General features: G+C 40.9%; 2 protein-coding genes across 2 annotated transcripts; both read right to left on the bottom strand.

Annotated features, from left to right (window-relative positions):
- Nucleotides 1–47252: 47252 nt before the first annotated feature.
- LOC142034023 (claudin-8-like) lies at nt 47253–51309 on the bottom strand. Its single transcript, XM_075034730.1, is given in 3 exon segments — nt 47253–50171; nt 50174–50241; nt 50537–51309. Coding segments are annotated over 3 exon segments (699 nt in total). The 5' UTR covers nt 51124–51309; the 3' UTR covers nt 47253–50127.
- Nucleotides 51310–61799: 10490 nt separating this feature from the next.
- LOC142034022 (claudin-8-like) lies at nt 61800–64251 on the bottom strand. Its single transcript, XM_075034729.1, has one exon. It carries the CDS (start codon nt 63922–63924, stop codon nt 63250–63252), a length of 675 nt encoding a protein of 224 aa, XP_074890830.1. The 5' UTR covers nt 63925–64251; the 3' UTR covers nt 61800–63249.
- Between the last annotated feature and the right edge of the window lie 7838 nt (nt 64252–72089).

Here is a 72089-nt window from a genome sequence, read left to right as displayed (position 1 = left end):
TCAAAGTCCTGGTCTAAATAAAAGCCAGAAGATAGCTTCAGACATACAAAGAAAATAAAAGTCTACAGTACAAGATAGTACAAATGAACCATTAGATATAGTTGGTGAAAAAAAGAGTTTGAATTCGTGATGAATTCTAAGTTTATCACTAAAAAATCTTCAAAAATTGAAAGTACTGAAGTGTATTTTTTATTCTTTGTGTTTCCCAGTAGACATTAACATCACTTCAGTGCTGCATTTTAGAAGATGTAGGCTGCATCTAGACACTCAAACACAGTTTTTCAGAGAAGACATATGTTCACTTTGATGTGTCAGGTTTTTGTTGCCAACTTGATATACTCTGGGGCAGTTCTAAAATGCTGAGCTGTTTTAGAAACAGTTCCAAATTAAATCAGAGATATACATACATTCAACTTCTCTGAAAGCAAATTAAAAAAAAAAAAAGACGACAAAAATTCATCAGTCTATCATCAGGTGTTAGTCTCATTGCTAATTTGAGAAGAATCTAACAGATACACAAGGCATTTCCTCCCTCTGCAGAAGTTATGTGGATACATGCCCATCATCTATTTATGTATGTACAAACTTGGGGTTTACTCTTGTTCTGACTAATTTACCAATGCAGAAATTGGAGTTACTTTTTTGTAATTCCTGAATTTCTCCTGTCCAGGAATCTTTTTTAAAAAAATTGCATTTATGTGTTTCACTGTCTCTTCCACTGGCCTTAAGGCTGCTTTAGGGAACAGGTTACCAGCCACAGCTAGCAGGTTAGCAGCTGCATATCTCAACGCCTTTAGCATCTTTTTCTCATAGCTGAAGCCCTTTAGTGCCTCAGACTGCTCACACAGTGGCCCTCATGGAAAGGTTGCAAAACTCTGAAAGCTTCTCTAGAATATGTAATGCTGGATGCCAAGAATTAATTGGTCTACTTCCCAAATACTGATACAACTCCCACTTCTGAAAACAATTTTTTTTACTCTTTCACTGAACTGTTAAATCACTCTTGCTTGGGATGTTTTGTTTGTTTGTTTGTTTTCCCTCTGAAAAGCATTTAAAAGTTTTATTCTCAGCCTGGAATATGATGATGTCCTGAAGTGGTCTTTAGGTTACCTGCAAACATTTTACCTTAATGTTCCTTTTAATGTCCTCTCAATAAAATTCTTTACCTGATTATAGTTCCACTTCTTAAGTTTAATGTTATTACCATGGATTTGTGTTTTGACTTTTCAGCCTACAAGAAGGTCAAATTTGAATACTTGGTGGCCTCTTTTACCAAGAACTTCAGTGGCCGCATCTTGAAACAGGTCACATGCTCTGCTTGAAACTAAATCAAGAATGACTTTTCCTTTGTGGATTTTCTGACCAATTAATTGAAAAAGCAATCCTTTACAGTGTTTAAAATAGTATTGTCTGCAACATACCCTGTCATGACAGGTACCAAGTCTATCTGGAAGAGATGAAGTCTCCTATTACTATTGTGATTACCTGTTTTACTTGTGGCAGGCGGGTGTTCAGCCATCTCCAGGAAAGCAGGGCTCCATCACGCCTAACAGTTACTTGGAAAGACAAAACACCCTAACTCCAAACATCCCCCCCGCTTTCTCCTTCTTCCCGTAGGTTTTATTGCTGAGCACGACATTGTATGGTATGGAACATCCCTTTGGTCAGTTGGGGTGAGCTGTCCCAGCTGTGTCCCCTCCCAACTCCTTGTGCATCCCCAGCCTCCTCGCTGGTGGGGTGGGGTGAGAAGCAGAAAAGGCCTGGACTGTGTAAGCACTGCTCAGCAATAGCAAAAACATTCCTGTATTATTGACACTGTTTTCAGTGCAAATCCAAAATGTAGCCCTATACTGGCTACTATGAAGAAAATTAACTCCAGTCCAGCCAAGACCAGTACACAGAATATTCACCTTTTTTGATTCCAGCCACTCCTTAGATTATTATTTTACTCCCTGAAATCAGAACTGGTCTGATTATGTTCCTTCTACCAAGTTTCTGAGATACTAATTTATTCATTATGTCAATTTTAAACCAGACATTCCAGTTTCTCTGTCCTTAGTGTGGTTCAGAGTTCTAGCACTAGTACAAACAGGCACATATATTCAGTCTTAGTCTGCTTGCCAATTTTTACATATGTGCTGAAATGGGGATTTACTTGTTAAGCTGCGCTTTGCTGTTGCTTTGCTGCATTTTATGTTTCCAACCTGTCCTTTAATTGAGGATATAGCGGTTTTGTACTTTAACCCTGTGAGTTACACTATCCTGTAGTATGTGCTCTTTCGTGTGTCTTGACTTTCTCTCAGTCTTAGCTTAAAAATTCCCCCTTAACTTTTTAGTTTTAATTCTCAGTTACCAGGTCCGATTTTGGATAATACAGACCTTGTCCTCCGCAGATAGTAATAAATCTCAACTGCCCTTCCCTGCACTGTGTTTTCAATGAAGCACTGAGTCTCTGCCTCTCCATCTGCTGCCGTGTGTAGGTCTGGTAAGCCTGAGCTTCTCTTCCTGCCTATGCATAGATTTCATGTCCACAACATACATGACAATGTTGTTGACATTTATCCTTATCGTTTTTGAAGAGATCATTTATGTACTTCATGAGGTCTGCCACTTTTACACTTGACAGGCCAGAGCAGGTCTTCTCTTCATCTAAGTGCCATTATAGTGATCACAAGACTAGGTATTTATACGTCAGATAATTGGAACCTTTCATGTTATTGACCAAATGCTGAAAAGGTATATGACAGTAACAACAAGGAAAATGCAAAGTAAAAGCAGCTTTAACAGATGTGCTCTCTTTCTTTCCATGTGTTTTCCTATGCCTATATGGCTGCACACACAGGTACACAGGGTTCTCAGTTCTGACTGCATTGGGAAATCATCTTGGAATCACTGTGTGAAATGTACTGAAAAAGTTAATTTACTGCTCAGCTGTGGTCTTTAGGAACTATTTTAAAAGGCAGAGAGAAGAAAATAGACGACATCATTGTGTCACTGTGAAAATAAGCCACTCACCTGAGGCTTTGAATATCGTGTGCCACTCCTGTCAACCTTGTCACTCCTGTAACAGGACTAGGCAAGTTCAGATGAAGGGAAATGAGGTGGAGCAGGGAAGGACTTCTGAAGAAGGAGAGTCTGAACGGAGCGGGACATTTTAGTTTGGAAAAGAGGCAATAGCAAAGGGATCAGAAATCATGAACAGCAGGGAGAAGGTAAATAAGGGATAATTATTCCCTACTTCTGTAAGCACAAAAACTAGCACTCACCAAAGGAAATCATCAGGTGGCATGTTAAGACAAGCAAAAAGAAGCACTTTTTCACAAAGCACCCAAACTGTGGAGCTCATTCACAGGTTTTGACTAGGCAAATGCAGAGAGGAAGAAGCAGCTCCTCTCTGAGGAGCAAACATGAGGCTCCAATTACAACCTCTGGCTAAAGAAATCCCTAAAATGCAGATTGCTGGAAATGGGGAGAGCAAACTGTGGGATTTATTACTCTACACTTGCTATGATACTCTTTCCTTGAGTATGTACTTCTGGTCACCTCAGAAACAGAAGAAGGGGCAGGAAGATTTTTGGTCTGATGCAATACAGTTATTCTTACAAGGTCCTTTAAAACTGTAGCTATTCAGAATAATGAACGTTGAAAATGAGGATTCAGCTCTTGGCATTGCTCTATTATGCTGTTGGCCAAATGCACTTACTAGGGTTTTATTGTTTTCCTTTTACTGCTTTCTATATACACTACAGTATTATTCTATGAAAACACAAGTAGTAAACAAGCTTCTAACTGTTTGTATGGATTATAGCTTTTATGACAAAAATATTTTCCATCTGGAAATGAGTTTTAATATTCTAGGTGGAAGAAGTATCCTGTGTGTAAATATTTCCCTTGTAGATGCCACTGCTGTAGACATAATTTTACATGATTGAACCAAGTGATTTAAGACTATACCATACTTGCAATCAACTACCAAATGTATTTGTCAGATATGCAGTTGAGACAAAGAGAAATATGATGTGTTCTACCCACTTCTAACCATAAATAACAAAAAAAAGGCATAATATGGGACATGAAAGATGGTACAGTATTCTGTAGACTTGTTTGCAATAACTAAAGCAAAAGTGTGTTCCTAGAATGGTTCAGCATTGACCTGAAAATGAGTTTTATATAATCACGATTAATTTCTTGTTGCAGTCACACAAACAATAGATATATTTCCATTGCTCATGCAAATGTGGAGGGAATTCTGAGAAGCCACATGCTAAGCACCACTTATCCTACACACTGAAAATATATTACATAATACTATATATTTCAAGAATAGAGCAAGAAGGGATTCCTAGATTTAACGAGGAAGAATTATGATGCATTGTAGTTTGACAATAACAGGAGGGGGATACTGAAGTTCAACAGTTCTGGAGCATTTCAGCTTTCAGAAAAGGACCTGGGGGTCTTGGTGGCCAAAAAGTCAAACATGAGCCAGCAATGTGCCCTTGCAGCAAAGAAGGCTAATGGTACCCTGGGCTGCATTAGACAAAGCATTGTCAGTAGGCGGAGGGAGGTGATCCTTCCCCTTTATTCAGCACTGGTGAGGCCCCACCTGGAGTGCTGGGCACAGTTCTGGGCTCCCTAGTACAAACAAGACATGGGCATAGTGGAGAGAGTCCAACAAAGGGCCACAAAGATGATGAAGGGACTGGAGCACCTCACATATGAGGAAAGGCTGGGAGAGCTGGGACTGTTAATCCTGGAGAAGAGAAGGCTCGGGGGGATCTCATCCGTGTATATAATACCTGAAGGGAGGAATCAGAAGGAAAAAGGTAAAACTCATAGCTTGAGATAAGAACAGTTTAACAGAACAGAAAGGGAAAAAACAATAAGAAAAACAATAATAAAATTATTGGAATATGCAAAACAAGTGATGCACAATGCAATTGCTTACCACTTGCCAAACAACGCCCAGTTAGTTCCCGAGCAGCGATCCCCCCAAGCCAATTCCCCCCAGTTTCTATACTGGGCATGACATCACATGGTATGGAATACCCCACTGGCCAGTTTGGGTCAGCTGTCCTGGCTGTGTCTCCTCTCAACTTCTTGTGCCCCTCCAGCCTTCTCACTGGCTGGGCATGAGAAGCTGAAAAATCCTTGACTTAGTCTAAACACTACTTAGCAACAACTGAAAACATCAGTGTGTTATCAACACTCTTCTCATACTGAGCCTGAAACATAACACTATACCAGCTACTAGAAAGAAAATTAACTCTATCCCAGCCGAAACCAGGACAAATAGTCATAGAGCAGGAAGTAGAGGGTATATGAAAGACCCTTTAGGAGGTGTCACTCCATGTCATTTTAGTGACTGTCCTCACGATTACACCTGGGAGTAAGAGAGTACTTTGGTCTCTGCCCATTCAGTTGCTGGCATCATTTCACTTTCCATCTCCCTTTCTGCTCTGCTTAGGGACTCCAAAATCACAGTAGCAGCAACTCTTCTCATTATTTTGGAGGCTTTGATCATGGGTTATTTATGCTAATTGTTGCTCATATCAGCTATGGCTGCTAGGTTTGCATGTTATGTGATCATATATGATGGCAAAGTCTTTGGACATTGATTGAAGGAATGAATGCTCCTATCAGAAAAAATGTCTATACTTTGCTGGTAAATTAGCACAACTCCATCAGCCTCAAAGAAGTATACCAGTCTTCACCAGCCGTAGGTCTCCCACTGCCTATCCTTGGGCACAATGTGAGAGTGACAGTTTCCAGTCATTACCAGTGTGGAGGAGCTATTTGGCACTGGAGCAGGCTATAAGGTCTCCCCAGCAATGCACATGTCATCAGCCAATACTAGATCCTACCTACTTCTCTGTATGAGCAGCATACCTTAGCATCTGTTGCACATGCCTCAGACCCCATAGGTAATTCTGGAGTTCTGTTCATTCCTGAGCATTTAGAAAAACACACCTGAATATTTCAGGGATGAAGAGCTATCCTGCTATTTATTCAAAATACATGTTTTCTATGAATCTGCACCTAGTTAAAAATATGCTTTAAAAAGTTAGTGAAATAGAACAAACATGATACACCCAAAGGAAATACTTAATCAGAAAAACCCAAGGTAGTTTTAAAATGAAGACTAGTTTTACAGCCATCTTTAGACAAGTGTGGGAATATGAAAAGATGTGGACATAATGCTTTTGGAAAGGGGAAAATATTAAAGATTTCTTTAATTTGCTCTTTTCTGAAATCAAATCCTTTGAGAAATCACAGCTGTACTCAAGCTAGCAAGAACACACTGACCAGTACCTTCCCCTGATAGGAGTCAATATTCCCTTTGAATTCAACACAGCTGGGACTTCAGCCATGTTGCTGACATTAATTTTCTACGGATACTCAAAACTGCCTCACTAACCCACTTAGGTGAGTTTACCCAGCCACAGAAACACTACCTTGATGCAAGACCCTGAGGTGATAAACAAGGTTGTAGTCTCCTTCGTTCTTCTAGTAAATCTGGTTACTAAAAAATTTTTAGCCACTTGTGAGCTGAGAAGGGCTTGTAGTTGTTTAGATTCACAGCAACAGTAAGCTTGCTGGCACTAATGCTTCTCTTTTGGCTGTCATGCATCTCCTCTGCTAGGTCCTTTATAGTTTATAAAATATTCCATCTAAACATTTTGTACATGGAAAAGGAAAGAAAAGGAGCTTTAATCCTACAATGTGTTTAAAAAATATATACAGCTTTGTTTTTTCAGCTGTTACCTGTATCACAGTATGGAAATGAGAAAATTGGGCTATAAAAGATTCATTGAGCTGCTTTTCCATTATACTAGGTCCCAACTGGAGCTGTTAATTTTGCCTGGAAAGGTACTACTGAAGTCAAACTGGGAAACGAAACGAGGAACAGTTAAAAATGAAAGAGCTACACAAGCAGAGGAGGCAATGCCGCTGCACAGCTGGAGAGGCAGAAACCTCACTTGGGATGTTGGGAATCAGCAGGATGAGGCTAGGAGAACCTGTTAAAATAGTCATAAAATGCTGGAGTGATGATGCTCATTGGGATCTGCCTACTGTTAGACAGGCCTGGTCACAAACATACTTCAGAGAAACCTCAGAAGTATTCTACTGCGACACCTGTGCCCTTCATGCCATGTCTCCGGTGAGCAGTTGCACCTCCAAGCACATCCTTAGGGCTTGCTTTGCCTGAGGGGCGGCAATTGACTCAAATCAGTTGTCGCTGAAAAGCACGTCGCTTAATAAATCCGCCATAGTACCAGCAGTGAAGGACTGCAAATACGACAGCGCCTGGGTTTTGGGAAGCAGTGTGGAGGGGCCGTGTGTGCTAGCTCCCTCCCCCGCCACACACCCAGGTGGTGGTCTCTGAGGGGCAGGGTGTCCATTTGCAAGCCAAAGTCTGCACTGCAGCTGCCACCACAATTTGTTTCTTGTCAATAAAGCAGCAGACCCACCAGGGCTCTGCATCGCTCACTAGTAATGAAGCTCAAATTAGTTCCAATATTAGTTTCTAGTTCAACAAGGAAGAAAACGCAAGCTGAACACAATAACCCTGGGAAGAAAAAACAAACTGCCTGCGAGATCCCAGATGGCAATAGGCAGAGCTTAGTTCCTGCTGACTTTTTTATGAACTAAACTACCTTCTATTTGGAGTTTCATTAAATATGAGCCCCTAAAGCTTGTTTCTCCATAGTCTGGAGTTTTAAATCAAGATTTGAAATTCCCAGTTGGTGAAGAAGCTGACAAATTTCTTGGCAGACTTGTGTGAGCACGTATTTTGTGCTTTTTCCATTCAGATGTCATTTGGTACCTTCCTTGACTTGGTTGAATGCCTCATGACAAATGTAATTATTCCTTTCATATGTGTGCATCTAGGTCTGGATCTCATCTGTATAGTTTAATGATACATTTATTAGCATGAAAATCTCACTACCATGAGTGACACTCAGGCAAAACTATTTATTGTTTTGAGTAGGAGGTCTCCCTGAGACTAAAAGGGGCTTTCAGGAGTTAGACCCATCAGACAAAACTCTTGCCCTGTTGAAGTTGGTGAGAATCATATTGTTAAATGGCCATGGGCAGAGTTTTGCTGGCAGAGTCTTGCACTGTGAGCTACCTTGTGGTGGGCTCTCAGCTTGACTGCAGACAGTGGCAATGCACTGATTTACACCAGCTGAGAGCCCGGCTGCTCCATTTCACACTCAAAAAGCAATCTGTGCCTGCTCAGTAATGCATGCAAGCATGTACTTAAAGTTAAGCATGTGGTTAAATGTTTGCTGAAGTGGGCCTCAAAGCACAAAAGATGGATATAGTTTCCTCCTCTAACTACCCTTTTAAAAATAATTTCATCTACTATTTTGCATGCTTTTAGGGAAATGATGCTATGAAGAGCTCTGATTACTTGCTGTTAGTGAGCTGCTTGACTTTTCTAGCACAAAAACAACAGTGAAAAGTATGTTAGATGCTGCTTCACTGAAAGTAATTATTTTAATGCATTGTCTAAGTGCTCATATAAAAGCTGCAATTAATAAAAATGCGTTGACTTAAGTATTCTCATGCACAATGTCCAAATTCCTTAAGGCTAGCAGATAGCATAGCCTGTGTTCTGAAACGGATTTCACCTTTCTTATTAATAACCTGACTATTTCTACCAGGTACAGACCTTTGTTTGCGATTAGTGCTACAAACGATACTAATGTTTTTGTCACAGAGTGCTGAATGACACATTTTCCCTGGAGTGCCATTCTGTAATTTATGTCAAGTACAACTATGTGCTTTTTTAGTCTCAACCTAAACAACCTAATGACGGGTTTTAGTCATTGTTATAGTGGAAGCTGTGGGCAAATGTGAAAATAGTGCATTCAACACTTTGATTTCACTTTGATCATTGGTGAAAGACTGTTAGCTGCTTTTTACTAACATGACTGAAAGAATTCTTCTGCTTTTGCCGTGGCTTGTTTCACCCGTAGCTAGTTCTAAAGTGATTGGCTGGTTTTATTTCTTTCAGCCTCCTGAAAGCCACAGCCTAACTCTTCCAATAAGCTTTTTCAGAGATTCTGTATTTGGATGTCTGGAGATTTGAATTTGGGGTTTTGGGGAGTTGTTTGTCTCAGGAGGAGAAATTCAGACATACCAGAGGCTGAAAAAAGCCCGAAAGATTTGCAGCCAGGATCTCAAGGGCTGCAGGTGACTTTATAAGTCCCTCAAATCTCTAGTTCACCATTCACCTGCAGTCTCCATAATCTCCACTTACCTAAGGCAGCATTCCTACTGTCATCTTTCTTCTACTGCTTCAAATGTTGTAGCATGTGATTTTGAACTTAAAATGTCTCTATCCCTTCCCAAAGCTCCTGCATTAAATTAGAATTTAAATATGAAACATGTTAGCCTGACAGTATTAGCCAAACTTAATGAACTTTGAACCTAGTGTTTTCTATCTTCTATCTCACATTATTTAGGAAATACATCACACAGTATCATTTATAAAAAGGCAGCTCTTCCATACTAGTTGCCAAATATCCATGTGCAGGAAAAGACAGGCCTTGTGCCAAAGAAGACATCATTGTAATCATTCTCAGTTCAGTATTTTCACCACTGACCTGTGGCTAGCCATATCTGCACTTACACCACATCACAGTGCCACCACCAGCTGTGCAAAAAAATCTTCCAATACTTTTAAAAGCAGGAAGTAGGCACATGTCCTTTTCCTCTTTACTTTCTAAGTCTATTTTGATTACTAAGCCTACAATGGAACAAATCACTGATGTTGATTAGAGAAATGTCCCCCTTCAAGGAAGAATAATGCCTCCATAGGTAAAGCAGTAAGAAGAAAATGCGCTTTGGCAATTGAAGGAATAGACTGGCTTTGCAACCATTCAATTTCTCAGCAAGCACATTAGACAGTTTAAAGTTACTCTTCCATTGATGCTTGCTGTTGAATGCAATATGACTCCATAGCAAACAGAAGAAAAAAAAAATCAGTCATCAGAGACCAGGGCTGTGTAAGAAGAAAGGAACATTGCAACCTGAAATAGAAATAATGTCTGGATCACATTTTTACGTTGTGTTTAAAGGATATTTCCCTGTGTAGTACATTACAAGAAAAGCAGTGCTAACTGCCTTTCTGTTTCCCTAGAGGACTCTCTGCTTATTTTAGGGTTATGTTGGATAAAGCTATGAAATACACAGTCTATACCAGTGAGCAGACTGATATGTACATGCAGGCAGGCAACATTATTTCAGATTGCAGACTCAAACTTCAAGGAATAGCCCCAGGCCCTGCCTTAGGAACTCCTCTGTAGCAGCTTTGATATGACAAACATAGTCATACATGCACCGAGACAGAAAAATAAAAAGAACAGGGAGAATAGGAAAAAAAAAAAAAAAAAAAAAGAAGTCCTAATTGGTATTCAAGATGATGGAATGATTTAAAATGAGACATTGGCCCAAATTCCTTTGCAGCAGGAGTTACACTGGTGAAGAGATTATGCAGTGCAGAACAGGGTTATCCCTCCACGCATGCATGAGCAGCTTGCCAAACCTCCCATGTTCCTGAGGAAGAGTATGCTTACGGTCCTTGGGGTATGCCACCTCTTGAGTCAGGCAGGTCTGTTATGAAGATCCACCAAAAAGAAAAATTGACTTCCTTCAACAAGAGTTCCCAAAGCAGGTTGATGATGACAATATCTTTGACCATGGCATAAGCATGGTCTCTTCTGAAAAGCTATTTGCTTGTCTCAGGTCTGAGGAGCCTAAAATGTGTCTGAAATGTATTTGCCTTTAGCTGTTGTATCCTGAATTTATGACTGCATAAGGAATTTGCAGGACTCATTACCACAATAAATACAAAAGGTGTCAAAATAATGTATTTCATTTGTAAAAGTTTAAAATGAGAAAAATTTGAATTACAGGCAGAGAATGTTTTGGTTCCTTTCCAATATTTTTGCACATAAATATAATGGTCGACAAATGGAGCTTGTTTTTCCAAGGACACTACAACAACTCTTGATTTAGTAAACCACAAAATTCAATATATTTAAGCAAACAATTTCTTAATTCATTGTTGCATTTTAATGACTCAATGTTTACTTTGATTTAAAGTTGTTTTTTAAATGATCTCAATTCCTTTTTACTCAGGTAGAATAGATAATCCTCTCTGGCATGAAGCATGCAGTGCTAATTAGATCTAAAAAGTTCGTACGACCAAAAATAAAAACCGCACTCCAGAAGATTCATTTTACTGCATTTTACTGGTCTTGTACCCAGCAATAAGATTCAAGAGTCTCATGCAAGCTGTCAATGCATCAAGGGCAAGAGCAGGCTGATCCTGAAAGGTCCCGAGCACGCTCAGAAGGGAGCCATTGGTACTTCCCATCCTCCTGCCCAGGAGATGTCTCGTAGACACAGGGGCTCTGAACAAAGCTGAGGTTAGCAAGGGGTGAGCTTTGGAAATAGGTGTGAGACAACTTCAGATCAGTAATTTCAGTACTCTTCCCTGTACACAAGTATATCCCATGGGAAGAGCTTGCCGCAGAAGGCAACCTTGCATGTTCCTGACCAGTCCAAGGTGAAACCGCAAAGGAATCAATTTACTTGTTCAAAGTAGTTAACACAATCAATTCCTTTTTGGCAGCCCTGAATGTCATTTAGGCAGCTCAGATTTCTTTTTCAAGCATTGCTTACCCTGAGTATAGCCAAACCCCTCTAGATTTTTCCATCATTTTGATTTAGGTAAAATGAAAAAAATCCCTGCCTTCTGTTTTTTATGGTTGCTTTTAGAGCCTTTATTTCAGCTGTTATGAGAAAAAATAGCAGAGTTCTGGGGGTCTTTTTTGGATCATGCATGCTTTATTTTCCCCTGATCCTTTCTGCCATACCAGTGTTATATAATAGATATTATTAAGTACATAAAAACCAAAAATGTGGAAATTCATGAAGGAGGAGAGAAGTGGGCACCCATGTCTTGTTGACTTTGGTCAGCTAGAAGTTCCTGAAGACAAAAGTCTTCCATTAATTCATAAAATAAATGTGATATGGAAGGAACTGTTATCAAAATCTATTTTAGGACCCTTATCATCAAACATGGTTTCCAAACAGGGTACCTCAGTTTTGTGGTTCCAGTCTCTTGACAGTAGGTGACTTTCAGACACTAAAAAAATCCACTCTGGGATTCTGGATCTCCATGTTCCAGAAAATCTGGCTTTTCATATCTGAAAAGATACAGAAGAGAGAGAAATGCAAAATTTCTGTGTTTGTCCCACTAGGTATAATATCTCCTCACTAAGATTGCCAGCAATGGGACCAGCTGTACTTTTTGCTTTCAAGATATGATGTATAAGTAAAGTAATCTCCATTACGGTGAAAAGGGCTACTTGCTCAGTCATAATCATATTACTTCTTTTCTAAAATAACAGATAAGCACTGATTTGTCGGACATCATATTTGTAACTGCATCTCAGACTTTCAAACAGAAAATGTCAGCTATGGTCTGGCTTGGATAAAAAAAATACCAGAGTGCAATTCTGAGAGAGATCTAGGTGCACTGTAGTTATTCCATTAGTGGATATCAAGTAATATCACACATCACATCTCACCAGAATCCCCAAAATGTGTGCACTGCCTTGTTGCTTGAAACTCTACAGTTGCTTTAACATGTTATCAATATGCATCAAAGTGGAAGACCCAGGTGCTTCAGTGCCCAGAAGCCCTCAATACTTCCTGTATAAATCTATTTAAAATATGACCTTAGTAAATTAGGTTAAATGCTGTAAATTTGATTCCTGAAATCAGCCCAAGATACCATGTCTGAATGTCTCCTAACTTCTTTAGGATGTGAATGGATTCTTTTCAGACTTGTATGTCCATTTTATTGAGTCTGCTTTAGACTACATCCTTATTTCTTGGGTCAAAGTTCTGTCCTAGCACAAGAAATTGTAGATATTTAATAAACAACTGGAAAAATTGAGTTAATCTGTCTTAATAGCTAATAAGGACCTCCAGTCTATTGTCAGATCCTTTCACTTTCCTAATTCTTTTGCAAATGTGACATACTAATACAAAAAAAGAAAAGTAGCTTTTTTTCCAAAACTATGAATTAGCCTATGATTATTTTTTTTTTCAGCTGCATCTGTGTTCTTTCTAAAATCCCCTCATTATCATTTTATTCTTATATATTTGTACAGCATTCCTTAGCCAAACAAGGGAGCAACTGATTGCATAAAAAAGAAGCAAAAAGTTGGACAGTGCCCTACTTCATTTCAAGTTCAGCCTTTGATATGCTACAATCAGAGGTGAAAAACATGATGGGATATTACTTTTTCTTAAAGCTGCTTTACGTTGCTCACTCTTTGATCAGCCTACATTGGTCTTTAAAATTCTAGATCTGTTGTTTAGATTCTTACAGGTGGCACTTAAAACAAATATCCTCATGAAACAATCTGCACGACTGTCAAAATATTCACAGATGTGTCTGTTCTGCAAGCCATGCATCCCTGAGCCTCTGTTTCAAATCCCTTACCCGAGAGACCTGGGCCACGCTGATAGAAACTGGTTATCATGTTCCTGCATGGCTGCAAGCTCAGCTGACCTCTGGGCAGACACCACACTGGAAATGTGGAATGGACGATGTTTGCTTGGTCTCAGTCCTTCAGCGGCAACAGTCCTCTTCGTTTACATGGGGCTGAAGTTTCCAGTGTCTTAACTATAGACCCTAGGGCAATTATAGACGCAGCAGCAAGTATGGCCTATTCAAATAGCAGCCAGAACAGAAAAGTTACCCCATAGTAATCCATACAGAAGAAAGGCACCTGTGCTTACGTTTGTTGTCTGTGTGCAGTTTAGCAATTCTGGAGCTGCAGACCACTGTCCCTCTGGGGAGCGGGAGCAGTTGGGGTTATTAGGATCAGCCATCGGATGTCAGTGTTGAGCTGCACGAACCCAGCGAAATGGCGAGCTCACCAACAGGCAGCAAAACGCTTGGGTCTTAAAGGTCTTTCAGTTGATTAGTTTCAGGTAGTTTGTCACTAAGCTCAGCCTGGGAGGCAAAGCAGTTTGTCAGCATGTGCGTGGTAGATATGTCTGTATTTGTTTGGATTTTGATGACATAGGGAATGCCAACCCCACGGACTCACTGCATGTCATGCCTTTGGATCAAGACAGCGCCCAGTTCTTCAGGGTAATACTCGTGGTTTGTTTCTGACAGGCAGGACTAGTGTGGTATTGCTAATGCTGGAGATATCGAGAGTTTTCAGGCTAAAATTAGCAACATTTTTCATTAACAAGCAGGCATTTACTTTTTTGCATAAACAAGATTGCAGAACTGTAGCACATCTATGCATATGCAAGAAGAAAATAGAATTAATTATTACATATATTACATATTAATCAATTAAATTATTATATATATTAATCAATTAAATTATTAGATGTCACTTAAAATAAGTGGGCAGCTGGGTCAGCAAATCCAGAAGCTAACCTGGGCCAGAGTTGCTGCATAATCTGCATATGGATTTATATTGGTCTTTTTTTAAGTAATGGCTTTTCACTGAGAAGAAATGTGATTTTTCCTAATGGCTAACCACTCCCTCAGAAAAGATACATTTGTCAAATGCGATCCCTACCGTTTAGCAAAAATGAAAAGCATGTTGTCCTCCTTCTGAAAATATTAGGTCTTCAGCAAGCCTGTGAGGTTTGTACAGGATACACAGGTGATAAATCACCGAATCCTGAAATGCAGCCACATCTGAAGCTTTCCACTGGCCAACAAGGACAGCCAGGGCAAGGCGTGCATAAGGGTGTCCATTTAGAAATGGAAGGACACTTAGGGGAAATGAAGGGATAACCTTATAAACTTACAAACTACCATTTTTAGAGAAATAAATGATAAAGTGGTAATAGTCACATTTTCCGCTTTTTGTCCTGTTCAAAGGAGCTAAAATTTCCTTTGTGATCTGAGCCGTTCAATTGGTTGTGCTTTTACTACATCCATGACAACAGAAACCTTGGTGATGACGCTGCTGGCTCTGTTACAGTAGCACCCAGTGCCCCCCGATGGTGCTCAGGTTGCCCATCTGCTGGGTGCTGTAAAGGTACAAAACAGTAAAAATCATTCCATAAAGCTTTGTTTTCAATTGCAGGAAATTTGTTTTAATGAAAGGGATTATGAAGTGCTCACTGAAAAATGTGTTCACTTTGTTCACTTCTAAGAAAATCCAGCAGCATTTGTTTTCCTGGCATCTTCACAGCCAGTGCTTTTAGCACATGCTCATTTTATGTCTCCTCCTTGCCACATCCTGAAGTGAAGTGTGGCAGCTTTGACTCATTCCTCCTCCGAAGGAAATGGGGCAGCCCAAAGACTCGAGGGAGCAGAGAGGGAAGGTTGATGGGTAACAACAGGCAGCTGTGGGGGGGGAGCTGACAGCTATGCAGAAGTGAAGATACCTTTTTTTAGGTTTTACTGCCTTTTTATTAAAAAGAAATGTGAGAGACTTGTAGAAATTTAAATAAATAAAAACAGTCTCACATACAAACCGTTTATCCACCAGGAAAAACAAATTGAGTTCTTGAAGGAAAAATAAAACCTTCCACCTCTCCGTGTAAAGGTAACTACACCAAGCAGCACCTTGTACTGATGTATGACTGTACTCATAACTCAACAGAAATGCATGTACCAAGACAGGTGATTAGCTTAGTGAAGGGAGACTAGTCCAACAGGCATCTTAATACTGCTAGTAACTGAAGGTCCAATAGATGCAATTATTTTTCTGCTTTTTAACTGTGTTTCTAGCCTAACTAGTTAAGTTGTAGGGAAAAGAAAATACGAAGGGTAAGGAAGGAGGGAGGGAGGGAGGGAAAATAAGGAAGAAAAGAAGAAAGAAAAAAGTTCAGATTAGGCAGAAGCTTTCCATTTGCTGCCGGGTTTTGGGTGTTGGTGTTTTTTCCATTTTCCTTGGGTTATATGGAAGGTGCAACTAACAAGGAGATAAAAAAGAATGACAGTATGTGGGTTGGCATTGGACTGTCCAAGGGTTGGGGGCACCCCTGTAAGATTTCAGGGGTCCCCTTTAGGACTCGGCTACAAACCATTAGATGCAGTTGCTGGTACAACAGAAGTTAAGCTCTTCCTTGCCAATGCAGTTAGGGCCACTGCATTGCCTAGCAGAAGAAGTTAGAGGGGGTTAGCTGTAAGGACACATGCAGTTCAGCCAGAGTCCTCCTCAGCTGCTGAGATCTGTTATGCTACCACTGGCATATCAACAGGATTTTGCCTTCTAAAACAACTGGGCAAAACTGTCTTATGTCTTGTGTTTGGCAGATCATGTACTCTCAGAAATGCAATGAGGGCTCTGGAACTATTTGTGACAGAAGACCTAAGGCCCTCTTCCTGTCCTAATTAAAATTGCAGTTATTTATCAAAAAGTGGAAAATCTAAACCAAGAAAGACTGAGACGTACTCCAGGATTGCCCCAGCTGAGTGATTAGATGTCTCTCTTAGAAATGGGAAACACAGCTTTTCCCTTTCTGAAGGAGGCAGACAAGCTATTTGACCTGTGGCCCTGGAAAATAGGATTTTAGTGGTCCTACGTGTCATTCCCATGACTTACTGCGTCTGAGCAGAGGTCAGCCAAAGCCAGGGATTGCACTGTAGACCAATGCAGAGATTACAGGTCGTATGAACCAGCTTTTGCTGTAAGGCTTTCTAGAACAACTTTCTAAATGAGTGCCTAATTGAGATTGTGTAGTTGTGAGCTGTTCATACAGGACTGGCTCTTTGATTCTTAAAATGGGCACAGACCTTCATTTCTAGGATGTCCTGTTTGCCTCATTGCTTCTCGTAGCTGATGCTGTTCCCTTTTTTCATTAAATGTAAAGAATACTCGTGTTTATTTGTATGTAATATCAGACACGGTTCCCCCCAAGGAGGGTTGCAGACTAGAGCTTAATGACTCAATACCCATTTTAGATACCAGCATGCTGACAATTTCAAGTATTTATCCTTTCCTTGTTACACCAGTCCTTGAGCACCTCCTATTCCTCAGTGCCTTTACCCTCATAGTACTAACATCCCATTTCTAAAATCAAAACCAAGGCCCTCCTCTTGCCCTTGAAGTTAGGGGCTTGAACACTTTTGTGGATGTAGACAGTAGCAACTTGCCTAACATTGCCCAGGAGTTCAGCAGCAGAACGGGGGCTCTGAATGTTTTCCTCCACCCCCAAAGCAGCTGTCTTAAAGAGTGCCTGCTGTCCCCCATGCAGGACAGACCTCTGCTCCAGGGCTTGAATGGCTGCCATTTCCATCAGCTTCAGCAGGATTCAGGACTGCTCCTCACCTTTGAAAATCACGTGTAGATATTTTGGGCTCTGCCTGTACTGGAAAATGGGGCTATCTATGTGCTTGTATGTTAACAGTCTGCACACAAACCATACGCTCATATTTCTGAGTGCATGCAGAGACTTGTAAACAGATTAATAAAAGTTATGATAACCATGTGACTTCTCAGCTTTTGCTGAGTTGAAATTTGCTGTACTGAATCTGCTGTGGAGCTGCAGCAGCTGGTTTACCACTTGAGGAAAGTTGGAATCAAAGTGTTAAATAATTATAACCTCTTGCAGTCATACACTCTTCAAAAGAGTACTGACAGTAACATATTGTCCTTTTCTTCCCTGATTTGCATCCTGAACAGTCTGGGTTATTCCGTTGGATACAGCAACATGCTTTGCTTTGTTTTCTACCTCCGTGTACTGCGGCGTTTCCTACATTGTCATCACCAGTGACAGGGTGCATGTTCTTCTGAGCTATTATGCACAGCTCAAGTCTTAAAGCTTATCAAGCTATAGGAGACCAGAGATGGGGAGATAATGCTGTGGCCACAGGGGAGAAAGGAAGATTAAGAGAAACCACCGCTTTTTAGTGATGGTACATGGTCCAGGTTCCCACAGCCTGCTTCTCCCTGAGTATTCGGTAGCTTGTCAGACAGGAGGAAAGGGTAAATAACATTCTCCTCATGACTGGCTGAGGAATATATAGCCATTAAATTTATTCTCAAGACACACTGAACTTGAGCAGGGCCTTTTCAGATCTCTAACACATTCTACAATTGTGTGTATAATGATTTTAACACCACCAACTCCATGGCTGTTACTCAATTCCACACACATTCACTGCCAAGGTTTTGCAGATGGTAGTGGAGGATTATACTGAAGAAAACCAGCTTTAAAAATGTAGGCCTTTGGCCCAGAATTTAAAGGAGAATATATATTATCTCTCAGGAGGATATTTGTTAGCTATAAAACAGAATTATGGCAAACAAGTGTAGGTCAACCCCTGAATGTGATCTAGGATCATTGCCCCTGCTCACATTCTTGAATAAGTCTGACAGATCATGATTAGTTCTGGGAAGGAAAAGCGAAGTGCACACACCAAAGCATTACCATATCACCTATAAATGCAATAATGCAGAGAAGGTATAACACTGGAAGAGACAGTTAGGAAATGCAAGATGTTTAAATTCTTTTTCCTTTGGGAATGTGATTGAAAAGAAGGGAACTTGTGAGTATTCATGAGTTTCATCCAGTTGATTTCCTGAACATCCCGGGAACCTCATGGGAACATGGCAGCTTCCATTGCACTCGAGGGATTTTTATCTGACATGCAAAAAATCCATCTGTACCATATCGAAATCATTTTCATTTTAAGCAAATATGAATCTATTGCTTTTCAGAATTATATATCAGTTTTGTTTCAGCTATGCTACTGTTTATTAAAAGAATCTTACAATCAGCTTTTCCACAGAGGTATAAAATAAAATCACTGCAGTGAGTGATGCCCCAGACATTCCCTTCCAATTATGTTGAACTGTAAGAGTCAATTGCTGTAAGACATTTCATTCTTCAATTACTATTTTCATGGATGTGATTTAAATTCTATCAAAGGTTTTTAATTAAAGTCACCCTTGTCATGCAAATATTTAATTTGTATTGATGTATTTTTAGCTATAAACCTCTCTCTTGATGCTTGGAAAAGGCTCTTTAAAATTCAGAAGACTATTTTAATACAATGCCAACACTGTGTTACTTGTGACATGAGATATCTGTCAGTCATTCATTATCTGTCTGACTGGTGAGCCTGTAGAGGTGAAATTCTAGCTCAGACTGTTTCAGAACAGCACCGGTTTCTGCCAGGCTTATATTGCTCCCATTAAGTATGAATAAAAATAACATTTGATAGAAGTGGGGTTGCAAAGTCTTGCAACATTTCACGAGTCTTATGGTCATAAGTGTGCTTCTCAGAGGCTCAGCTTTTGAAGTCACCTCTCTGCAGGAATAGCTGAAGTGTTTTTCTGAAGAAGAATTCTGGTTCTAGCCTTCAGCATTGCAAATAGATGCTTTAATATGAGATCCTTCAAGGATCAGAATCCAAAAAGTGAGTAGAAAGAACTTGATACAGGCATCTTTTTTTTAATTTTATTTTTTCTCTGACACAAGTGGCACAGCACTGAAACAGAGAAGCTGTAGAATATCCATCTTTCAAGATGTGGTTAGAGAAAGCCACCTGACCTGATCCAGTGTTGAGCGGGAAGCCGGATTAGATGGTCTCTGGAGGTATCTTCCAGCCTATGCTTCCTAAAATTCTATGATTTGAAAGTCATCTTCACAATAAGTTATAACCTTGAGGATTCTCACATACAAAAAAATCAGTGTTTCTTCTTCTCTAGACCCTGGAGCATTAGGTCTCTACTTATTATGCTTCCATAGCTCCCATTGTATAATCCTCCTCCTCTGAGTGAGACTGTGCTGTGCCTTGGGGAAAAGACAAAATACTGTACCTCAAAAGCCTTTGTTTTGGCTTCTGTTTCTTGGGACATTTAAGGATACCCAAAGTAACTTAGCAGTTATGAGAGAATATGGCATAGCAGATTTCTAGGAGATGCAAATATTGGTATCGTTAGTATAAAGCTAGCTACTAGCATCAGCAACTTTTGCCATCTCCCTATTTGTTTCTTTTCCATCTACATTTAGGAAGGGTTCTGCTGATGACCTTCTGCTAGAGTGAAACCAGCCACTTATTCCTACCTTTCATTTCCTATATTTTTCAGTGGATCTCCAGGCATGCAAACTTCCCCTCCCATCCGCTGGCTGCTTGGCTTGTTGAAGAGCCGCTGGCAAGGAAACTTGTTCCCTTTGTAAATCCATGCCAGACTCATCAGCAGGCTGTTCCTGGTGTACGTGCTCACCAGCTCCTTCTGAGGCCTCCATCCAAAAGGTTTGTAAGGCCTGGCTTTCCTTTGCCAAAGCTCTGCTGAGCTTTCACAATACCCCATGTGTATTTATTCATCCACTGATTCTTTTTAGTCTAACTTGACCAGGCTGCCTGGCTGAGGTGTCAGGCTTTCTGATCACATTCCTCTCTCACACGGGGTTTTGCTAAGCACCCTGCAGTTCTGTGATATGGAGACAGTCTCATGCAAGCAGTTTCACATCCCAGTTTCATCATAAAGTTCAGTAGAAACTCCACCTGGTCCAAGAGATTTGTGTCTGCTCTTTTCATCCATTTGCTCTGATCTTGTGCAATGCACTTATTTGAGATAGACCCTCTGGTGCATCCCCCACAAAGACTTTCAGCATGGGAAACGCCTCAAGCTTCTCAATGATAAACAGATGCAGAAAGATAATTTCACTTCTTTGTTCTGTCCTTATCTTATCTGAGTATTCATTCCTTTTATGCCTTTGCTGTCTGTTAGGTCTTTGCAGCTTCTGGCAGATGTCATAGAATCATAGAATGGTTTGGGTTGGAAGGGACCTTTAAAGGTCATCTAGTCCAACCCCCCTGCAATGAGCAGGGAAATCTTCAACTAGATCACGTTCCTCAGAGCCCCGTCCAGCCTGACCTTGAATGTTTCCAGGGATGGGGAATCTACAACCTCTCTGGGCAACCTGTGCCAGTGTTTCGCCACCCTCATTGTAAATAATTTCTTCCTTATATCTAGTCTAAATCTACCATCTGTTAGTTTAAAACCATTACCCCTTGTCCTGTTGCAACAGGCCCTGCTAAAAACTTTGTCCCCATCTTTTTTGTAAGACCCCTTTCAGTATTGAAAGGCCGCAGTAAGGTCTCCCTGGAGCCTTCTCTTCTTCAACCCCAGCTCTCTCAGCCTTTCTTACTAGGAGAGGTGTTCCATCCCTCTGAGCATTTTTGTGGCCCTCCTCTGGACCCACTCCAACAGGTCCGTGTCTCTCCTGTGCTGAGGACTCCAGAGCTGAACGCAGTACTCCAGGTGGGGTCTCACCAGAGCGGATTAGAGGGGCAGAATCACCTCCCTTGACCTACTGATCATGCTTCTTTTGATGCAGCCCAGGATACGGTTGGCTTTCTGGGCTGCAAGTGCACATTGCTGGGTCATGTCCAGTTTTTCATCCACCAGTACCCCAAGTCCTTCTCTGCAGGGCTGCTCTCAGTCCCTTCATCCCCCAGCCTGTATTGATACTGAGGGCTGCACCGACACAGGTGCAGGACACTGCACTTGGCCTTGTTGAACCTGCAATTGCTGTGTCTGAAAAAAATGTCACGTTTTTTGCAAGTTATTCTTCAAGACCTTCTTTAGCCTTCCTTATGACATTTTTACAAGTGACCTGCAAAGTTTACAATCCTTTCTATTTTTCTGATCAGGTCACAACTTCACATTTCAGTGTGCCACTGGCTGTCCTGTTTATGTTAATTTTGCAGAATGCCTAATATGTCTAGCTCCTGACTTTCCAGGTCTTCAGAGGTCATTCTTTGCTGCCCTAGGGCACTCTGAAACCATAGCACTTCTCATTTTATGAGCACCAGTGGGTCAGTGAAGAAAATAAGTAGTTCCATGAGCAGCCAACTTAATGAAGCCTGCTTCCAGATGGACTGCTGTGAAGCGGTTGTATTTCCTAGGACTTAAAAGTACCAGCTCTCATCAAAAAGCTTCCTGCAACTGGATATTCATAAAGCCACTTCTTTTAATATGGATTCTTCATTATGTAATAATATAATTGATCTTATGCTACTGCCTTTCCCCCCCCAAAAAAAAGGATTAATAAGACCTTGTCTCTCTACCCCACCACTGAGGTTTAAAAAACTTGGAAAAAACCCCTCCGTCAAATTTGGTTGAAACTGGCTAATAGATTCAATATTTTTAGGGGACACTAACAGATATGTTTATATGGATAGCACAACCGCATAGTTCTAATTTCTGTAAGAATGGAGGCAGAAAACAGAATCTGTCAAAGGGAGAACACAGAAAGTGTAAGTGATGAGTCCTGTGGCAACTATGGCAGCTGGTAACTGTATCTCCACACCAGTTTTCAACAGATAGAAATCTCTTCCCACGTCACCTTTTCATTGTGCATCCAGAAAGCCCAGACAAAGTGTCTTGATCTCAGAAAGCAGCCCACGCACAGGACCCAGCTCACCTCCAGTCTGCCGCAAAGCTGTGCCCGGTTGTGTCTTTTGGCCATTCCATCTGACCTGCCTGAAATGGTTTCAGCCTGGTCACTGGCTCCCCTGGCTAGTACTTACTGGTGTTTGACCTCTCTTGATGTTCCTCTGCCCTTGCAGACAAGTGTGCATTGCAGCTGCCCATGGGCTCATGGTACAGGATCCTCAGGAGCAGAGGGAAAAAAAAAATCATACCTCAGAGACAGTGGAGGTAAGGCGCTGCCTTTGCTCCTGTGTAATTTCTCTGTCCCTTTTCTCTAATTCAGTTGTGTTACCCAACCAGTAAGTCTGAGCCTGCCTGCAGTTGCTGTGCCTTGCAAAGAGGTGATGGAGGACTACTTAGATAGAAAGCCTATGCAGATTAAAGTGTGCAAATTAAAACTAGTGTAAAGATAATTGCATCTCAATAGCCTTTCCTCCCTCATTCGCCATCCTTTAACCTCTCCTTCAGGTCGTAGGGTACAGATAACGATTAGGCATCTGTTGTGCCTTGAACCATGACAGCTTTGACTTTGCTGCTCTACGCAACTGTTTCTGTTACCTCATGTGCTCCTTTCCTGCTACCTCATGTGCTCCCTTTCTGTTGTATTCAGTGTTCCTCATCTGAATATCTGACTGTAAATATTTTGGGCTAAAACTATCTCTTAGTTACACTTTCAGCATACACAGAAAAAAGGGCAGTGGTATTTAGACTGCTGTAAAACAAACAAAAAATAAACACAAAGGCTCATCACTTCTGCGGTATTGGGAAAGTTCCTCCCCAAATGCTCTGTGACTCATTCCTTTTAATGCTGGTTTTGTACATTTTGTTTGATAAGTTCTGTGTAAGTAAAAATGAAATCTGTGGCAAAATGGGGACATTAGTCATTCATAAGATGGTTACAACTGTATGTCATTTCAACTTCTTCTTGCTGAGACTTAATTTTTCTGACTATGTATGCAAAAGACATCCCCTGAAGTACTTAATAGCACCACACTGATTTTTCCTATGGTGTAGCCGGTCTCAGAGAGGTTGATTTGACATCAAATTTACTATGTTTGTGCTGAAGACAATTATATAGTAAACCAACAGATGAAGTAGATGGAATTAAAAACAAGTTGACAATCTGTATATAGCTTCTTTAAAAAGTTAAATGGAGCAACAAAGACAGTAAACGCCTAAAAGAGAAACCTATGCTGCATTTCATTTCCCTACAAAGAATGCTGATAAGGGCTTTTTTGGAGTGGGGTGGGGGTTGTAAACAGAAATTTTATTACAGCTTTTGGCTGTGAAATAGCAGTCAAAGAAAGCCAAGAGAAATTTCAGAACATGTTTCTGTTCAGTTCAATGATTATTTTTTTTCCAGTCAGATTTAATATTGTCTGCCTGCTTAAAGTTCATTTAAACGCACAGCATATGCAAACATGCTTCCTGAAAATTGGCCCTTTGTCTCTGGTCAAAAAGAGAGTATGCCTACAAAAACGTGGGTTGTATGTGGACTCACAGTAGAAAAGGAATGCTTGTTCCAAGCTCTACTCCAGAAATTTTGCTTTAGCTTAAGGAAACTGGTCCTCCCTTTGCTTTGTAGCATGATTCTCATTTTGCTTTCTACTGTTACCTTTTTCAGCTGTTCAGGTGGCCTTTGAAACCAGTACATATAACGTACTTGGAAAAAAGATTGTTATTTCAAGAGGTACTATAGGAAACAGAAAACCTGCAACAATGTTGGGGTTTTTACATCTACTAGCAAGACAGATTTCCAAGATAAAAACAGTGGCAACCTTTGGTCTAATCAAGGTTTAATTGAGTCTGCACTGTCAGTCAGGCAGAGGGCTGAAGGAAACAAAGCAGGATTTGAGAGAGCAGCATTAAAGAAGTACCATTTAGTAACTTCCAGAGGTTGTCAGCTATTTGACAGAAGTGCTGCTGAGCTCTTTTTAGAACAAGCTTTTCTAATTACTAATGTTTCTGGTTTCTCTAACTATCTGCTCATTGTTCTATAAAAGGCTAAGCACCTTTTAGCATTCCAACTAAGAAATCATAATATGTTAGTAAAATAGCAATATAACAACATATAAGTTGGCCTCAGCATCATTAGCAACAGCTGATGTCTCCCTCTGTGCCAGCCTAGATCCCATCTGCCTCTCCAGACAGAGAACATGATCCTTCACTTATTCTCTTTTTAATGCAGTTTACAGCATCTTTCAATGAACCAGTCAGTTGTTTTTTTTCCTCCTCTTCTTTCACACCTCTATTCTCCTAGTAATAGTGGAGATAAAATGACAGATATTTCAAATAAATTAGTGCTTTTGTTTTTCAACAAAAAGCAAGAGAAGCTTTTCTTTTGGAAAAAGGCAACAGGAGCATTTCATTTATTCTTGTCTTGTCATGTGCCCCTGGAAAGCCATAGGAGTGTAGTCTGGGAGAATTAAAGATTTAAACATTTGTACTTGAAGGCCACCTATGCGAGAACAGGATTTGTTCCTGTGTTTCACCAGCCCAGCACACAAATCCCAGCCACCACTCCTTGGCTGGAATTAACAGCTTAGCAGCTAATTCACATAGCACTGGTTACCATTTCACTCAGCACAGAATCCCACATCTTCCACCAGCCTCTGAACTGCAGCTCTTTCAGGGATCAGTGAAAATATATTGATTTCGATGACAGCTAGGACTGTTTGCCTCAATTCTGGTATAATATACCCCTGCACTGTAGATTAATATGACCTTCTGAAAACAAGTATCAAACATTTTTTTTAGAAGTTAGAGTGTTTGCCTTTAGCATATATTCATCCAGTTTTCACTGCTAATATATTCTAGTTATTGCCCACTCAATAAAATCAATAATTGCTTGCTATGCATCCAAACCTTTCAAAAATGTTGCACTTCTTAAGAGTACCTTTAGCATGTCTGTTATTGCTTACAAGACTGACTTTGTTAAACTCTCAATAACCATGTATGCTTTTGGAATAGTAATTTGACTTTTTCTTCTGATGGGGATATGGCAATAAGTCAAACTCATTCTGAAATGTAAAACCATTGATGAGATTACTGGTTTCTCATTACGAAAGTCTTGCTTTCTTTTTGGTTTTATTTGAGATGCCTGTAGTTTGGGGAAGATTTTTATCAAAGGTACTTCATGCAAATTGAATATAACCAGTAATTTACTACTGTCATTTTTTACGTCTGCAATGACAGCATTTCCTTCAACATTTGTCTCACTTTGCCACACAATACTGTTGTATTCTAGCAGCTCCTACATCAAATCAACAGTAATAATGAAATGATTCATAAATTTATGAGCCTGAGTCTCTAACTCTTCTCACCTTTTGGGTAAAAGCTCACTTTGGACTAAATTGAGGGAGTTTATTTTTCATATTTTCATTCTCATATAGGCAAATAGTCGATCAGTGTTCTTTATTTCTGATGAGTGTTTGATTTAGGTTAGTTGTAGTTTTCCTGGTGGAACAGAAGGGCACCAATGCTTGGTTTGTTATACCTACAGTAGAAAATGAGAAGATTTTGGAAAATGCAAAGTGTACAGTGTTACTTAAAGATAGCCAACCTTTCTTCCTTGGCAACTTCCTTCAGGTGGAGTGAGAAGACTCCATCTCATCTGCCATAAATTTTCTCCTGGTCTTCATGTGTTTTCCCAGTTATCTGCAGATTATGTGATGACTTTCGCATCAAAAATCCACTTTTTTAACAGACCTTACGCTTTGTCTGTTAATCCACACTTACTCATTTTGTAGGGAGTAAATTCAGCATTACCACTGGCAGACCACTTTTTAAAATGTAATTACTGCTTTTATGAACCCTGAATAGGGGTAGGTACATTCTTACAGAGCTGAGAAACCACCTCCAGGCGATGTCTTCCAGCTGGGACTCCCAGCTCTACCTGTGACCAGGTCCCAGGGCAAGCCTGTTCTCATAGAGGCAAGTTCTTGCCTTGGCATGAAGTTGATAGGGCAGTGCTGGATGTTTCCTCCAGAGGCACATACCAGTGCTAATCCCCCTTCCTTCCAAATCTACTGTGCTTTGAATTCCAATTGTTGGCACATGTATGCCAGCGACACTAGGAGATTAAGACTGCAAACTGGCATCACACTCCAACAAAAAGCAAGACAAGGGGAACAAATGAGGTTCAACATCCCTGCAGCAGCCCAGACCATGGAAGGAGGAGACAGCTGCCCTCCAGACCAACCCACAGCATGTGCATTGTCTTCTTGTTCAGCTTTGAAATACAGTGAATTACAGTAACCCTTCCCAGAGGTGACAAATTGCAGGATTATTAAGGGGTTCTTATCCTGGAAAAGGCAACACAATTTTTCTTGCAAGCTAGAAGTGAAAAAACTATTTTTTAGAGTTCCTGTGTTAAACTGGTTGTCCACCTTTTCTTCTAGTCCTAGAAAGAAACACAAGCACTGGGCAAACCAGCATTAAGCAACATTTGATAAAAGCACATTATTTTTTTTTACAGACAGGGTATCTGTTTCAAGATCCGGCTAACATACCTTCACACGACACAATAGCTTGGGTTTATATACAACTGTTGTAAATCAGTGCGGCACCACTAATGGTCTGGAGGTGGATAGCACTGGGTCACTAGCAAAAAGTGATCCTACTAGGTGTCTTGCCGTAAGAAACACACCCAAAATCCCAATTCATTCTAAGGCATCACTGACCAGAGCACTGTACTATGGAGAAAAGCACAGCGACAAATTGGAAGGCAATATCCTTCAAGATCTTGACTGATTTCTCTGAGTTTTGCAGGGACTGTGCCTGCTCCAGCTTGAATTTTCTGTTCAAGGTGATTCTAGAAAGAAAATAAAACATTTCTCCCATTGCACTCCTGTTTCCTCAAATTGAGCTTTTATTTCAGGATCTTTTGTTATAACCTCAATTTCAGTACAATGCAGATCATAGAAAATGAACCTAATATTTCTGCAAGGAGGGTGTGGAAATTTCATCTTGGTCAGAAAAACAGAGGCCTGGTAACACAGTGATGCATGGATCATCAGTGCATCAGGCAAGTGGTTTCTGAATTAGTATGGTGTTTTCTTAATAAATATTTCCTAAATATGTCTTTTCCTGGTGTCTGTGTGTGTCCAAATCAGAGTTTGCCTATAGTCATAAGCAATGTTCTTCGGTTTCACCTGTGGCAATCAGGCAAATGTAACTTACATGATGGTCAACCACAGTAAAGATATCATTGGATCATTGTCTACAACAATTGGTAATTCTTAGGATTTAGAAACCAGGGTATCTTTAATTGTTGCTTTGATGACCCAAACATAGTGCAGGGGTATATAGTACAACCCAGTAAGAATTGTCATTATCTATCTGTTGCAATTCAAAATGTTGTTGCTCTTTGGCAGAGGTCTGTTATTTCATCTACTGCAATTATACATGCTTTCCCAGAATTTTCTGAGAATCAGACTGTGATTTTAACAGGCATGACTTCCAAATTTATTTTTACTCTTCTTCATTCATTTTCATAATATGACTAGAAAAACACGTGGTTTACAATAATTATATAGATAGTATCAAAACAATACTCAACAACTTCTACTTTACTTTTTTACTGCAGCCCTACTCCATAGCTCCAAAGAGCAGAATTTATTGGCACCCTTTGCATGATACAATTTTAATTGTGTGTGCTTTAGTCTAAAGCCTTGGATGTTGACAGGGGTTTTATTCTGACCTTGACAATAAAGGTAAGTGCTAGCAGTTATGCATCAGTGGACAAAGGTGAGTAGTATGTGGGTTAGGATTTGGAGGCAGTAATTCTAACAGACACCATTTTACCTCCCCACTTAATCCAAAGGATCAATGTAGAAATGAGTGACAGTTTTGCTGCTGATCTGAATGCAACCAGGTTTAAATGAATACAATGCAAATAAATGTCATTCCTGTGGCAGAAATTTGCTTTTTGTGGAGGCTTTGGCCAATCTCCTCTCCCCCTCCCCCAAGCTTGTTCAAAACACAGATGCTAGAACATAGTGGTAAACCTCAGACATCAACCTGAAAGCGATGTGCTTAAGGTGGGTTTTTAGATGGCTGTCCAACACAAATGCACAGAAAATACTCTGGTTTACTTTGTAAAGCAGACTGCATTTGCAAGCTATGCATACTTTTTTCTTCCATAGTTGTCATCTCCAATTCCCTTTGAATGCAGTACATATACATATATACATGTCCTGGTTTTGGCTGGGATAGAGTTAATTTTCTTCCCAGTAGCTGGTATAGTGTTATGTTTTGGATTTAGGATGAGAATAATGTTAATAACACGCTGATGTTTTTAGTTATTGCTAAGTAGTGTTTACACTAAAAGTCAAGGATTTTTCAGCTTCTCATACCCAGCCAGCAAGAAGGCTGGAGGGGCACAAGAAGTTGGGAGGAGACACAGCCAGGACAGCTGGCCCAAACTAGCCAAAGGGGTATTCCATACCATGTGATGTCATGCCCAGTACATAAACTGGGGAGAAAGCTGGCCAGGGGCCACTGCTCAGGAACTGGCTGGGCATCGGTCAGTGGGTGGTGAGCAATTGCATTCTGCATCACTTGTTTTGTATATTCTAATTATATTATTGTTATTGTTATTATTTTCCCTTCCTTTTCTGTCCTGTTAAACTGTCTTTATCTCAACCCACAAATTTTACCTTTTTCTGATTCTCTCCCCAGCCCACTGGGGGAGAGAGGGAGTGAGAGAATGGCTGTGTGGTGTTTAGCCTGCCAGGTTAAACCACAACAATACATAAACACTTATATTTATATATATATAGCCTTGTCCATGAATCCCACTCTTACTTTGCTTCATTTTTTTTAGTTACCAAAAAGTTCCTTTTGCCATGTTTTCCAAAATCTGCTTTATATACTCTTAAGATTATGATGAATTTTCTGTCAAAGAAGACTCAGGATCCCACTGAGCTTCTTTTTATTTTGGCTAATTTTGAAAGTACTGGAAAGAATGCTACAGTTAACCAATGGGATCATTTGATAAAGGCTACTTTTATTTTTGGTACTTCTGTTAAGTGCTAATACTTACACTTTAATGAGACAGTAATTCAGTTTCAAAGTGGCTAAATCACAAAGCCAAAGGCTTATAGTATATCACAACAAGGGAAATTGAGCCAGTTATCCTACCACTGGGAAAAGTTGTGATGCAGTGAGTTTTAGAAACAGGAATAGAGAAATTGCACTTCACTGGGGTATTTTATCTTCCTGGTGTTCTGAAAAAAAACTACATTATAGTCACAGCACTGAGAAATGAGATGGTGGCTGCATCCCTCACTTTCCTGGAAGCTCAGTGCTGTGGGACCTTGACCAAGTTGTTCACGTCCCCCAGTCCAGAAGATGTTCAGCACAGTGACATCAGAATTCACTGTCTTCTCTTCCACATCTCACCCAAGGACTTGCATAATGCCTAGGTGGGAAGGTGGGAAGCAGCATCCCTTTCCTGGGTGCTCAGAGGAGACAGAGAAGGAGCTGGTCTCTGGTAGCTGGCTGAGCACCACAAAAGGGTGAGCTGCCACCAGACACACATGTATAGCACATTGGGCCATAGAGCTCCAGAAGCTATTAGAGGTGCCCATCTGCTCAGCCCGTGGGCTTACGTGGCATGAAGAAAGGCATTTTTGTGCCTGGTGGGTAATATGTGCCCAGCTTAGTTAAACTAGCCTACTGCTTCCAAGAGTCTGGACTGAGACATCCTACAGAGTCCAAGCTGGCTCTCGTCCACAGAAAACTCCAGCAAGGAGGAATGGAGAGTCTTCCCAGCAGCATGGTCCTCTGAAGATCATGCTCTTCTGCAATATGAGACTTCCAATGAGAAATGACGGAAAAGTAGGAAATTATCAATTCAGGTCCATCTGCATATCCACAAAGGCCAATTAGAATAAGAAAGGTAGTTTCTTTATGACAGCCAGGTAATGAGGGGCTGACACACTGTCTCACTCTTACTGCAAATGCATGTCTAAGCTTCCCATCTGAGGGAAATAGTTTTTTCCTTGGAAATAGAAAGAATTTGACAAAGGTAAATATATTCTACTAGAGGAAATACTTCACTGCATTATAAGTCTCCCTAATTATAGCTGTGGAGCTAGAAACAAAGACAAGAAGAAATGCAGGGCAGCTGGTGTTTGTGCTGTCAGCAGCAACTAATTTCCTTTCTGGTATTGCTGCATGGGCACCTTCACTGACCCTATTGCTTGGAATAGCACTACTCCTATCCCTTAATATGGGGTATTATATACTTTACTCTAATTGGGATGCTCTGAAAGACACAAAAAACCAGAGATCCCATCTACTCTGAAGATCCAAGGGTTCTTTTTAGAATGCAGATTTTTCCATGCATCCTACAGTTAAAATATTTTTTTCTGTCTTTTGCCCATATTGTAGAGCATGTGCTTTTTGCTAGGTGAATATTGCATCTCACCTCAAGGTGGATTTATTTCAACAGTACTGCCTGTATATCACTTGCAAAGCACTTAGGTATCCTTCAGGGTAAAATGTACTGCATTCTGCTTTATTTCATATCATGTCCTTGCCTAGATCCTTGAAAGTTTTTTATTACTTGGCATATGTTGGTTGGGTTTTTTTCCATAATCAGTTTAAAGGCAATGTATCCCTTGTCCAAGTTAATTACATGGTTGGGTTAATGACTCATTGCTTCAGGCACTTGAGTGGGGAATTTAGCCAGTCATTAACGCATTGGCTATTTTATTGCCTCTAAGCTGAAGTTTCCCTGGAAAACCTAGACTCCAGAGTCCTTACCTTCATCAGAATCAGATGAAGGTAGAAGATCCAGTCAAAGACCTATTCTTATGCAAAACTACCAATGAATTCAGAAGCTACTGGATTAGGTGCTTAGCAAACTAGATAGCTAAGAGCCAAGGGAATTATCTCAGATTAATATCAATATGACAGAGGGCCGAATTCACAGCCTGTTTGGGATAGCATCTGCTGGCTGGAGAGCAGAAAATGAGACCACTGAAACAAGCAATTACAAAATCTCTGTGGAACACTTCACATAAAGCTATGTCAGAATACATTCGGGGGTGAAGAAACCATATAACTCAGAAATCACAAAAACCCCAGTCAACTTGAACCAGAATACTCAGAAGAAATTGAGCAAGAGTTTTGTTAAGTTGTGGTCTGTGGGAAACAGGCATTACATTTGTCTCTGGGAGACAGATGCCCACCCATCACTGCAATTCTCCATAGAAGTGAACAAGAAATCCCCTTCAGCACCTTTGAAAATCCCCATCTGTTTAAAAAAATGTCATTGACCACTGAAGGCATTTTTTCCTTTGAGCACAAGAAGCAGAGGGAGAGAGGAAGTGGAAGGCTAGTGTGCAAGTTTCATTATGATGGTAATTATAAGCTCCTCTACTGGGCTGGTTAGCACTTATTTCAATTAGCTGATGTTCAAGACCACTTTCTGTCAGAATTCTGGCAGTTCTAGCCAAATGAAATACTTGTCTCAGGCAGCTCTGCTCCCCTTCTTAGGTAAGCCAGTTCTGTGCAAGCCTGAATGCATCTCTGTTTGTATACAGTTTCCCAAAGGCGATGTTTGTTTTCTTTGTTTCAGTAGACAGAGGAATTGGTTCTCCTATGTTTTATTCATGAAAGTATATCTTGTGAATGTGGCCTCCAATATGTATTAGAGGCAAAAATATCACTAACAGTAATGCCTGAAAGACTCTTTACTTGTGTAACAAATGGACACAGAAATTAAATTACTACTGTTAATGCATGCCCACTCCATAATTGTAGCCCAGTTTGGAATGCTGCTGAAGCAATTATCTTAGTTCAGAATTGCAAATCAGGAGTTAATTTTCATCAGGAAAGTAGGACATCTTGTCTTAAACAAAGACAGTAGTACAGGTCTGCAACATGTCTGACAAATTACTGTCAGGTTGGCAGAATGTATCAAATTACCCTCTCTTGACACCCAGCCTCAAAATGAAACTCTAGCTAAGCAGTCCTTTTCTTTGTTCATTCCCAGCAGCCATATTTGATTGCAGAACTGCTAATTAGAACAAAGGTTTTGCTTTTTTTTCTTGTTTATCACTTTGTCATTCTAGCTAGATTCAGCCCTTATATTTACCTGCAGAAATTATTAAAGACAATGGGAAGCAATCATTCAATTGGTGATATCCTACTCTTATTTTATTGTATCAACACTGAAATGTTTAGGTGCCAGGGAAAGCTGGTAGCTGAACTCATCCAAGCAGATGCACCAAAGCAACCTTCAGTTCATCTTTCCTGAAGCAAATGTACATTGAGTCCCACAGTGCCACAATCTGAGTCTAGAAATCAGTTTTAGCTGTGGTTTAACATCACTACTACAAGCCATCGCTTCTTCACCAGGTGCCTAGCTCAGTCTAACGTCACCACTGCCCTAGGAGCAATGAGCCAGGGATCAGAAATGGTTCAAACTCTTAGGTTCTCACTTAGGAGAGAAATTCCCATCCACTGACTTTCAGGGAGAGGCTGGCTCTGACCCCCATTACTGCCACAGCAGGCTCCAGGGCAGTGTGCAATGTTACCTCCTCACACCTGGTTGCTGCTGCATTTCTTTTGCAGATTACGGCTCCATAGCACTACAGATCCCCAGTGCCCCAGTCAACCCAGTTCTGCTGGTTTCAGCAAAGGTGCCAAACTAGTTAAGGTACCCCAGACAGGCATGCACATTCCCATCTGCAGACTTGATCCCAAAGGCACCGACTTGTGGCAGAGGACCTGGGCAGACCTAGGTCTCACCTGTCTGAGACCTAGCTCCTGAGTGTCATTTGTACCTTTGAAAATCTTTCCTAAATCACTTTTGTTAATGAGTTCAGCTCTCCACATTGCTTTGGCATGACTGAAAACTTGACTCAAGACCTTATATTGACAAATTACTACTTCACAACAAATATGATGTATTTTTATGTCAACACACTGAAAAGGAAAAGCAGTTTTTAATAAAGTGAGCTTAGTGCCAAACCATAGATGACATTCTGCTTTCCAACTAAGCTTAAGTAATCTGATTTGACTGAAGATTTATTTATTTCATACCACCATTCACATTCTTTGTGCATATGAAAGAGCTCACAGACTAAAAAGAGCCTTCTGTTTTGCAGGAACTGAGTGGTTTTTGGAGGTCACTAAGGAAGGCAAAACTGGTTTTTATTTTCATTGTGTTGTTAACATGTCCCTAGCCACAAGTTTCAGCCAACACTTTCACGGAGAATTAAACTCTGCTAGAAACTAGTAACTGACTATTCTGTACACGTGCAGAATACAGGAAAATACTTGCAATCTGAAGAAATGTGAGAACTTTAGAATAGGGATGTCTTCTCAGCTGTAAAAATAGTGTTATTAACAAGCACTATAACACGAAAAAGCGTCAAGTGCCGCTATCGTTTCTCCTGAGGTTTAGTACATGCCCTTCTACCTTCTTAATGCTTTCCAAATATTTCACCTTTTCATATCAGAACTTGAAAATTTTAAGTTGCCAGTAGAAATAAGTTTAAAATGGGTCTTTGACTAAGAATTTCCATTCCCAAAATTCAGCAAGGACCAAGGTGGCTGCACATTTCACAGGCAACAGATAGCTGTTCCTTACTTGCTTTCCTGAGGTGGTTTAAGACTAATGATATGGCATTTCATCTGAATTAACAACTAAGAAAAATTTTCCTGTCAGGCCCAACCAGGTCCAAGAAACAACCACAAGGGAAATAACTTTTCCTATCTTTCTTTCTCCAGGCACCAGAGCAGCTGTAGATCTACTCTTCCATGAAGTCTTGTTCAGCTCCAGAGCCACTTCAGAATTAACTAATATTAAAGCTCCTGTTTTCTTGGTTAGACAGGAATAATGTCAGACAAAACAACAACAACAAAAGACAAATGAACCCTGAAGAAAATAAACAAAATATCAAGAACTAATCAAAGGACCTTGTTTCAAATATTCATGGACTGTTTATGCCAGAGATTGCATACATGGCCTACAGGAATTAAAACTCATAAGAACTGTAAATTCCTTTAAGGAAGGGACTAAGTCTTTTTATTGTAGTTATGCGCCTATATGCAAATACATATGCATATATATATATATATATATGAATTTAGTATGCCAGCTATTAGGATTTAGTTGAAAGTCTAGATTTGTTTGATGTTCTTAAAATCCCTTGAGTCAATGGATTATGGAAGAATCCCAGCTTTTGAAGTTCTTCCTGACTTAAAACACAATTCCAGCTTTTATGATTTCAATGCAGAGTTCATGCAGAAGAACCTGAGGACTTTGAGATCCAGAAGACATATAAAAAACCTAAATCAGTCATTTTGTTTTAAAATATGATTTTAAGCCAATTTGAACAATTCCATGGCAGTGGCAAATAATTCTACACATTTTGTTGTTGGCAAGTTTGTATCAGGTCCCAGGTTCTGATCCACAGACTTTAGAAACTACCATATTTAATGGTACCAATTTTCTTTAATTCAGTTTAATGTCAGAACTTTCAAAGTGAGGCACTCAGTTGACACACTGCTCTGCATCTCTCCAATACTGAATGCCCAAAAGAAAGAATTCGAAGTTCAGTCACCTGAAACCTATAGTTATCCCAGAGTAGATGACTTCTGTATCCTCTCCCAGTGAAAAGCTAGTGATGAACTACATATTTTTACTCCATGTTGATGTTTATTTAACTACATTACCTGTACAAACTTGTAAAAATGACACAGGTGTTTTGCAGTGACATGGACACATGCAGGTGCAGTTCTCAGTGGCTTAGGATGATGAAATCTGGGCTGTTCAGTCTCTCCCAACCCTCCACCCTTCTCTTGGGCTAGAATTCATGTGAATTTAACCACAGGGTGAGCCACTTCAGACAGCTGATCTGGCTGAAAACTGATACTTCTTTTTTTTTTTCTGGATTAACTTCAGCATTAGCTTTCAGCTCAATGACCTTCCTGAACTGGCTCACCAAGGGCCACACAAGAGCTTTTGACAGCATCTTGCCATGTGACTGATTTATCTGTGTTATCACAACACACCTTGAGCATGTTATTTTCTTTTGTTGGTCTTTATAAGTATTTGCAACTGTTGCCTACTATATGTCATAAATAAATGCATTAGTTTGCATTCCTCCTACCCTATTTGAGTTACAATTCTTTTTAAGGCAACCGGGTAAAAAACAAATGTTTTTCATACCAAGAAACAGGACAAAAGGGCACTTTATGGATTTCTATAGCTTCCCATCGCATACTCCAGAGCATTCAAAACATAGCAGAGTGCATCCTATTGCAGCTGCAGGGGCCAAATTGCAAGCTGGTATCACAGGGGCCTGGAAAATCAGAATCATCTTTCAGTAGCCAGTGGTAACTGCCTGGCTTGCAACACAAAAATAAGACACATGCTTAAGTGCTGGGCCTCCAGAGACCATGTGACATTAAACAGATATTTTAGGATTCCCCATCTCTCAGAAAGCAAGTGTTCTCAGAGGGGTGTAGGGTGTCACACCATCTCTGATCATGGGAAAACAAAATTTGGGGAAGGGTTGAAAGGCAGAGGGGGAGGAGAAATCAAATGGTGAGAGGGAAATAAAGGGGAAGACAGCTAGGGAAAATGCCAGCAGCAAGACTCCAGAAGTCAAAGCGTACAGAATACCACAGGTTTTCTGAGTCTTTAGAGAAGAGTCATCTAGCACAAGGCTTGTGCTATCTAGAGCTATTTAGTGTAGAGCCATAAGGCATAAACTTTGCTCTAAAAATTCCTTCATCATAGTAGGATGCATTTCTATTACTAAGGTTATTGAATATTTGTTTTAGTGGGTCTGCCTTGGCTCATGACATGCACTGCTAAGTCACAGCTGTCAAATTAAAGAAAATGAATAACAGGATCTGCTGAGCACAAGCCTTGTTGGTAGACCAGATACTACAACACAGTCTCCTATTCAGTGTGTGGGAGAATTGTGAATTGTGGTGTTCAGTTTTATTTATTTCCCCTGGCAGTGCTGCTGCCATGGCTTCTTCAACATGCAGGGAGAGAGAAGACTCAGAGAAATAGTTAACTCTCAACGATGTCAGTGGGGCTTCTGGCACAGGTGGAGCAAAATACTTCTTAAAGGTTAGAAAAATGTATTTTGAGGAAGACAATAGCCTGAGGAAAATGGAGTCCTGCACACATTTCTTTGTGCAACATACAAAACAGATTAAAGTGTATTTAATCATACAGAAGTACTCAGAAAAATCGTTTATTAATCCATGACTGAAACCTGTGTCTCCACTTGACAGCATTTGTAATAACTACAGTATTTATGTTATCCTGCCCCAATCACCTTCCAAGCTAAAGGATGAAGACTGAACAAAGCTGGATATGCCTGTGGCCTAGATTAAACTTACTAAATTATAACTTTCCTAGTGGGCCAAATTATTCTGTCTTGGCAAGATCTTAAAGTCATGAGGATGAGTTTGGCTAGATATTAAAACATGGGAAAATGATTTTGAGAATTGCTGTACACACAAAAGGATCTATCCTTTGAATTTCCTAGAATACAAGTAGCAAGGTTCCATAAACAGGTATGTGTCAAATTTAGGTTAAAAAAAGTGTCTTCTGCGATTATAATCACATTTGCTGGTTTTGTCTTTACAGAAATTTCTCTCAATCTTTGTGCCCCCTGCCAGACAGATGATAACAGAGTGAGCTAGCAAGCTGTCTCACTGACAGCCTCCCTAATTGTCACTGCTAGTGGGAGCCCCCATTCAGCCCCTGCCCTTGCTTTTGGTCCATTGCTGAGCTAAGGCAGAGGTGTGCCATGTGCAGCCTTGTACCTCTTTAATGTTGTTGCTAGCAGGACAGTGTTTCCATGGATTGTGCCAGCTCATACCTGGAGGAAGTGATACCAGTGCAAACCATACTCCATTGGTGGGGGTTTTACAGGGTTGTAGAAATCTTACCAGAAAAGAAACTTCACAGCCTGTATTCAGGTAGAAACCTAACTTCCCATTTCATCATGTGCTGGTAAAGAAGATGGTGCACCACAGCCACACACATTTTTGGGCATCCATGCGGCAGGGTTAAATACACCCTTTTAGAAACTATAAAGCTTTCCAGGAAACAGATTTCCAGGATACACATTGCTGTCTGTTTGAATTTTCAGCTTTTTTCTTATATAATAAGCCTGAAAGTTTCTATTATATTGGAAGCAGTCAAAGGAAAGGACCTCTTTTTATCCATAAAGTATCCTTTCACAGCTCATGAAAATGTCCCCTCCAAGAGCCAGACATTAGGCTGGTATATGCTCAATTCCCCTAACTTCCATAAAGCTGCACTGACGTACATTCCTGGTAACAACAGACATCCTCTAGGTGCCCAGTGTGGATGGAGCCTGCATTTTTCTTTTTCAGTCTGTGGGTCGTACACCTACTGCCAGCAATTTGGGGCAGGGGATGGTGGGGGTGTGTGTGTGGTGTGTGTGATACCCACAACAGATACAACTGCACATGTAAAGCCAACTTCTGTAGATAATATAACCAAGGCAGATGACTGTCTTCTTGGATCATTCTGACTGCTACTACACATGTTGCTCTTTTTTCACAGAGTTTGGGATTTAACTCCCTAAATTCATTCATTTCAAACACATTTATGCCTGCTTCTGCTGATAACTTTCCACAGCCACTGGCAGAGAACTAGGCTGTCCAGTATTAATCTTCCCTGCTGTAATGAAATCTGATTTTTACTTTGGTATTCTGTAGTGAAATTTAAGCAAAACTTACACTTTTGAAGCATAGACAGGGACCACTATTGTGAACTTATCATTAAAATGTTAAAAAGTTCTTATGCTCCAAGAAAACTAAAACCTGCTAATTTACATATTAATAGATCTTTTATGCTCAGGAAGATAACAAATGCAATCTTTGGCCAAATACAGAGAATTAATTACAGCAAGAGAAAGGATCCTATGAAATATACAAAGCAAGGTCTGAATATTCTGAAAGAATATTATTGTCAGTCAAGTTTCAGTATATAACATAATACTACAGGAAGAGTGAATTGGTTTGTGTCTGTTGCAGGGCTTTAGAGAAAGAGAGATTAGATAGACATCTAGTATGTGCTGTCCATTTGAGACACTGTACCAAAGCAGATATGAAAGATAAAATGGATATACAGATGGCCACTAAACCTGCAATGTTGAGTTCTTTATCCGTCTCAGAAGTTGAAAATCTGTAAAAGAGCTCAGTACTGGCAAATAAACAGCCCAATTCAAGGAAAAACAACCCCTCCAAAAGATAAATGACTTACTGAAGAACAAATGGGGAGATACCTGCCTCAGAGCTACTGTTGGCCAGCAGTATGGGTAAGGCACTGTCAGAGACAGAGCCCCCCAGGAAAAGACATAAAGCAGAAGTGATCATTTACATTGCAACAAGTCACCAGGACCAGATATTTCATCAAAGTGCTTTGCAGCAAATTAAGAATGAAGGAGCGGGAATATTAACAGAAACACTTAATCTGTTACTAAAGAGAGCTACCAGTCCCGCAGACTGGAGATTAGTCGGTGTTCGTTCATCCAGAATACTGCAAGCCAGGTGGCATTTCTGCATGATCAGTTATACTTGATGTATAGGTAATTGAGGTGAGAGTCATGAAACATCTATTTATCTCTCCATCTATATTCTTAAACTGTTGTTTCACCACTGCATTATTTAACAAGAATGTCCTCTGCCAGAGACAAACCTGTGTAAGTCTGTGAACATATGCTCACCCTTCCCCGTTTATTAGAATTCTTTGAGCTAATACAGATGTAAGAGAAAGGCAATCCTTTATGATTTATTTCTGTCTTTCAAAAGCATCTGATAAAGTCACCAACAGGAAGCTGCTGACAGAGGTAGTTATATCCTGTCCTCACATGTACTCACATGTAGCTCCATCAGGAATTGGCAGCTGGTCAAGATGTAAAATACAAAATGTTGATGAAGACATTTCAACACTGACAGAGCCCATACAGTCCCATGAGAAACTGGAGACTCTGTGCAGCACCCACAGATATTATCAGAGTGTATTGGCTTCACGGAGTTTTGAGGTCCTACAGCATTCACTGATCTGTATATATGTTTAAATCCCAGGCATACACATGCATATTTTAAATCATTCCTACTTTTGTGAGCCACTTTGCTGCTGCACAATTTCCTCTAGCCCATCAGCTTCCTAGCCACCAACAAAACCTTAGTTAAATGCTATTAGGTTATCTCCTTGTTGGAAATAGTTTCTCTTCTCACACCTTTGTTTTTTATACTGTTTCTTCTTCCTAGTTACCTGTTAAAAGCATATCCGAGTGGTCTGATCTTATAGCTGAGAACTAGGTATTTCTTAGCCATGTCGTCTGCGTGGTACATAACGTTCAGGCTTCACTGGGCTGATGGAGCTGACGGTGCATGTGAGGAATCTGGCCCTAGAACTGCTAACATTGTTATGCTTCCTAGCTGCTGAAACCTAAGAAATCACCAAGGCATCAGTTTAGTCAGGCACGGAAGAAGTTAGCAAAGGCAAGCATGTGCTTGTGTGCATTGCATAACCAGGGCCTTAAAATTTCCTCCATCTACAAAATCGGAATCATATCTCTTCCTGGTCTCACAGAAAACACAGAAATTACTTTACATAATACATGGAGAGTGATTTAAAGACACAAAGCAATGACTAAGCACTAATTTCTAGTAGTCTCACCCCGTACTGCTGCTATGGTCTGGATGGTTGTGTTTCCCAGCACAGACTCTTCTAATTCAGGTGCTTGCAGTGTTTCTGAAGTCTGGCTGCTATTTGCTAGAAAACACTATGTATGTGTTGACATTTCAAGTGCAAGTACTGTAATTCTTATTACAGTGTTCCAAATGCCACCAGTGTTGTTTTTCTGCACTCTCAAAACCTTCCAGCTTCCCTCTGCTCAGTCATTATCCTTTTAAAATTGGTTTTTGCCTTTCTCTGTCCTTACCTACTCATAATTATTGCTTCTATCCATATCACATATCCTACCTTCAAACTCTGCTTTTATTTTTATTTATGGATTTCAGGAAAGTCTAAGGCATCCTCCAATACTTCTGTTAGAAGATGCTTTGCAGAAATGAATTGTTCTGTGCAACTAATCTGATCACCCGGTCTATCACAAAATAGAAGTGCAGAGTAATCTAAGAATACTTGGTTTTCCTGAATAAACAGTTGCACTGGGAATTTGGGGGACCTAAGATTTATGACTTGACAACAGAGAGACAAGATGTATTAAACCTTAATGCTAATAGTAAATATAAAAATAAATATTCAAATGCATAAATAAAACATGGGTGTGGGTTTTTAGCTAGAAAAGGGGCAGGAAATTAATCTTTTTTAACAAGAACTCCAGTATATTGAAAGTTGAATTTTCTTTTCAGCCATTATTAAGACTGATTGATTGATTTAGACCTCAATACACTTCCTATGGCTAGCAATTGCATTATTGCTACTGCTAAACATGTTTCTGAAATAATAAATAGCAATTTGAATTCATTCAACTACACACATGCTCTCTGTTCTTGTAATTAGCTTGAAAAATAAAACAACTATGTCCCAGTAAAATTTAATGGTTACCTGTTATAAAGGGTAAGAGCATTTCATAGTTTGACTATTATGTAGAATGTTATGAATATTTAAAAGAGATTGGGTTTTCTGCCCTTCCCCCGAGTCATCTTACTTTCTCCCTTAATTAAAGATCAATTAATCATTTTGTACAGAATTGGGGAAAAAAGTAAATATTCTAGAGCAGTAAAAATCCAGTATTTCAGTTGTTCTAGAATCGCTTTATTAAACAGTCTTTAGCCCAACTGAAGTTTTAGTTGTCAATGCAGCTGATCATTTGATCTTTCTTTTTTTTTTTTTCTTCTTTGATGGTACTGTTAGGTCATCAAGTCTTACATAAATCAGTGGCTTTATGACTTTGATCAAGGCATAATTTTTTCTTCACCTGAAGAGATCATGCCAAATAAAACAAAAACCTGGCCATTTCTATTTCTGTATTTCCTTCTCTTAATATAGAATATTGGTAATCTTTTTTAAAGTGTTATTGCATTGACTTCCTGGAGCAGCAATGCTCTGCTAGTAAAGCAAGCTGCATAGTCAAAACCAGGACTATGGTAGATACCACTATTCTATTCTGCTGATGCTAGCTGATAACTTTTTATGCAACCAACTGCATACACTCACAGGCACACAATGTAAAATGAAAGTTTAATAATAAATACACTGACATATTATTTAAAATGTGATGGGAAGATAAAGAATCTTAGATGTGAGAGTTTTACATCATGTTGTTGAAAAGATTTCTACAATACTCTGGCATTAAAAAAGAATCCATTCTTGTTAAATCATTTAGAAAAGGAAAAGACCACACTAATAACCATTACTAATCTAGATCCTGTGAAAAAGATTATTTTTTGTTGTCTGCTGGTTTGGAGGTTGAAGTTAACTGACTAGGACTATTCTCATAGAAGTGCTAGGAACTATGTATTATACCACATAAATAACGTAGGAAAATATGGTAGTGTCAAACCTCATTAAAAATACATTTTCATCTCTCCTTCTCATGAAAATTAGTCTTCTGCAGTTATTCTGTCTGTCTGTCCGCTCCCCCAGTAACTCTAGTATCTGTCAGTCAATTTCAATCTGCCCCACAGTGCAAGCTGCTGTTAGGGGAATAGTAAGCCAACCTGGATGAAACCTGGATTCATTAACTCCCACTGACAGGACAACATAATTAAAAAATCCTAAAATGTATCTCAAAGGGAGTGGTGGAATTTCAGATGCTAATTAGGGAAGTAAATACAGAGTAAGCTGTACTTGAGTATGTCCTTTTAATCTTTGGAAAATCTCCATGTTTAGCAACATTTAGTCTACCAATGATATAATAGATTGTGTAACCTGGAAACACTTTTTAAATTATGGAAAATAATTTCAGTGTATATGGCCATCATGTCTCTACCGCGCTGTGTGTGTGTGCGCGTGCATGGATGTGCATTTGCATACATGAGGAGTTGGGATGGTTGTTCCAGAAATACCAAAGGAGAAAGAACACCCAACAATGAATTTCAGCAGGCAGTTGCAGGATGTTATCCATCCCTATATGAAACTCTGAGCAACTGAACAAGCATCTCCAGGACCACTGACAGCTGATCCTGAGTAACTATAACTCATGCTAATATGTCTGATGATTAAAAGATCTATGGGTCATAACAAGAACCTTTCTATTGGCTTCAATAAACTTTGAATTGTACCCTCACTCCTAACTCATGAGTGTACTAAAACAACTTGGACATTTATCTCCGAAGTCTCTCATCGCTTACCTTTGTTTGACCCTGAAAGGCTTTAAGGATGTTTTGGTTCTCCGTGTGAAATGGCATTGGTCTGAAATGACATGCTTGTACCATAAGGCCAAGTGAACCATAGATTTATGAACAGTGCATTACATGGGAATGCTCAGTCTCTATTGAAAGATAATTTGTCATGGGAACCACTCAAAGAAAGATTAGTATGTAATTAGCTCTTGGCAGTGGAGCATTTCCAAACTGTGGGGTGTCAAACAGCTTTCTGGGTGGCACACAAACCACACAAACCAGGAAATGGGTGCGGTGAGCCCAGGGAGAGGAAGTCACTGCTGCTCTGCTCGGAGACAGGTCAGTGCTTTTTGTTGCCTCTGTTAGCCAACACTTCATCGCCTTGTACACGTCCCTTGGCAAATTGAGTTGCTTACTCCACAAACTCCCTTTCTTGATGATTACTTTGATAATCACTGCATTTTCCTGCTTGAAGAAACATGCACAAAAGTAGACTTGGAAAGTGGGGGCAAACACTGTTGGAAAGAAGGCATGTCCCAGCGCAGCAGCACGGACATCTGGAAACCCATGCAGTCCCTCTGCTGCAGACAGAGGGGACAGAGTGTGAGAGGCAGCTGTGTGCATCCATGGCGTGAGCTGGTCATCTCATCAGAGCTTTCCACCTGGTGCTGTGCGGAGCAGCACACCTCTCCATCCCACTCACCGCTCCCATCCTGGCCAGCTGTGGCCAGAGGGCAGGAGGGCTCCAGGATGTCTTCAGGCCCAAACATGAGGCACCTGGGTTAGACCATTACTGATGGGAAACGTCTGGACAGTGCACCAAGAGGCAACCTCTTCCACTCCCCCCAGGGTCTGGCTGCCAGTGCCCACGGGCAGCTCTGACATGGTGCTGCCACACAACCTGCTGCGGCCTTGTCTCCCTCCAGTGCTGCCCTCACCCTGAGGGCTGTCATCCCAGCCAGGCCTGGGGCCAAGTGCCACCTGGTGATGGCTGGGCTGCGGCCAACCCCAGTCACCATCACCGGCCCAGAGCGGCTTACCTCACTGGAGGCCGTGGGATGAGCTCTGGGAGGGAGGGAGGGAGGGCACCACACTGCCCTGATGGCCCCGCAGCCACCCTTCACCGCTGCACCCCAGGAGGAAACTTTCAGTGGGGCTGTACTGGCTGTAGGTGCCCAGGCCCTGGCAGGGGGCTGCAGGGCGGCCTCTGTGAGGAGAGGCCGGGGCTGCCCCGAGCCGGACACAGCCGGTTCCAGCCGGCTCCAGCCCGCCCACCGCAGGGCACGGCTCAGCCCCGCAGCCACCACGGCGGAGCCACGGGGAAAGCCTGTGTAAGAAAGGGCAAAGCGGCTGTGAGGGAAAAAGTGTGAGAAACAGCCCTGCGGGCACCGAGGGGAGAGGGGGAGGAGGGGAAGGGGGTGCTCCAGTCACCCCAGCAGGGATCCCCTGCAGCCCCTGGAGAGACCACGCTGGAGCGGGGGAAGAGTGTGAGGAGGGGAAGTGAGAGAGCGTCTGGGTGGGCATCCGGCAGCCAGCCAAAGGTCAACCCAACCCACCACAAGGGCACGTTCAGATGAGGGAAGGGGCATGGTCTTCCTTTACACCCCTGTAAAGGCAATCTGCCATTGTGTGTCCTCTGTCCTGGGGCTGCAGGCAGGAGCTCTAGCACCAGCGTTGGTCTTCCCTGCATCTCCCATTGTGTGGCTGCAGCAGCCACCAGGTTGGTGTAAGAAGAGCTTGCGGTCAGCATTTTGGATGTGCCGGTGAGGGACCAGGACTCAGACTAACCTGTGAAACTTGGCCTCACAAAAAGTACTTAGGTAACAATATACTTTTCTTCAACACGTGGAGTTTATGTTGCCAATTTTTGCTAAATTCAGAATGAATGTGACAGTATGCGAGGCAATGTTTGTTGGGGTCTAGAGATTATTTTCTATCTCCCAGCACCATCTGGCATTACAGTGGAAACTCTGAATGAATAAACATTGCTTATCATTCTGTCAGTCACTCCTCCATCAGACAGAAGCTGAAACGCTAATGTACTCATCATCTTTGTCATTTGGCAATCAGGGACTACTTCACGGTAACTGAGACAAAGACCACAGATTAAGGTCCATAGCAGAAGTGGGCAAGAGAGATTTAGCAAGCTTAATGTATTATTCAGTTTGACTGATGCTGATGCAGGGAACAGAACTTGATGGGTTTGTGGTTTCTATTTTTGAAGTGTGTTTTTTGCACAAAGGTGTTGGATTTGTCAGTTAAATTCCTGTGAGCTCTTTTGTTGTTGTTGTTTAAATAGGAGCGATGTTTAAACAAAAAAAGGGGATGATAAAGGGAACTGCATGATAAATTCATCTTTAGTGATTGATACACAGGTAGTGTTTGCTTGGACATTATTGGGGCAAGGGAAGTGTACATGCATTAGGATGAATGATAACTAGTTCAAACATCTTGGGGCAATTCCGTCAGTTCCCTCCTTAGAGCAGAGAGCTGCATCCAGATTCTCTAGCTTTGCTTCCCTTGTCACTGCAGCAATCATTACAACTCAAACAGTGAGTGCTCCTGGATAACAGACAGATCCACAATCCTTGATTAAAATGACACCTCTTCTTAAAACTCATCTTACCAGCAAGATTTGCTCTGGTTTGTAAGGCGCACATGAAGGAGGCACTTTGAAGAGCAGTGTCACTTTGATACAGTCTCTGCATCAGCACACGCACACTGTTGGGCTCACTGCTTGAACTGGCTGGTAACAGAAAGTTAAAGCACAGTAAAGTTTACTTTCCTATAATGCCTCAAAATTTCACACTGCTCAGGTGATGACACATTCAAGTGAGAAGCCTTTTTGGAGGGACAGGCAAATGACTAGATAAAAGAATAAAAAGTCTAATGGTAAAATTAGCTCACTTTCATTTTTAAAGGGCTGGAAGTGTAGGGATGAGAATCTCAGGTAACCTTTTGTGTTCTGCTTTTCTTCTGGTACAAACAGCTGAATTCAATATAGTATTTTCTCTTTTTCCTTTAATTGTTTTAAAAATTATGCAATTGGTTGTATTGTCACTGAGGACACACTGGCTTCAATCCATTCTGATCTCTGGAATTGAACAAACTCTCTGACGCTGACTCTGCAGGTGTACATGGCTTGTTAATACCGCTGTCACAACCCTTTCCCTAGCCGGTTCTGTTCCTTGATGTTGCTAAAAACAAAATCTTTGTGCTTTTGAATATTTTTTGTTTGTCTTCATTGACAGCTGGAACATTTTCTGCGAGTGGCAACTGAACACAAGAAGCACTGACACAGACCTTTTCAGCTGAAAATGTCCTACCCTTATCAGGGTATTTCTTGTTTTCTTTTGCTCTTTGTTTCTTCAAGTAGCCATAAAATGTCAAGTTAGTCTTAGACTCTGAGACTTAAATCAGCAAAGCGTGTAAGTAAGTCAGAGAGCATTTCCATACCAGATACAAAGGAAAGGAATTGTTTATTTGGTGGGTTAGCTCTGTCCCAGTTTTCAAAGATGACGTAGGACTTCCCTGAAAAGATCTCTTGTGCTTTTTCCAAAAGGGTGGTTACCGTCAATCAGAAGGACACAATCAAGCTCCCATTTCTGACTTTGTGAGTCCTCACACTGATTTTCAGGAGAGTTGTAACATTTTTTAACATAAACCCATTTAGTCTTCATGTCCTTCACACAGATCATTGTCTCTGCATATCAGGACTGATGACTGCATGTATTTATTTGTCTCAAAACCTGTCTGATTCATGTTTCTGTTATAATGAAATATTTTGCTAAGCTGTCATTTTTGGCATAAATATATTCCCTTGGCTGTATCTTAGTGGTGGATTATTTGCTCCAGAATCTTTTCTTTTCATCTCAGAGATGAATATACATTTTGGGACCAGCTTTTGAAATATCAATTTGCTTCAGGAAACTTCTTATAAGCAAGTCTTGGTAGTCAGCACTAAATCAGTTTTGTGTATTTTGTTTCCCACGGAATCAGACCCACTTTGTTTATTATCTAGCAAACCCAAAGCATAATGTAAAAACCAAGACTGAATCAGGAAAGGACATTATAAAAATACTGAAGCTGTCTTTCCCTGGCAATGGGGAAATACATTCATTCACTTTAGTATAAAAAAGAAACAGTGATACAATGGTAAAAAAAAAACCTGAAGGGTTCATACATTTATTTCAAATACATAGCAGAATCTCAGCTATTCACATTTATTTCCAAAGTAATTTTGTCCTGCAATCACAAAATATTAAAGTATGTGATAGCATCAGGATATTAAACTAGATATTTAACCATAATATTTAATCAGCTGTTATTAACAAATACAGCAGGCCTGAAGTTTAATGTGAACATAACATCACTAAAGCAAGTTTACTGCCTCCACTCCTCAATGAAAGCAGAGCTTCAGTACACAAAAACCTGACACAACATTTTAATAATCCCTGGCCCACGCACATCAAATGACACCCACATGCTAGGCCTTTTCTTCTGAGATAAAAGTCTGGTCAAGAGCGATTATTCACACCCTGCTTCCTCTTGGTCCTCCATCATGTAGCGTGTAACCAATGCTCTGTTTCCACAGCCCTCCTGTGCCCTGGAGTGAAGAGGTGGCCCTTTCCCTAATGTCTTTGCCTCATTACCTGTGTTCCTGAGCATCCTCTCCTCACCTGTCTCACTTGGGAAGGACATGTTCAGCCACCTAAATAAACTTCAAGAGTCACCTTAGACACTTGGGGTTACCTGAGACGGGGTCTGGCTGGATATAACCCAGAAGGGGCAGGAGGTCTCCTGGAGCAGCAGACGGAGGGTAGAAGGTGCAGACTTGGGCACTAGAGATCTGTGCAAGCTCCTCCATCACTCCCCTCAAGCCAAGCTCTTCCTGTTACCCTCAGAAAACTCATGAACAGCAGCAGTTTAATTTCAAAGCTCAACCGCAGTTTTTCTTTAAAGCCCTTAAAACTTCCTTTTCTTACTCATACCTCCAAACTGCAGCTCCCAACTAGTCAGTTCTGAGCACCACAGGTTTTGAATAGGGGAAAAGGAAGAAGAAAAAAACCTGTCTCCCTTAGCAGATGCAAATGTACCCATACAGTTTACTCAGCCAAATGCATTCCTTGCATACAGAGGTAAAATGTCTAGTAATCATCTTTATGGGGTTTTCCCCATCAGAATCCACAATAAGGGAATTTCTGTTCTGTTCAAAGGGAGAAGGTTAATCACTGTGTTACATCTCTTACAGATTAGCTTCTTATGAGAAATTTGTTCCTGCAACAAATTCAGAAATTTTAATGTCACAGACTCTTAAACATATTTGGGTGAGTCTATAAGTGCTAAATCACATCACCAGAAATTGTTGTTTGTGTCAGTAAAACCTCAGACATCCAAACAGCAGCCCAGCCTAGCTGTACATTTGGAATCAAGGTCAGATTCCAAACCCACATGCAAGCACAAGGTTGTCTGAGCTTAGAGATTTTGTTTGAGCTCATCTTTTGATCAACTGGTAAAAGAGAGAAATGGAGCAATATGCAGCCATCAGGTGTTAATGTTAGATGTAAAGAGCTTAGGTTTTCTTTCCAATGAATGTTAAATGCTCAAATAAAGCAGTTTTATCTTTTAACTCTTTGAAAATAAAGTTACTAGTGTAAATGGCACACCCAGTTCAAATTTGATTTCTAGATGAAACCACTGATATTGAAAGCTTTCAGGATCCTTTAATTAATGTTATAGAAAATTGCACTTACTTCTTCAGCACTTACATCTGCATAAAGTTGCATTACACTGAATACATCATCATTTAGATCCATTACCTACATATAAATATGTATCATGTTTGCATTGCAAATGTCTTCATCCTCTGCTTCGTTAATCACAAATGTCGTATCTGAATAAACCCCAAAAATGCAATTCTAGCTTACTCACCAAATAGTTCCTTATTAAACAAAATATGTATTATAGGACATAAATACAATAAAATAATAGGTGAAGGTCCTCATGGTAGTATAAATTATTACCAAAGTCAACAGAATGACTCCAGTGAAATGTGTTGTCTGACCCAATGACAGCTGCTGTGACAGACATTGGCAGCTATAAGACAACATAAAAAAAATGTTTTAGTACTAGAAAACCTACTTACAAATGTTCTCTTAAAGGCTCATCTGCAATTAATAAGTGCTGATTTGACTGCTTAAGTGATGAGCCGGATGCATTAAACCTGTTTTCTGGTGACTAGAAAATTCCCACTAAAAGATCTGAGCTGGTTCTCTTAAATGTAAATGCACATTAGTTAATATATGCAATGAATACCTGTGTTCAACGGCACTGTTTTGTTTAGGTTCATCTGAAGTCAATAAAAGGCTTGTTTAATTAAATGCAGCTTTCCATGTTCTGCTTCAGATTGAACAGTCAAATGAATACATAGAGGCATTGTTCTGCTCAACACAAAAAGTCATTACACCCTTTTTTTCAGATACCGGTCGCAGACACAGAAAAGGATCAAACTGAGTACCTGTGTCACGAAATTATCAATGAAATGATACTATCCATTACTACTGTGTAAAGAACTGGAAAGAATGTTTTGAACTGGTCACTTATCAATGTTGTGACACGGACGCTGTCAAAAGCAAGTTCCAAGTTTTCAGCTGTGAAAAAAAAAAAGCACAGCTGCAAATACTGTTGAATTCTGCACAAAGGACAGACAGGCATAAGGCTGCTCAGTCTACATTTTCAAATAAATCTTGTGAACACAAACCAGTCAGAACAACATCAGGGCTTGGCTTTTGTGGGTGTGATGGAAGATGTAGGCAGGAACTCTTGATCCTCCAACGGGCAAGTGGGGATTACACATTTACATTGCCTGGCTTGGTTACTTATACTTTACATTAGCACGGTGCTTTAAAGTGCATAAAGACAGATGGTCTGTCCTGAATTTCATACAAGAGGAGGTGCTACCTGTAAAACAGGAGAAGTCATAAAAAATGAGAGGTAGCAAGCAACGGAAATGTAATACAAAGTCTGGTGAAGTGATTAAAAATTTTATTATTCCATGAGCTGGATTCTGTGCCCTGCAGAAGAGGTAAGAAGGATACATCAATTCCACAAGCATCAGTGAAATCCATAGTCAATCATAGAGGCTTCTGATGGGAGAGCATGAACATTTGTGTGCCAATATTGGAAGTCAGAGTGCTGGGGGTTTCTCCATTCATTCAGCAGCTGCTTCAGCCATGCTGCCAACTCCATGCTTCTCAACACTGTCCTAGAGCAGTCCCTATGAAGACTTTACCTTAGAGTAAAATGCCCTGCTCTCTTTGCACATCATGGGTTAGGGGAGGGCAATGGTGCTATTGCACAGCAGCTGCCTTCCAGCCCAACCATATGCTGTTCATCTTCTCTGAGAGACTCTTGGCTGCTGCTGTTCCTATACCATTCTTCATTCCTGTAAAATGGTGAGATTTTTCTTCTGACTGTGCTCAAACATAATGCCCACATAATAACATTTCCTGTAAGCATGTTAGAGAGCAGATATGTATGTCAATAGTAAATAGCAAATGAACAAAACTGTTCCTCCATTACAGATGCAGAGTTTAATAAGACACTGAAGTCAATCGGAACATATCGACATGCTAAGCAGAAAGATCACATGTAGCAACTACACATAGGCATGCACACTTAGGGACGGCCCTCCTGCAAAGTCAGGTTTGTGCAACCTGTGACAGGAAAGTGACGGATACCTGGATTTTGAGGATGTATCAGCCCAGCACCAGAAGCTACAGTACATTGCTCCTGCAGCGATGAGAAGTGCAGTGCTCACCCAGCCTACATAGAGAGCAGCTCCTAGCTCTCGTTTCAGTGGCACAGGAACTTTTGGATCATAGAAGTCGTGAATGATGCTACCTCCAGTCCAGGACACAGGGATGAGAACGAGGATGCCCGTCAGGAGAAAGGCAACTCCAGCTGCCAGTATAAAGATACTGATGCCCTGGGCATCCTCCTTGGTCCTGTGAGTGTACTTCACACCAACAATGGCCATCAAAAAGGAAATGATTGACAGGACCACTGCAATGCACATGAGGGCTCTGAACGCCTCCAAGGGTGGGGGGAGAGCCAGGACAGAGTCGTAGAATTTGCACTGCAGCCTGATGCCCAGCTGACTTATGCAGTCCATCCACAGTCCTTCCCAGATGGTCTCAAACACCACGATGTTGCCATCAATGTAGGCAGAAACTCTCCACTGCGGCATAACTGTGGCTGCCAAAGTCCCGACCATGCCAACACCTCCAAATATTAGACCAGTGATTTGTAACACACAGCAAGCCATGCTTCTTCTGAAAAAGACACCTCAAGCGAGGTGGCCTAGAAAGTCTTCCAAAATCACTTTTTCATAGAAGAAATATAAAGTATGAGAGGGAATATTTTCTCCAGTAGTCTCCTCATACAGCAAGTTGTTGGGTTTTTTTTTTAAAAGCAGCTCACTCCAGCCTGAGGTTCAGACAGGTGGAAATCCATTTCTGACTGGCTAGAAGGACTTGCTATTTATTTGCTTTGAAATCCTCTCTGACTACAGCGCCTACCCATCAAGCCTAACAAGTTTCCAGCCAATGGGAAACTAGGAGGTGTGTGTCATAGTTGATTTTACTGCTTCTCATAGTCTGTCTGTAGTCATGCTATAATTAAGTGTCAGGGATTCAATTAAAGGTACCTAATTGCAGGGCTAATAACTTCTTAACTACAAGATCGCAGCTATGTTGAAATCTAGTACAGAAAGTCTGCACTTCTATCTGTTAAAATATTATGTAAAATACGCTATTACAGTTGTTCTTATGACAAAAGCTAAACTTGGACTTGGAGTGGGACTTACTTTCTAAGTGCTACAGCCCTGGGAAAACATCTGATTTTTTTTTTTAAATCAAGCTAGGAGGTACTTGGTGTAGCTCTTTAATGTAGATTCCTCATTTTGATCAAATACAAAAGTATAATCATGATATTAGACAGGTACAGGAAAGTCAAGTATTCCAATCAACATCAAAGCTTTACTCTACCAGCTGCATAATTCACAAGGACGACAAAGAAAATAGCTGGCAGAGTTTCACATCTTCTGCTTTTGAATCCACAAGTGAGGTCACTGTTAGGAAATAATCCTCTATGAGACTCTCTCCCCATTAGAAGGGTAGTGTTGTCATTATGTTCCATATTAATAATCTTCTCCCGGTAACATTAGGAGGGTTTGGGGGTAATTGTCTAATATGAAAAGGATAAGCTTTTCTTTCAGTGTACAATGCACCTTGAAAGAAGTCAGAGATCCCTCCCACAAGCACGTATCTCAGCCTGCACAGATAGCTACAAGCCCGGACAAAAAAGCACGCCAAAGTCTGATTTGCCTTGGGCAAGTTAGGAATAACTGCTGCACTATGCTTTTTTTACTTTCTTCTCCCTACCTTGAGATAATAGTATATGATGACAACTCATGGGTGTTGTTGAAATTGATGCGTTTCTGGTTACTCCAGCTCTTTGAACCAATGGAGCTAGTAAAAAAAAAAACATTGGCCCACTAAAGACGATGAAGACCTCTAGAAGTGCTGTCAAAGAAAGATGTATTCTTCAGTCACTTGTGGGTTGTAGTGTTGTGGGCTCTGTGTGTTTGGAAATATCAGACATTGCCTTTGATGGTATTAATTTAGTTACAGCCTTAGGTGCCTACACAACATATTCAAAGTAAACGCTAAAACCCATGAAAAGTGAATTGCCCATCTAAACCACTCACAACCCACAAAATCCCTTCCTTCCTAGAGTTACTAACTGCAAGGAAGGAGTGCCAGATAATGCAAGATATATAGTATAATGTTACATGTCCATGCGGAAAATACTCCCAAGGGATCTGAGCAATTCATTTTTGCCTTCAAGTCTGCCAGCAGGAATCTAGAGAGAAAAAATGTCTTCAGCTAAGATGTGAAATGTAACCTTTAGAAACTAAATACATTATCAGATTTGTTCTTACAGAGAGATGAATATTACATCACTCTTCTGCAGACATAAAAAAAGAATGCCATGATGCTGAAAAGTTAAGGCACTTTGCTAGATGCCACAAAGAAGGAGGTGTAGAGATGAAATCAGAAGTCATAGATGGTTACCTGCCTAAAAGAAACTCCTTTCTCTGGCAGGAGACTGTTCCCTTAGAAGAAGACTGCACACAAGACCTGTACTATTTAACTTGAGTACAGTCTCCATTCATCTTGTAGGACTTTTTTACCTCTGAATTCTCAAAACTGGTTTTTGATTTGTTATTTTAACTTCAAAAAAGAAATCAACTTATTATGGCAAAGCCCTCTCAAAACTAGCATTTAAATGTCATTTTTTCAACAGAAAAACTCTTTGTGCAACATTTTCAGGCAGCCAGCTTTTGACAGTATACACGGCTGGAGAACAGACCATGCCTAATGCCCTGAATCTGTTTGTCTGACTACCTTATCTAGTAGGATTGTCCCAAAATCATTTTTCCTTACACGACTCTGGGAGGGTCAGCCATTGAGGTCATGCATAAAATTACACTCTGTGACAGCCAGGGCAAGGTTTGTATAGAAGATTAGCTGCTCGCAGAAATACTATTAAAATACATCATATGCTGATTGTGTAGCAATAGATCCAGAGAGTGCTAAATGGTTGAGTGGTTTTTTGATCTCTAATTGGAAGTAGTACCTATGGTGAGTGACATCCAGTGTAGATGTAGGCGTAAGAGAGGAACATCCAGGCTACACTGCTGCATGTCCTGTCCACTGGCAGGATGGTTCTTGTTATTGAAACCTGAGGGGAAGGAAGCAGGAAAGGAAAACCGATAAATGGCAGTTTTGAAACTGGAAGATAAATTTCAGAAATAAAAATGAGCTACAGGGCACAGGCTGGAAAAAAAAAATAAATCAAGAAACACTACCAGCATCTTGGAAACTCATGAGGACTGGAAAATCTCATCAACCTCTTAAATGCCAATGAACCCCTGGCTTTGCTAATCACTGGAAGAATTATCTTTTGCAGAAGACTCCTATGTTTGAATCAGCCTGGAGGGAGCTCTTATGCCCTTGTATACCCTAGAGAACTCTACTTCCATTTAAATGCTCCCCTCACCTCTCAGAAAGAAATGCTTAGTTGACTGAGTTACTTCAAAATCACTCAGCATCAGACAGCTCTTAAAGTAGAAATTAAATACATGCTTACATGGTGGGCATAGCAGATACAATGGCTTTAGTGTCAGGTGAGAAGAAATAAAAGGAAAATCAAATTTACACCTGACTAGACTTTAGAAGTCACCTCATTCTGTGTATCATCCATCTGTTATGCTATTTGGATGATTACCTGCCTCAAGATGAGAATATAAGTTGTTATGCAAAGATGTCCACCCCAAAATTTGCCTTCAAAGAGGAAAATCAGCAACTGAAGAAGCACCATATTACACCTAATCTTTACCTTGAGCTCTGTTCAGATTTACATTTTCTCTTCCCTTCAAATCAGGATGTTCATTTGAATCTTTTCCTGGGGCATTATCCTCTGTTCCCCATCTAGCTTTTTAAAAGTTGATGCCCCTTCAAAAGGGGGAGTAGAGCATCTCCAGTCCATATGATTAACAGAACCTGTCAATGATCCCCAGTGCTTAATTAATTACAGGCATCAATAATGTAAAGACTTAATTGCCTCCCAGAAAGCAGTTTCATTCCTCTTTGTATATCTTCTATGTACATGGAATTTTAGAGTCCTTATACATATACATGCACCTGTATATAGACAAATACACTTTAATCTTGTACAAATGTACAACTATAATGTACATAGTTCATTATGAGCTCTCGTTGAGAACAGGTAGGCTAGTTATGCTACAGGCTAATGAGTTAAATTTAAGGTTCTGTAACATTTTTGGAACAGGCAAATATGCAGACTTATCAAAAGCACACTTTAGATTACTAAGAGTTACGGTTAAGTCTCTTAATGTCCCAGAGGCTGCAGTTTTCCAGTAAGGCTGCAGAGCTGCCTAACCACCTGCAAAGTCTGGCAATGTGGAGTGCAGCAGGCTGTGGCTCTGCAGTCACTCTGCATGCTGTCCCCTTGGGCAGAGGCTCTGGGGACCTAGGTAGACCTAGATCATTCTCTACACGTAAAATTTGCTTTAAGCATACAACAGATAGGGTTAGGATTGTCTGCAGATCATTTGTTTTGGAAACACGTGTGAATGGCATCAGTTCTTCCCTACTTGTGGCTTCCACTAGTCCATTCATTACATGCTGGGCTAACCACTTTGTTTTCAACTATTTACAAGGTCTGGTCAATGAAGTTGAGTTAATGGTTCCATTACTTTCTATGGTATTTTGATTGACTACTGTATTTTGAGCCTATTGGTGAAGCAAAAGGTTACTTTGTTTCTGTTTTAATTCAGGAGAAAATGGACTGAAGCCAACAGAGGCCTTTTTATTTGTGCTAACTTTAATACTGCTGCTTGCACATATCTTAAAAGATGAAGGCACATCTCCTTCCCCCTCTCTTCAAGCGTGGCACATTTTGGAATGAGAGGAACATCTGCTCAGTGTAGCTTAGAGAAGGATTTCCCCCAGCCACATGATAGGCACTGTACTTGGGTGCTGACCTCTAACTCTAGCTTTGAGGCAACCCATGACTGACAGTTGAATTGAAAAGAACTAATATTTATCTTCCACCTTCTTCCTCAGCATGCCTGAAATTCACAGCCTGACAAAACTGCCAAACTCTTAATGATATTCCATGTCTGAGGAAGCCTGTCTCCTGGACACTGTGAATGAACTCGAGTTTAGTGTAATAAAACCCTACAGTAATAAAATATTAAATACTCCTTTGAGTATTTAATCCATCTAAACTGCTTCAGGCTTTTACAAGGTATTTGTCACCTCAATACCTTGCACACAGGGAGCAGCCATCCTGACAGAAATAGAACCTGCCAGAAAATATGCTATCTTACTTTGCTGTTTAATGACAGGACCTCAAAGCATTCCTTTAGAAAATACATGGGGGAATTTGATTGTGCAGCTCACATTAAGCTGTTGGAAGTGTAACAGTGGCAAATTCCCAAGGCAGTATTGATTGCTTTCATAAGAGTTAGCAGCAGGGTATACAGTTAGGCTATTACTGGATGAAGCACAGGGGAACTCCTTTATTTACATGATTTACTATGATGGAATAAAAGAGGAGGAGAAGGTATATTGTGGCAGTGGTGGCCTAAAGATAGATGAGAGACAAGGTTTGTAGAAGGAGGTAATAGCTTTTATTAGACTACCTGATACTGTTAGAAACAAGTTCTTAGGCTCAGAATCCCAAGAAAGATTGCTTTTGGAGCACAGCATAACAATACACCCTTGAACTAGCTTTCCAGTAATCAAGCAGTGCAGGTAACTAAACAAGGAAGTCTCGAACTTTGAAGAAGAGGGTTTTTTCCCATCTTTCTCAGTTATAATTTGGGCTCCTCCCTGTCCAGTCCTGTCCCACTCACTTCTTGTCCTCTCCCAACCCCCACCTCCTGAATGTAACTAACTACACTCTTCATTTCCAACTCCAGAATAAACCCTAGCAGCGTGAGGTCCACCACCACTACCCTCAATGACACCCCTAAACCTGTCATCTCAGCACACACCAGGGTCACCCTCTACCCCCAGATTCTCACCTTTCTCTCTGTACCCAAATCCAGAGTCCTTTATCAAACCTCTGTGCTTCCGGCCAGGATGTTCCATTACTCCTCTCTCCTTAGGACTGGGATTCACCTCTTCCCTGGGACACCCTGGCTGACTTTCCCCAGCTGGCAAGCTGGGTGTCCCCTGGGAAGCAGCAGCATAGCCCCTGCCCATTGGGCCTATGTAGCTGGCGGAGTTCATCTCCCAATTTACCTCAGTTCCCCTTCAAACAGAGGGAGAGAAGACGCGGAGGAGAGGGGAAGCCCTGCCCAGCCAACCAGCTGTTCCTGCACTTACACAAAAGAACCTCTTCCTGGAAGTCATAAATCACTTTGGATTTGTGCTGGCACAGAGACCAAAGCAGGAGTGTTTTGCAGGAAGCAATTAATTTTTGTCACTTGCTCTCAGAACACCCTCTCCAGCATCGTGAATCATAGCAGCCCCAAGGATGCGCCACTGTCACTGTAGTTTGGGGGCTGATGTGTCTCTGCACAGTGACAGCCCATAGCCTGCAAGGGCACAAATGATTCACCAGTGTGGGCACACTGCTTCCCCTCAGGGACAGTCCAGTGCTGTTCCTAATTGCAGCATACTATCTAGCCAGTCAAAATTTGAACTTCTTTGTCCATGATCAAGCAGTAGATGCTTTCATTCCAGATCTGAAATGTGTAGTTTAGCACAGAGTGCAATACTTCAGAAGGAGGAATGTCTAATAACTATTTCTACCAACCACGTGGTGGGAGCTAATGGGCTGGATGTTAGGGAAGGGAAAGGAAAAAAAGATAGAAAACAGTCTGATATGTGCAAACTGACTTAAAAACAAGTATAAAATGGAGGTGGGAAAGGAGTCAGCAAATCTGATGCTTTTGGGTTGGAATGGAACAGGGCTCACATCCTGAGGCAGGAAATGGTATGTGAAGGATCATTAAGATAAGGGGATCTGTATCTCTGTAGAAGACCATTGCCAATGAGGTGAAAGTGCCTGGAGAACTGAGGGAGAACAACTCCTCTGATCCTAATCATGTTATTCTTTATTAATTAAACTGAACAGCTTAGGGATGTGAATGTGGATGAGGCTTAAAAATTCCTTAGGAAGTGTCTGGAATGTGAGTCCCATGGGGAAGGAAAGGAGAGACTTGTAGGTTGATACTCAACTGGATTAATAACTCCACAGAGAAGGTATGTGGTAGAAGAACAGAAAAGGTAACAAACCTTCAAAGAAAATACATCTAAGAGGTCAGAAAATTTAAGGGGAAAATGAGGCTCAATAAAAGTCAATCCAAATTAGGCTTTTCAAAAAATAGAATAATAAAAGGTGCTAGAGGCATACAAATAATACAGAACGGCAAGGGAAGAGGCATACTAGGCTGTGAGTATGAGTCTGAGAAAGGTAGTTAGCCCTCCTCTACTTTGAATTTGAGTAACAACAAGGATATAGAAGGAGAGCATGACAGAACTACAAGACTTGATCCAAGGTAGATAAAAAACTCCAAATCTTTGTGAGTACAAACTGAAGAACGAGAGTAATTTCTACTGTAGGAAATTCAGCACGTGCACTTCCAAATCTTGTAACAAGGACTGTTAGCGTATGTGTCACATTGGGAGTGATACTGTGTGCCTGGAGAACAATGAAAGTAAGGGAATGAGGAGGGAGGTGGAAAACCCTGTGCACAACTAGAAACCCATTAGTCAGAATCTAATAGTATAAGATGATTTAAAATCCATTATGAAGAAAGGAATAAATACCTAGAAGTAAATGGAAGGTTAAATAAAATGCAGCATGGACTTAGCAAAAACAGATTCATTTTTTGTTTGGTAACATTTTATAGAAAATAAAAGTTGAGAAACTCTAATCCATTTGGACCTTATTAAAGCATCTGAGACAGCAGTGGGAAATTAACAGAGACATTGAAGGGATGGAGAAGAGTAAAAATAATGTAATGTGGATGCAGAATCTATGAGTGAGTACAGTAACAAAAGGATATATTGGAAGAAAACTGTCATGTTCCTATTTCTAGACATTGATTTCTGCTACTGTTGGAGCCAAGGATTTCTCTGGGGTCTCATCGTAGTACCCTCAGAGATCTAGCAATAAAGGAGGAACTGCAGCAAGGAAATTTGCATTAGACACCCCGTTGGTTATTGTACTGTCAATGATTAAGTCCCACAGTGCAGGAAAGTTTGATCTTGAGACCTGAAATAATAGAAATGCAATGTGTTTGACATATTCAAAGAAGGTATTTGCTTGGTTTCGTGAATCATTTACCCCATGCTATGACAACCTGCAATAAGTATATTCAGTGTGATGGTGGTTGTATTCAGCAGTGGTGAGGCTTCCTCTGGGATTCTTTCTCCAGTTTTGGGCATCAAACTTAAAGAAAGAGGTGGAGCAGCCAAAAACAGCCAGAGGAGGTAAACAAGTACGGGAAGAAATTTAACAAGTATACCAGTGAGGAAAGAATTAGAGATGATTAAGCTAAGCAAGAGAGGTTCAAGAGGTCAGAATGTAACAGTCTTGAAATATGGAAAAGGCTCTCTGCTTTAAAGGAAAGCAGTAGCCTGTTTTCTATGCCTGCTGCTGATGGGACAAGAAATAATGGAGCAGCCTTAGCCTGCAGTGGGAGATTTAGTTTAAGCTTCATGAAAACCTTTTTTAATGAAAATTATAATTAAGTACTGGGATAGATTGCTAAGGACATTGCAGAGTAGCCACCCCTGGAAGATTTTATTGCACAAACATCTCTCAGGAAAAATTTTAGCGTATTTGTTCATTGAGAAGACGAAGGGAGTAGTTAATGGATATCACCTTTTCTGGAGTGAACTCCACTCACAGTATCTTCTCCTATTTGTCCTCTTTGGCCCTACATGGATGACCTCCCACTAGTGAAAGGAACTGGTGGTGCTGATGGGACTCTTGACGGTACCCAGGTAAACTAGTTGGCATCAGCCTTTTCCTAATTTCTCAAGCAACACATATTTAGGACTGCCAATGGCCTACATCCCTTAGGTGTTGGTTCCTTGCTGAGACTTTGCAGGAAAGTATTGTGGCCATCAGCTCCACGGGGCAGTGGGATGAGTGGGGAGGCAGCGTGGTTAGAAAGGCTCAGCTTGCTTTGCTGCCTAGGGCTTGATCTGTGGTAGAGTCACAGGCAAAGTACAAAGGCTAGAAGCATACGAAATGCAGAACGGAGGTGGGTGTTTGTTGAGGGGCTCAGTTCAGGGGCTCAACCCTGCTCTGCAAGGCAAGACTGGGGTAGTGGACATGCCTGTGTCAGGACTGTAAGTACTGGACCCTCACAGGGCTGGAGTTACCCAGCACTGCCCTTCTTCCAGCTCAGCAGGAAAGGAGAGATGGGCATCATGCCTTATGCTCAGCAAACCCACTATATCCACTGTGTGGGGTCAGAGTATGACCCTTGGTGATGGGCTGAAATCACCAACAAGCCTGCTGATTTGTTAAGCACAAAGATACCCTGAGTACAGGAGGCTGGAAGCGGGGACAGTACCTCCAAGCACAACTGTCCACTGGCCCTGGTCTCCTGCCGTTCTGTAGGCACCTGCCGCTGACAGTGGCAGCAGCAGATCTCCATACATCTCCAGCCTGACACAGTAAGGCCATTCTTGTATTTCAGTAATGAGCCTTCCTGGCTGTGAGGCCCAAGATATGACCTCTCCTAATCTGTCCCTGCTCCATTTTCTATTATTCTTTACCAGTGATGTTTGAGAGCTGAACAGAAAGCAAGCAGCCTACAGATAAACTCTCACATATAGGCACCATGTATATTCAAAAACACGGGGGAGTACAAGACCTGTTCAGGACTGCACCTTAAAGACACAGACAAATCCATTATATGCAGCTGACCTTACTGGATTTGCAGACGTGTGATAACCTCATGTGTCAGATGATTCATTCGCATATAAAATTGCAAAACAGGAGCTCACACACACTCAGGCTCTGTTATGGCTCTGCCTTGCCTGCACAAATCAGCTCCTGAAACTGCAGCTTTGCTGCCACCCATATGTTTACCACCTCACTGTCTAGCTCTAATGAGAGCAGTGCCTAGTAATGCCAGTGGCAGCTCTACACTCTAGACCTCCACAACAGTTGCAGCAGCAGTGGGAGAATTTCAGAAGAGGCACATTATAAAGGAAAGCCCAGTTGCTCAATAACGGAGCAATGGTAGAAATCTTGAACCTTCACTCATCTGAGTTAAACAAGCATTACTCTCCTCTGACTTGCCAGTTGTTTATTCATTTACACAGCACAGAGGGCACCAGGTGGACCTGGAAAGGCTCCACATCCATTTTACGTTGCAGGAATGCAGACAAGCACTCAAAGTGCAGGGCAAAGGGGAACAAGCTAGACACCCTTGGTTTCATTTACGGAGGCAATACTGCTTATTTCCCAAATAATGTCTCTTGTCTGTAAGCACAAAAATTAGTTCTAAATTACAGGATACAATATTTGAAAGTTTATTGCTTCAGGCAGTTGTTTTGTGCTTGGATATACACCCCTAGATGGGACCCTCTGCTCAGACGACTGAGTGTTTATTTAATGCACAAACCTGGGGACCCCCGTTCTGTTTAAAATGGAAGCTTTCATTTTAGTTCCCTTGAAGATACAGTATATGAGTGAGATACAATTAAAGGAAATGGCTGGCTGTGCACGGGAGGCTCTTAAGTGGGAATATGTATATCTTACAATAAGGTGAACTGTTTGCAGCATATACTGGATCTCTAAGGGACATTTTCAAAAAATTCAGGGTCCCATTCACAGTCCATTGGATTTGTGTTCCTGTTAGTCCTGTGGATAGTTTTGGAAGATTTTTTATAGTCTTCTTGTATCTTCTTTTGTTTGTACAAGTAGATCAGTGTGTGCTTTACCAGGAACAGACAATACTATCCAATGTAGCTGTAGTGTTCAATGTACACAGGCTTTTTCAGAGATGTCAGGCTTATCTCACTTTTCACTGGGGCTTGCCTCAGACCTGTAGAATACAGTATGAGTCACTCTGTGTTTTGACAGCAGAGATAACTACAATGCACTAGTACATATACATGTAGTTTTCTGAGTAATATCTTGTACCTGCCTTTTAGAGGGTTGAACTAGGCAGGTGACTTTATTATAGACACTGTTATAAAACCTGGTGTCTAGCTATGAATTCTGTGTAGGATATTCATAAAATGCCACGAACAACAGGTTTTCTCCTCCACTCTCTTCCACCCAAAAAGAGACTGAGCTGGTGCATAAACATTAATGAAGGAATACAGGGGAAATACAGCCACATACTGCTATATTACAGAAAGGTCATGCACGTTACATATATACATATATAGAAATAATTTGCTTAAAAGTAAGGAAGAAAAATAAAATTACATAATCAAGCACATCTTACTATGTATCTTACAAACACTGTGAAGAGAGTTCCAGAGCAGATTTTGGTTTCTTCTAGCTTGTTCAGAGTTGCATCTTCTGAAGTGAAGAATTTGCTTCCAAACTTTCAATTAGTAATAGTCCAAGGAATTTGCTAGAGAACTACAGATCACATAATAAACTTTCTATAAAATATTTAAAAGTCAATCAAAGTCTAGAACAAGAATGTTGCTTTCCATTAAACCACAAATTGAATTCTGTTCCCAGTTCAGTCAAAGGCAAAATTCCATTGATTTCTGTGGGTCTGGAATTATCACTTAATCATTGGTTACAAAATTCTATTAAAATATTACCACTATTGATTAATTTGGGTAATTTATTAGATTAATTTGTATGGAACTATTTATTTTTCAGTAGACTTGGTTTCTTTACATTGTTGCTTATCATGGGTGCATGATCTTATTATTAAAAATATTGTTTAGCTTGTTTTAATGTGAACTATGAGAATATACTATCACTGTTTATGTTCTTTATGCCTATAAACTATGCTGGTGTGAGCGGGTCTCAGCAAAAATATCAGCCTGATTGTACAAAAGACTCTTATTTAAAAATATATATTATCACAGAGTCCCGAGGCAAGTAACTAACACAGTGTTTGCGATCTGTGAAATATTGCAAAACATTGTAAGCCACGAAGAGTTTGCAAAGGAATACTGCTGCTTCTAAAAAAGAAGAATGTGAATGAGTTTGACCTATATGGATTACAAAAGGAATATTAACTTTCACCAAAAAGATGATATTTAGGATGAACATAGAACTATGTTTATTCTCTGAAATAGGGGATATTTTTCATATATTTCAGCTTACCTTCCTCTGCTGAATAAATTCTTCATGCAACCTCCCATTAAACCTACAGTTTACAAACCTACACAATCCCATAGTGAATGCTGTTCTTTTAAACCATTATTGTCTTATCCTTATTCACTCTTATCGCCTCTTTCCCAGGTAGGAAAAAAAACCAAAACCCAGCTACTGAACTCTCCACTTCTTTGCAACAGGCCAGAATTTCATATTACAGTGGAACTTTAAGCCTTTTATTACTGTTTTACACATAAAATGCAACCCAAAGCAGAGCCACACAAGCCAAAAGCTATTCCAAGTTACTGTTAAAATAATATTAAACATTCACCTTTCCGTGCATTACAATTGTCCTTGCTGCAGCATTAGCCACAGCAGAGCCCACTCAGGCTAACTGCAGCTCCAAAACGCAGCCCCAACAGCAGCAGTTACAGGGCAGAAGGCAAAGGCAGCTTTCCAGCTGCCCCTTTGTGCAGAAGCTGAAATCCATCCAGACAAATTGAATGCTTCAAAAATAGGAGAAGGCAGGAGGCACCTAGACGTACTGACTTTTGGAGTACGAGCTTTCAGTCTTCCTGTACAAATGCTGGCTGTGAGTGGGGTAGTGGGTTGGTGTGGAATATGCATAGCTCCTGGTTTTCTCGCAGCAGCGGCAAAAGCAGCAGAATATGGCTCCAGCAGCAATGAGGCAGAAGGCAGATACCCAGCCCAGGTAGAGGGCCTCTCCAAGCTCCCTTTTCTGTGCAACATTGACCATGGGGTTGTAGAAGTCACGGATGATGGTGCTGGCAACCCAGCAGACTGGAATGAGCTCAACGGCACCCGAGAGGATGAAGAGGAGCCCGGCCACCAGAATAATATAGCCCTTGGCTTGCCAGCTGCTCTGCGCGCACTGCATGCACTTCATCCCAATAATGGCAACCATGAAAGCGAGGAACGAGAGCACTGACCCAGCACACATCAGCCCTCTGGATGCCTGCAGGTCCGGCGAGAGGGCCAGCACGGAGTCGTAGACCTTGCACTGCATCCTGATGTTGGCTTGCCTGATGCAGTGCATCCACAGGCCTTCCCAAATGGTCTCAAACACGATGATGTTGTTCTCGATGAAGGCAGACACCCTCCACTGAGGCATGCCTGTGACAGCAAACGTCCCAATCATGCCAATACCACCAACAAGCAGCCCAGCAATCTGCAAAGCACCGCCGACCATGCTGCCTTTGAAACAAGGAGGTGAGCACACCTCAGCAGGTTCCCTGAGCCAGGCGCACACTGCTGGCAAAAAAAAAAAAAAAAAAAGCAACTTTTTCTGAAAGTCGTTGTCCCTTGTGCAAAGAAAGTTTCAGAGTCAGTCTGCACAACTTTAAATCAGCTTAAATCTGGCACACACTACCTGGGACTTGGCTGCTCCTTCATTGCCTTTATAATTCCCCTGCCACCACTGACTCAAAGAGGCAAACTGAGCAATCAAGTGGAACAACTTTCCAAAGCAAGAGAAAGGACAGGGTGTGTGTAAACCAGCAAGAGCCACTTAGGGTAAATGCACCTTCTGAGGAAAATGCTTTGCATTGAAGTCTCTTATTTAAAAAATAATAAAAAAAGAAAGCCCTACCCTTAACTCTAGCTTAACTCTACAGGTTTGTCTGTGCTAAGGAAATGGACTGGTCTCGATAGGGAGACTTAGGTATGCACTGGTGCTGTTACTGAAGCTATTGCACTGAATAAGCAAGAATATTCTGCCTCAGCTCGGCTTGGTGGCAAACTGCCAGGAGGAAAGCAGAGCCGTGCTCCCTGCCACGGGGCCTCTGCTCCCAAAAGTACTTTTGTTCTGAAGCTTGAAGGAGAGTACTGCAGTGACAGGATCAAGGAAAAAAACAAATCAAAAGAATAAAGATAAAGTAATTCTGAACCTGAAACAGTTCTGCAGAGGATAATCAAAGCTGCAAAAGACCGTTTAAGAGGTAGAAGGAACAATTAACAGACCTCAATCCTGCTAATACCTGTACACATTTATAGCTTTATACATTTCTGTTGCTCTACCGAGTGTTATGGGAATAGGCAGGCTTCTGGAGATACCCACATGCTTAAATGATTGCACAATCAGGTCTACAGAATGGTGATTTAAGATATGTAGCAAATTGTTTTCCTGTGCAAAAGTGAACCCAGCAATTACCCTATGATGTAGTCTAGTGAAATGGAAAACATCGTCTCTCCAAGTAAAGACCTATTAGAGGTATCCATGTACAAACAAATACTTTGGAAAAACAGCATTTTAATTAAAAAAAAAGTTTGAACATAGTAAGTATGGAGAGCAGGTGAACTGTTCATTCAAGAGCTCTTGTGTGATGTGACCAGCAGACAATCCTGGAAAATGTCAGGTGAAGAAATTAGGGAAAGTCAGAGCAACAGAAATCACAGTCAAAAATCTAGGAAAAAAACCAGCCATGTAACAGTGGATTCTTTTTACAAATTCATATGGCTACAAATATATGCATGAAATATTCAGCCTGATCTCTGCATGTGCCTTAACATGGAAAATAAAAAATTAGGCATAAACTAGGATCTTTTGTTATAAAGTAGTACTCCATATGTTAAGACAAGAACTGATTTGTCACACCGTAAAAGATCAATTTAGGATATTACCTAGATATTGAAATACTAGTCTCCTGCTATTTATTTGAACTTTCTTGCCTCTCTTTCTTTTTCTTACCATTTATATATCTTTAAAAACAGAAAGCAAATGCAAAAAAACAGAGCAATGCAGTGCTAAACATGCCGGCTTGTTGGCATATCAAAGATAGAGAAAAGATAAAAGTCCCACTTACATGTGATATTTTATGCTCCCTAAGCGTGTTTCTGTGTGTGTGCGTGTAAAACTATGGTTAGGAGGCAAGGGAAAGTCAGAAGCACTCTACAAATCTTTTCATATTCAGTTTGGCTTTCATATCCACCTGGTTTTCCAACCTCTGCAGCAGGCTGCTGCTTATGAAGACATGCTAAAATGATGAAGACAGGTAACCTCTCCTTCTGTTTCTGGTCCCTTGAGCCCTGATTTGTGGCCAGGCAAGTTTCCATTATGCCCTTTTGGCTTTGTTTGTATCTCTGAAATCAAACCTGCTGTCTGCATGCCTTCCCTAATCCAAAGGCACTGAGAGCCTTGCCCTGAAAACTACAGTTAGCCTGATGGCAGCTCCAAAAGCATTTTAAGGGATGAGAAGCCAAGCAGGAGTCTGTTTTTTCGGGTTTGCTTCTACTGCTCGGCGGTGTCTGATCCCACCACAACTACACTGCCTGCTCTGCATTTCTCCTGCCACACATTTTTATCTGCCGGTTTGGCTCCCGCTCGCCATCAGCCAGCCTCCGCTGTGAGCAAGGCAAGGGAGGGGCCCTACGGCCTCCTGGGTTAGGGACCACGACGGCCCTGTGAGCTGGAGGCCCGTGTCGTTTTGGACTGCCCGTGGGCTTCACACTCTGCAGCCCCTTGCCCCGGCGCCCTGCTGCGCTCCTTGGCTCTGCTTGGCCTCCTGCCGCGGCCTCTGGTCTCCTCTGAAGGGTGTCATCTTCTGGCCAGCAATAAAGGGTGACTTGATTCTGTTGGGCAGAAGGTATATATTCCCAATGCATTCATTTGGAGAGGCCACACTAACGCTTACTGTATTGGCGTAGGAACTGTGTAGACTGCTATAGCCTGAAAGAGTCCGTGTAACTGAAATTGCAATTTGCCGCTGTGCATGCTGCAAACTAGCCTTGTCATACAGACCCGTAAGTGATGGGGGCCTGGGTACAGGACTTTGCGAAAACTGAGCAGGGAAAACTTCTCGGATGGCTGGATTCATGGAATCACAGAGTAATTCAAGTTAGAAGGAGCATCTGGATGTCATCTGATCCAACCCATGCTTGAAGCTGTGCCCTTCAAAGTCACAAGGCTAAAAATCCAATCAAGGTCCATTTCAGCCATCAAAAAAAGTCCCGAAGATTTCTTGGGGGAAGAGGGTCGTTAAATCCTGTTCCCCCAAGGGCAAGACATGGAGGATTTTAAGGAAAGGCTATATATGCACAGTATTTCTCTGCTAAAATGGATTTGGCATATTAAATATATAGTAACATAATTATCTTTGCATGACTTTGCAGCCCCATGGTTGCCACCCAAACAGCAAAGAAAAAGCTACCAGTCTATAGCAGAACAAATAAACAAGCACTTCAATAACATATCAGTAAGTAAACACAAGTGTGATACAAGCAGCAGGACTGATTTTTCTTAGAGACTACTGAAGTTCTAATTTACAGGACATGGAAAATAATTAGCTGAGCAAATATAATTTAACCACGTTATTGATTAATTTACAAAACCATTAAAGCTCCCATATAAATTCATGGTAAGATTGTGTCTGCACCAAGGATTCAGTATTTGCACATTCTTAGAAGGATTAAATTTTAGTGCCTTATCTTGCTTAAAACCATTTTCAGAAGGAAATGTGGGAAAATCTTATTTAGCGTTATGGATTGCATCTGCGTGTTTACAATTAAAGCACAGGAAGGGGGCAAGTCAAGAATCTCATTATTTGTTCTTCTCTGTATTCAAACATGCCATTTCATTATAGCAAAATATCAGAAATACCTGTGACTAGCTAATCATATTTCACTGTTGGCCACAGGATCCTATTATTTTGTTACAAAACAAATATGCACATACATAATGTAACCATTTTTGTCTTTTCTCTTCTTTTCACTTTTTCTTTTCTTTTCTCTTTCCTTTTCTTTTCTTTTCTTTTTCTTTTTCTTTTCTTTTCCCATTATGTTAAGGAATTAATATCCTTAAAATCAGTGTCAAGCTTTTCTGTATGACCTGTGTATTTTCCTGCTTGGCGTTCCCAGCTCTGCCCTTCTCCCCTTTCTCCTCACCAGAGCAGATGAGTAAGTCAGTTGCAAGCACCCGTTGTCCTGTGTTCTCCTTGAATAATGTGGACCTAAAGCAACTACAACACTGCCTGAGCAGAAAATACGTAACATTTCAGGACTGGGCTTGGTTGGTCTGCCTGTTAGCTTCAAACAGGACCCCACGGTCAGGACATTTTGCTTCCCTGTCTCTTTGACACTTTGGTAGCACCTTTCTCCAATGAATCCCCTTGTGTGAGAGCAAGAAGGGATTTCTCACCCTTGTTACATGGCTTTTCTTCTGAATGTTGCTCACAGTTTGGGGAGGAGGTGAAGTGAGGAGATGATAACCCCATGATTAGCTCAGCTGCCACTTAGCACCATTTCTCACAGCTTCTCTAGGAACCCACTGCTCCCCAGCAGGGCAGTACAGCCCCCAAGTCCCTGTTGTGACTCATTTTCAGCCACTAAAGTTGTTTTGGAATAAAATACACCAGGAAAATACGTTTTAAGCATAATGTCCTTCCTCTTCCTAAGCATATAGCATTTTTTAATTCCAGAGTTGTGAAGTGCTAACAGCAATCACTGATGCTGAGGGGGAGGTGGGGAGAGGGGGAAGAAGTGGTTGCTCAACACCTCCAAAAATCTTACCCTGCATCAGCAGCACATTGAAAAGAATCTTGATTATTGATGCTCTTATGGAAAAACAGAGGAGTGTTGATGTTAGACAAGTTGTTCAGCATTTTCTTTCTTGGAAGGCTATTATTACTGTGACAGTGGATGTGCACTGCTCTATGGCTTGCCCCAGGTATACTGTAACCTGGCCCTTATTTTTCTCCAGGGTCTTTTACCTAATGTGGCAGAACATGAAAAGCCAGTTCAACATATCTAGTGCAAGGAAAAAGAGTCATATACTTTCATAATCAGCTTCACTGAAAAGCCATTTCTTTTCAGTTGAGGTAGCTTTTACTCCTGTAACTTCTCTGTCCATCAATTACCAATAACGAGATACCATTGTCTAGATGGCAAAAGGGCAATGACAAAAGAGGAAAACAAATAATACTTGGCTAGTAAAGTAACAGCATTGCAGAAAATCTTTTTGCCTAATATCCCAAATAACTTTACGCATTTGCTTCTCTTGCTCCCCACGCTTTAAATCCCATATATAAAATCCATGACAATGTGATGATGTTCCCCTTAGATTAAGATGTGGTGCAGAAATTTCAATTTCCCTGCTTTTAATTTCTGTTTGTTTTATGAAATGGTAATGCAGAAAATTTGCCTAACTTGGAACAGGGACACACAGTTCAAAAATAGGATTTCTGAACATACCCAGTGGCTGAAGAGCATCAGAGGCAGCAACTTCCTATGCTATCTACCTCTGTACACCTTTAGAGACAGCTGAAACCTCATGAAGAGTTGGATACAAAGAACTGACCTATTATGTTGCTGAATTTTCATAAGAATTAATAGCAGACAATGCTATGCTAAAGTAAGGGATGGAAAGCTATCCACTTGGCAGCTTGGAAAACGGGCTAGATAAAGTTCATAGGCAGATGTCAAGGAATCATTCTGCACCAGGACGGATTCACCTTAGGGAGGCTATAGGACATATCTGGCCCCAAACTCTTAGCATTTGCTGTGCAGGTTCTCCCTGCAAGCTAGAAAGGGTCATATGGGGAAGCTGACTTCTGACTTCGGATACCTAGCTTACACTCACTGAAACCCATCACCCCTCTGCTGTGAAATGAGTAGGAACATGAAGTATTTTGTATAAAGTTCCTTTTTTCTTTGCAGAGAAAGAGACGAGATCGCTAATATGAAGGTCTGAGATTAATATATTTCTTCATTGTTTTAGAAAAAGTTCCCTGATTGATGTGTTTGAAAGAAAATTTAAATGCCAGTTTATTCCATTCAGGTGGTTGCCTCAGTAACATTCTCTAGCATCTCCTGCAATTAGCCCACAATTTACAGATGCCAGACCTTCTTTAAAATGAAATGTTGTCTAAGCGGATTTGATTAAAGGTTTTACATCTCCAGACAAAACCTATCATTTGTGGCATTTCTGCTCCTACCCCATTGAAGCATCATCATATTACATTTAATTTTCTTTTCTAAAAGTTCCCCAGGCTTTTATTTTTAGCATTCCTAACATTCTTGCTGTGAAGGGCTGCCCATCCTGAATCATAAGACTTTCACAAGTGTGACATGATAGTTCATTAAAGATAAGAACAACTGGCCAATACTTGTCTTCTGTTATACCTCAGATGCCTCAATGATTGTGGCAGGATTTCACAGGTGGAAATGAGAGCAAAACTTCCGTTTTACCTGCTTGCCTAGAATCTATATTAAGAATTTAATAGAGAAAATGCTCAGAGGAGATGAAGATTGTTTTCAATTCAGTTAATAATGTTTAATCTTTTGGTGTAATCAAATCATTGTGGTGATAATGTATATATTGTAGAAACAGTCTGGCATTTTTGAGGCACAACAGTAAACTTGCAGTTATTTGTAGTTACCTAAGGGGAAGGAATGAAAGGAGGACTCAGACAAGCAACCCCACAAATTCAAAATATATGCTGTGTGAAGTTAGAACAAGACTGAAGGGAGAGTGTTGTTTGTTAATCTGCAACCCATGGAATCAACACATGCATGCTTTAGAGGTAATGCTGCAGTAATGCTTACGCAAATACAAACAGCGTGTATTTATTTCCTGCTTCTGGTGTTCTGTCTTCTGGATAGGCTTCCCCACTCTTTCTCTTGACTTTCCTTTTCTATTCTTGATTGATAGAAAAAATCCAGGCTGGTACCCCAGAAGTTTTCTACCATGCTTTTGCCCCTGCAATAGCTTACCTGGCTTTAGAACTAGTGGATTTTTGTGGATGAGCAAAATAACGTCTTCAAAACCAGATCATCACAGCCTGGCATGGTTTCTGGAAAAACAACAGACAAATCAGTAACACAATAAATATCCTCAAGCAGGCCAAAAGAAGCTCTAGAGTTTTAGTCTTTGCATGGCAGTCGCTGTAACGTGATACACATTTTGTGCCAGAAGTCAGCAGCTGGCAGGTTTTCAGAGCGCTCCCACAAATCTTTCGAAGCACAGCCTGGCACTGTTGGCATTGCTGCTCCTCCCAGCAGCTGTGCCTGAGCTCTCTTCAGCCTCAGATACAGCAGCATCGACTGGTATCCAAGCCTTACCTCTTCTTATGTGTTAAGCCCACCCAGATGCCAGGCAGTGTTCTAGTGTTAATAAGCCCTTCCACTCCCTATTCAGTCTCCAAGGTGTGTTTTTGATGATAGGAAAGATGGCACAGATATGCAAGCCATTCTACAAAGAAAGCCCCTTGAGCCTGCAACAACATTGCAGAGCACGGAGTCCACTGCTATGAAGTGTGTGCTAGTTGCAATCTTTCACTGGCCACATCTCAGAAATCACCCTGAACTCTGGGATGAGAGAGATGACGGAGGCAACTGCTGTTTGCAAACATTTTCCACTCGCTGCCTACCCTGGCCAGGGTCCCGCCTTCCAGGGGCAGGAAGGAAGGAGCTGCTGTTTCCACACACGGGGACTCATCCCTTCAATAATAAAAGGAGAGCAACCATTTTCTTTCTTTTACATGAACACAACACAGTCAGGAAATAGTCCAGCTCATGAATCGAGGCTTAGGTACTTTGAGAGCACAGCTAGGGTTGCTCTGAGTGCTGGCCTAGGGGAACAAACTTAGACTCATGCTCTAAATACTCTTTATATGTGGGTGCAACCCCCCCGCAAAGGCACTTTGCAAAGTTCAAAGGGGACAAAGCTTTCTCCTTGTAAACATCATAATTGTCAGTGGTGCTCTAGGAAGAGGCATCTAAAGCAGGTACATATAACTAGGAAGCCTTTAAAAACTGGAGGAAGGATCAAAATATCATATAAAGGGGAATTTCAATGTTTTCTCCTTTAACCACTTCTTTTCCAACCTGACTGGGAAGCCATACATCCTAGTTTGCTTCTGGATTAAAACATTCTCTGTTGCAAATTCTTCTTGTTTGTTGGCTTTCCACTGCTGCATCCATTAGTAACATGGGCCGGGGGAAGATAATATTCTTCATATACCAGGTTTTCCTATGGTGGACCCCTCCCAAATCTTGTAGGAGATCCACTCGTGGAGTAACAGCAATACCAGCCCACTTACAATGCCAAAACTCTTCAAGATCAAGGCAAAGTGTTCCAGCTGCAATGTTATTCACAGATCAATATGCTATTAAATTAGTTGGGGTGCTGCACAATAAATCTTTACAAATTTACCATGAAATACCTACATGACTAAATGAAACAAGCTCTAGATGAAACAGATGAGTGGAGGCAAGAAAAAGGAAGAACTTTCTTGACATTTCAGTACTATTCATAGTATTTAACCAAACATAAAAGAAATTTTCTGAAAGATATTTCAGCCACAGTGATGACCATTTTCAAAGCAAGGTGGTTTGCTCACCAAAAAAAAAAAAAGAAAAGAT

This window comes from Buteo buteo, chromosome 8 (genome assembly GCF_964188355.1).
Source record: "Buteo buteo chromosome 8, bButBut1.hap1.1, whole genome shotgun sequence".
NCBI lineage: Eukaryota > Metazoa > Chordata > Aves > Accipitriformes > Accipitridae > Buteo > Buteo buteo.
Note: the sequence above shows the minus strand (reverse complement) of the source record. Positions and strands in the feature narration are given on the sequence as shown.

Coding starts and splice junctions, on each gene's coding strand:
- LOC142034022 (XM_075034729.1), bottom strand. CDS start 63,924: ATGGTCGGCGGTGCTTTGCAGATTGCTGGGCTGCTTGTTGGTGGTATT.